The sequence below is a fragment of the Phaseolus vulgaris genome, chromosome 10 (genome assembly GCF_051622355.1).
Source record: "Phaseolus vulgaris cultivar YP4 chromosome 10, ASM5162235v1, whole genome shotgun sequence".
NCBI lineage: Eukaryota > Viridiplantae > Streptophyta > Magnoliopsida > Fabales > Fabaceae > Phaseolus > Phaseolus vulgaris.
The window spans coordinates 9,297,502-9,369,590 of NC_143507.1; the positions used below are offsets into that span (position 1 = coordinate 9,297,502).

The window sequence follows — 72,089 nt, forward strand, 5'->3', positions numbered from 1 at the left end:
CCATACTAACGTTGCCCAGGTACCTTTCCAGACCAGGGTTTTATAGTTGTTGACCTGAACTAGATGGAAACTCTCAAATGACACTTTAGATCGTTATGCTGGACTCAGAGGATGCATATCCATCTGAAACACAAGGACCAAACGCTTTGAGCGTGTTTGCACTCTAGAAACAGATGCTGACTCAATTCATCCTCAACTCGGCACATACCACTTAATATAGTGTCAACCAAAACCCCTCTCCTACTTAGACACATTATAGTAGGGATTCTATCCAGTAGGACCCTCCAAGTTGTAGTCAACATATTGGGTAGAGCTTTGACCTTCCATAGACAAGTGAATAACTCATTGTACCGCCTGCTAGCGTGATAGCAAGTAATTAAATCATACGCAAACTTCACAGAGAAGGACCCGAGATTCTCTCTCCCCCACTCCTGAATATTCTTCACCTCTCTATTTAGAGAGGACTTAGATATATATGAATACAAATCATCCTCAAATAGAGATTCCCATTCAAACCTCTCACGCCTCCACCTAAGGCGCCAACGCCATACTGATTCTTCCCACCCCTACCTCTCCCACTTTTAGACCGTGATCCGTAGATAAAGAGAACAATCTTGGATAAAGTGTTTTGAGGTTACAGTTACCAATCCATACATCCTCCTAGAATTCGGCTTTGTCTCCTGTTCCTATTTTCCATCTTAGAGCCTCTTGGAACCATCCTACTTCTCCTCCCTCACAGCAAACCTTTGACAAGTCCGTCCACCACCAGGATTGGTGTTTAACATGTACCCTAAGATTGCCTGCTTTCGTGCCATATTTTGAGACCAACAAATCTTTCCATTTCCCTTCATCTTCACTCACGAGTTGCCATTTCCACTTAGCTAACAGGGCAACATTAAACTTTTGAATATCTTTGAACCCCAAACCGCCCTCTTGTTTAGGTATACACAATTTCTCCCAACTCACCCACAATATAGATTTGTTCTCATCCCCCCAACCCCATAGAAACCTCCTTTGTATACTAAAATACTTTTGCAATGTGATTTCGAAACCTTGAAGAAGGATAGGAAAAAAAGGGGAAGCACTGTAAAAACCAACTTAATTAAACATATTCTACCTACCAGAGACAAAAATCTCTCATTCCACGCAAAGAGCTTGGCTTTTAATTTCTCTAGGATTGGCTCCCATAAATGCCTCTTCCTTGGATTACCTCCTATTTCCAAGACCAGATACATAAAAGGAACTCTCATCAAGTTACAATTTAAAGTTTTTGCATAGCACGCAAGGGTCTTGCTCTCCATATTTATGCTGGCTAGATTTAACTTATGGAAGTTGATATTGAATCCTGAGGCAAGCTCGTATCCCCTAAGGATAGCCTTAATGGTGATCACATTGTAAAGAGAATCTTCGCACATGATCAAGGTATCATCCATGAACTGTAGCAAACACACCTCTTTACCTCATTCCTTCCAATCTTCACACCTAAAAGCATATTAGCTTTTAAAGCTTGTCTTACTAACCCTGCTAAGTCTCCAGCTACCATAATAAAAAGGAATGGCACTAGCGAGTCGCCTTTCTCAATCCTCTCAATGGTCTAAGTTCCTCCATCCCATTGACCAACACATATATTGAAGTAAATTCCAAACATCCTCTAACTCAATTAATCCATTTACTATGGAAACCCAACCTTTGCAACATATTATATAGGAATTTCAACCTTATTGAGCCATACGCCTTCTCATAATCCATCTTCAAGCACAGTCCACGTCCCTTATACCTCCTGATATCCTCCACCACTTCATTTGTCATAACAACATTGTCTAACATCCCTTTGTCCTTCAAAAAAGCTGATTGACTTTCATCAATAACAAAGGGTAAGACACACTTGATTCTACTTGATAAAACCTTTGAAATGATTTTTTAAAGTGCCCCCACTAGTTGGCCTATATTACTCAAGTTTTAAAGGGTCACTCACTTTAGGGACTAAGTCTATAAAGGATGCATTGCACCCTTTCGGTATATTACCTGATTCCTGAAAATGCCTCACCACTGCTACAATCTCTCATTTCATAACATCCCAACTCTTCTTGATAAAGTTGAAATTAAAGTCATTCGATCCAAGGCTCTTATTCCCTTCGCACTGCCAAATCGGTTTCGTATCTCTTCCTCAGAGAAGTTAGCAATAAGGCTAAGATTATCTTCCATTGATAGAGATTTAAACTCTACCTCACCAAGTTGAATCCCGAAGTCTTTTACTACCATAAATCTTTCTTCAAACAACTTTTTCTCCTCTTTCCGAACAACCTCTAGTTCCTTGATCCATGGCCTCCGACCACAACACATTTAACTTCATTTCTAAGTGTTCTCCATCTGAGTGTAGAGTGGAAGTACCTTGAACAGGAGTCCCCATGCTTAATCCAGTTTGCTTTACCTTTTGACTTACAAGAGAATCTATCCTTTTGTTTATCACCGCCAGCATACCAATAAGTTCTATTCTTTTCGACCTACTACTTCCCTTTAGACCACCATTTGCATTTTGAAAATCAAGATCCTCTAGTTCCTTTAGAATCCTTTCCTTATTCGAGTTTAAATTCCTAAACACTTCATAGTTCCAAACTTTCAAGTCAGCTTTGAGCATTTTAAGCTTATCTTTAAGTTTAGAGATTCCATTCCCTTGTATAGTATATGACATCCATTTATCTTTCACAAGGTCTTTAAAACCCATCTTCAGAAGCCACACATCAATAGTTCTAAAACGCTTAGGACCCCAATCCTTGACCAATAATTTCACTACTATAAGAATGTGATCTAAAACCTCCCTCGGTTGCTCATAAACCACTTTTGTAGCCACTCATTGGAAATCAACACCCTATCTAGCCTGCTTTTAGCTGGACCATTTGGCTTGAACCACGTATACTTCTTACCCACCACCCATCAAGAGATTCCTATCAATGAAGTCATTAAAACACTAATCTCCTTTGACTGGTCTCCCCTTTCTCTAACACCTTTCCTTTCATTTAGACTTCTAACCGCATTAAAATCGCCATAGATGCACTAGGCCAGGTCCAGATGTTTTTTTTTGTTTTTTGGCAAAGAATAAAATAAATTAAAGAGATACTTTAGGGGTATCTCAACCCGTATACAAGACAAAAGAAAAGAGAAAAAAAAAGAGAAAGATTAACAACCATTTTTTAGCTTAGAATAAGGCATGAGTAACCTTGGTTGCACTTTGCATAGCCCTTCCCTTTAAACACAAAGAAGACCCTTGCTTTCTAAAACCTGCTCTATCTCTAACACAAAAAAGAAAGAAAGAAAAGGCTTAGGAATATAACGTGTGCTTCTTGTAGCCTCAGTAAGCCGTGTGCTTCTCTTTATATTTGATTGCATCTTTAACCTTACTCCAAGGGCCCTCTTACCAACCACTAACGTGCTGCCCATTCAACAAAATAACAATTACACAGACCCCTTAAAATTTATTTTGGCCTAGCCCTAGGGAATGGGTGTAGTAGCAGTTCATCAATTTCATGCTTGGCCTCTTTTCTCTTAGTCTTCTTCTATTGAACACTTTATTCCTTTCATTGTTGCAATTTCTTTTCCTACCTTTATCTTCTCTTCCCTCTTCAACATTCGATCTCCTAATCTTTGAGTTGTAGGGAGGCTAACCTATCCCTTATCTACATAAAAAGTGTTATCTTACCAGCAAAACGTCACTTGGTCCTTCAGCTTAAAGCCACTGCACCGTGTTCAAAGATAGTTAAATGTACATTAATTCATTAAAATATTACTTAAATTTTTACTTCCCTTTTACTTCCCTTTTATACCAGCAGACGTCCTTTGGTCCTCTTGAGAAACTGCTATGCTCTATCTAAACATAACCTCATCTTTCTCTTCGTGTGCTTTCAACTTTCCCTTCCACCGCTTACTGTCTTCCTTTTACTTTGCTGGCTGCAGAAACTCCTAACAAATACTACCATTTATTACTCAAGAAGGCCACCCACCTGACCCTCCCTTCATAAACTTTCGAGCACCTTCATCATAGTTTCTTAACTGCTTTTTCCTCGTTTTAACAATTGTGACAGCCCGTCTCTCCTTTGATACCTGTTATTCTCTGCTCCTCTCCTTATTTACCTGCATCACAGAACCCTACCTCCTTCCCCTATCAATTGATACAAAGAAACAAAAAATGCCATAACCAAAAGATATGAATAATTCAAGCTAAGATATTGGTTCAGCTCATCCTTACATGCTTTACTTTTATGTCCTAAAATATTTACACAGATTGCATCAAACTCAACTTACTTAGTTACCATATTAATACTAGTTAGCGGTGACAAAATCGAATCAGAAAAAGAGAAGTTAACTTTCCTTTCTTTATGTTTCATCCACACCCAAGATTGTACTTGTGCCATAGTAAAGATTTCCTCTGCGTCTACTTGTGCCAGGTCCAGATGTACTAGTTTTAGATTAGAAAGTGTTGGGTCTATTAGTGTCTAAGTTCAAGAGGGGAGGGGTGAATTGAGCTTATAAAATTTTCGCAAGAGCACACAATTTTCAATATACGAGAGGCAAAAAGAACAGATTGTTTTTACATGAAACAGATTGATTCTTCAGAGCAGTCTAGCACAATTTGAACTTGTTCAATATAAAATTGTGATTAATAGAAGATTATAACAGAGTCAGATCAGCTGAATATTATGAGGATGAAGGATACAACTATGCTTAGAAATCAAACAAATTTACTCAACACAAGGTTCTAAGGAGAATGATTCTTTCTCAGATTTTAATGAATAGATTGTTTGTTCACATATCACTTAGACCATCATATACAACTGCCTTGTTTGAGATGAGAAAGCTTTAACAAATCAGGAAGAACAGTTCTTATTTAAACCCAGAATTAACAGATTCAATTTCAAAAGAACAGATTTAGTTCTTGACAGAATTAAGGAAAACCAGAAATGAGTGCAGGGATGAGAAGAAAAGGCACACAAGTTTTTATACTGGTTCACTCATACAGAGCTACGTCCAGTCTCACCTTACCCCAAGGTGGAATCCACTAAAAACAGTACCAATTACTTACAAACACAGCAGTTCTTGAACACTACAAGAACAACACAATCAATGCTGAAAAACCCTATTTCAGCACACCTTGCACTCCAAGAAACCCTATCAAGGAGTGACTAACACTTACACCTTTACAAAACAGAATAAAGGAAAGATTACACCTGAAAAGAAGATGCAAGAACTCAAAACCAGTAGTTCAATTTGCTGCAGAACTGCACCAGCACCTTCACCAAGATCAAAGGTTTCCTAGAACAAGCACACTTGAAAATCTCTTTGGAAAACCTTTCAAAAATCTTTCAATCCTTCTTCTCACATGGAAATTGTTTGATCTCTGTCAAAAACATAATTGCTCAGCACCTTTTCATGTGAGAGAGACTTTTCTTTATATAGAAAAACAGTTTCTAACTTCTTTTCAAAAAACAGTTGAAAAGCAGTTATGAAAACAACAGATTCATTTTGAACTTAACAGATTTATTTTGTGAAAACCGCCAACTCAGCTAATTGAAATAACTGTCTGAGTTGTGCCTTTGGTGCCCTAACTAACTTGTGAAAAACCTTTCAGCTGACCAAAGAATAAACATGTTCTTTCACAGTGAAACAGATTAAAAGATAACAAACAGGCCAGCTCAGCTAACTGAAATAACGAACTAAGTTTTACCTGTGGTGCCCTAACAGAATTTTAGAAAAGCCTTTTAACAGAGAAGAAATAAACCGATTCTTTCTCCATAAAACATATTTATTTTTGTACTGATTTAAATCTTTTAAGAGCACTTTTAAAAGCTTTTCAAAAACCATTTAACCACATCATGTGCTTGATCTAGACTTGGTTAGGCATCTAGGATGGGTCATACAGCAAAAGGCAACCTTACACAATTACAAGCCTACATACAAGATCATCTAAACCTATTACAAACTTTACAACAAACTAGCTATTTTCTACATCAAACACACACAACACTAGGTAGAGAAGAGACTTCATCCATCTTCAACAGAAAGTTCCTCCTATAAGATAGCCTTGGCTCTAAGATTGCATTCAACACAGATTAACCACACCTGATTTTATCTTGGTAGACATATGACAGCCAAAAAAAGCTATATAACCCTTCCCCATCGCATGACTCTCATAGCAAATGGATTCTTTATTCCACATAGTTAAAAGACTACCCGCACCATTAACACCATCATTATAAATCCAGCCAACCTTATTGTCCCCCCACAAAGAAAAAATCTACCATATGAGAAAGATTTTGCTTTCGTTTCTTGCAAGTTTAAAAAATCTACACCTTCGCGAGAAATAATTTACCTAAGGTACCTCCCCACCCCCTCCCCCTAGACCTCTTATATTCAGAGTCACTATAATCATAGGTAACCCTTTTTAATTCCCTCCTCATACCTCCTCATCACCTCATTATCCCTTTCTTCCATACTTTTAAATTCTTTGATGACCTCTTCTTCGTTCCCACTGCAAGTGATACCTACTTGCGTATCAATCTCCCACAAATTAAGAGGTTTCGCACAGCTACCCATATTCTAGAATCTAGAGTTAAAATTGACTATGTCCCCATTCTAGGTGGTTGCTGAGGAAGCATCCGATCTAGGTAAGGTATTGTTTCTGACCAGAGCGCAACTCGCCCTTATGCTCATCTTCCCCCTTACAAGAGAGCTAGGTTCCCCCAATTCCCAAAGCCCTTTGTACCTACGATGCCTTGTGGGGGTTTCACTAATGCTCCGCACAATTGTTCCCTCATCACCTAGGCCACATGAGAGATTCAAAGTAGAGTCACCATCTCTTCGACCTTCCCTTGATTCCCAAGGCCCAACATTGACAAGATATGATTGTTGACCTTCACATTGACGCAACTAGGTCGTCAATGGCTACGACTAGGTTTGCTAAAGTTGTATTGGCAATGCGGCTAGAGAATGCAAGTGTCGGAGACAAGGTTGCATGGCTGACAGCCTCAATAGTGGCACACTTACCACACTTTTCCTCATCCATGACAGACTTACCCTTTTTCCTCTGTTTCTCGTTGCTTCTGATAGAGCCTTCCCGAAAAAGCATAACCTTTATCTTATCTATTGAGATCCTTACCTATCCCCTCGCTACCATCATCGACTGATGCTCCTCCCCTTCCCTCTACCGGAACTCTTTTTCACAAATGCTTACAAAGACTACAGTTTCAGCCACAAAGGATTCTGAAGAGGTAACACTATCAGAAGAAGCGTAGTGGTTATCAGGACACTTGCATTGTCCCTCACTAACACTTGGGTATTCCTCTTCAATAAAGATACTATACACTTCACCATTGATCCGCAAGCCCTTCACCATTCTCACATTATGGTTCTTAAGGATACGAACTTGCAGTCTTGCATACTCAAGATTGTCCCATGATGTCGTAGATTTATCAACTACCACTAGTGTTTCCTCTTCTCCTACTACTTTGGCAAAGAAATCATTGCTCCATAGGGATATGGGGAGACCATAGCACTTCACCCAAACGATTTTATGGCCAACAACATATGACTCACTCCAAGGATCAATAGTTTCAAACACACTTTCAAACCACTCTTTGTTGAGCTTGATTAGATCCTCCATGCACTCCAATTCTCTTGGCGTTAGTAAAGCCAAGTTGTCCCACATATACCTCACTTTAATCATGTTCATTCCCCCTTTTACAAATTCCTTACATAGTTGCTCGAAATCCAGTTCTATAGAGAACTGGCCAACTACGCTACTCTTCATCCATGGTAGCACGAGATGTGTAGACGTAATGATTGAACCTTTCCAATTGTTTTGTGTGGACCCTCTAACTGCATCAGCATACGATTTATTCCCATTCTTCTCCATCCAAACCTCCTTGCCTTTCATCTTCTTCTTCACCTCAAGAATAACCATACTATGTTTTTTGGTCTCCCTTGGTATTTCCCTACCCGTAATCCTTTTTATCCTTCTTGTATCTCTATATTGCTTAAGCTTTGATCTCCTGTGTCTAAGGACATTAACATAGAGTTTCAAATTCCCAATGTAAATTTGGTCCAACTTCTTCTCCGGGCGCCCCACGTTTCCAACTTCAAAGAACCTCACAAACCCAAATCTTCTCCCCCACCTGTTCAACCTACGTTAAATGAACACCTCTTTCACCCTTGCCCATCTTTGGAACACCTTGAACATGTCTTCCTTTTTGAACTTTGGATCTTTGATGTTTCAAATCCACATGAAGCCTGAAGTTGTGCTACTTTTTGGTTGGGTTAGATTAGGTTGTTTAGAATCTTTGTTAAGATCAGTTTTGATTCCTACACAAAGCTTGATCAATCAGTTTTAAAAGGAAAAAAGTGTTTTTCCAAGCAAAGGGAAAATAATCGGTTGAATCATCGAGATAATCGGTTGTTTGTCACTTAACTGGCTTGAGGTTTATGAAATTGCTTTTTGAATTAGTTATGCAACAACTTAACCCATTCAACCGGTTAAATCGTGGTTTCAAATGGCTAAATGTGTGTTTTCATAACAACTTTTTGAAAACTTGTTTTAATTGATTTAGTGATTAAAATTGTCTTAAACGGATACATTTCATAACTATAAATATAGTCTCTCTTTCAAACAAAATACACATTCAAATACAACAAGTATTGATGCAGATTTGAGATCAAAGAAAGAGATTCATTTTTTTGAAAAGATTTTTTCAAAAGTACAAGATTGTTGTTCAAGCTTTGTTGTGGTAACAAGTTCTAGTCATAGGAGTTTCCTGTATTATGCAAATCCAGGTGTTTTTTATCCTTGTTTAGTTACTTGTAATAGTACTTCTTTTAACTGTTGTGTGTGTTTAAAATCCTGTAAAGACAGAGGGTTGTTCTGTCTTGAGGTGTGAAGTGTTGCAAAGAGGGTGAGTAGGCTTTGTGGGATTTAAAGTCACCTCTTTGTGGTGTGTTGTAATCTGTTTGTGATTACTAGTGGAACTCAGAGATTGTCTGAGAACTGGATGTAGCTATGTGTGAGTGAACAAGTACAAACCTATTGTGTAAATCTCTCCTTCTCTCAAACTCTCTATAACTGTTTGTGTTAATTCATTTCTACTGCTGGTATAAACAACTGACTAAAACGAAGTTTTAATCGGTTAAAATTCTGATAACATGCTCTGCAAAGGAAATGTGGGACATCCTAGAAGTCACACATGAAGGTACAAACGATGCCAAACGAGCTAGGAAGCATGCTCTGATTCAAGAGTGTGAACTCTTCAGAATGCAGAAGGGAGAATCCATTTGTGATGGGTAGAAAAGGTTTTCTCACATTGCGAATCACTTGATGAGTCTTGGTAAGACTTTTAATAAAGAGAAGTTGAACATCAAGATACTAAAATGTCTTGATAGAACATGGCAGCCAAAGGTCACTACCATCTCATAATCAAAGGATTTCACCTTAATGTTTGTTGCATCAATTTGTTAAGTACTTTGTTATGTTTTGTTTTCGTTTCATAACATAACGCCTAACTACAACCTAGTAAAGTTGTTTTTTATGTCTTTGTGTCATCTCATTAACTATTAATGACATAAATTCTAAAAGTAATTTATAGAAAAAGAAATTTTAATATAAATAGGTATATGTTGCATTTTTGTTTGATTTTAAAAAATTAATTTTTATTATAAAATAATGGTAATTCTTTAATAAATATATTGTATATAAATTTAATGTATTTTTCATCACTTCTATTATTAGCAACTTTAAACCTACTCCAAAAGAGTGGCTTGCAAAATTGTCTTGATGAATAGGTACATTTGTTGAAAAGCTTCCAAAAGCATACCCTGCTTTCCACGGATGAAGCTTCCAATGAGCACTGCAACAAAACAGAGAACACTGCACCAACCAGAAAGCTTCCAATTCTGCCAACATAATATTTAAGTATTTTTAATATTTTCTCATCAATTGTATTCTTTTTTTTCTATTATTATGTTATTATATCATTGTTTGCATTTTCTGGTTGATGTACTTACTAAATTGTATAACTTGCTATTTTGTTTCGATATAAAAAATCATGAGTTATATGAGGCTTGAACTTTGGAGCCCGTGGGTGGGCCAGTGTTGATCTAAATTTTCTTTCACCACATATACAAAGTTTTTTTGTAGGATCAAAATTGAAATGCGAATCACTTGTTTATGCTATAGAACATTATTTGTTCATCTTTAATGGTTCTTGTCTGTTTAATTAATGGAAAGCAAAAACAAAATTCACACTGGATTTCTTGTTTTCTTGCTATGAAAGTAGTAGAAACATGGTCATATTTGAAAGGGATGCAATTTCTTATCGTATTTTTTGAAACTATTTTATTGTTTTAATATGTTTTTATCATAATCTCTTTTTCTTAATTTAAATTATTTATTATTTATTTCAGTCATTAGATTTTGGAAGTGATGCTTCATCACCTAATCAAGTAATAGGTCATTTTTTATTTCCTATACCTTGATTAGATTTGGAAAAAATGTTGTTATCTCTACAAAATCTTGCAAAAGGGTGGTGAAGGCTCATATTTGTCAACTTAGAGTTTTTTATGGCTCTTTAAAAGGGATATGATTGAATTATTCTGAAAATTTCCTTCTTTGTTTATAAATTTGTGAGTGTTTGGATAGGGAGTTTGTCAATGTAAAACATTTTAATTAGTTTTCAAAACACATGTAGATGTATCATCAATGCTTGAAAGCATGGAGGAAATTATGGTTGTCCATTAGTGAAGTTTCAATTGAAAAGTTGCACTCTTTGTTCATTACGATGTGGTCTGATATTACAATTTAATTGATGATCTTAAATCCAAAAGTTGCTCCAGATATATCTCCAGAAGATCCAATTGGTGTCATATTTGGTAAGGAGCATCCGGGACGAGTTAGAGGGCTATCATATGGAGATTGTCCCGGCCTTGCTTTCAAAGGATCAACAACAAGGCTAAGTGGTATGAAGTATGCTTCCTCTAGTTCAACTTCATCAAATGTGGAGGACAAGGTAATTCAAATGGAAATTGAGCTTGCAACTGTGAAAAATCAAATGAACACTTTGCTTGAATACATTGCTTTGAGAAAAGATGTTCTAGAACATTTTGTTGCAATGCAGCTAATTTGGTTCATGCGTCAATCAATAAGGTATTAATATATTTAAATATTTATTAGTGTCTTTTATTTTATAATTATAAACATTCAAAATCATTAACGTAAAATTATTTATTTCAGGCATCAAATACTGGAAGTGGTACTCCATCACCTAACCAAGTAATAGGATCAAGTGCTGGAAGCAAAACTAATTAGAGATGAACAATGTGTGTTTTAATTTTAAATTATGTATCAAATTTTGAACGTGGTCAATTTTAAATTATGTATCAACTTTTGAACAATTATTTGTGTTTTAATTTTCAATTATGTATAAAATTTGAACAATGTGTGTTTTAATTTTCAATGCAATGAATGGATGCTTATAACTTTATATATTATTTCATTTTATTAGTATTTTATTTTTTTATTTTGAAAATATATTATGTTTAGTTTAATTATGCAAACCAGATTATTAAAAGTGGTGGCTAAATTCCATTTATTTAGAATTAAAATTACGTCAGTTGAAATTGACGTATTATTTTTACAATTTTATTATAATATTGATAGTTGAAAATGTCACATTATACCCTATATAATGGTGCTTAAATCTTTTTCGATGAATGAAATTGCGATAGATATGACTAACACTGCTTACATATAAAAAATGTCACTTTAAACAAGTGTTAAAGTGACGGGTGTTGTGGCAAGTAGCGTAAGACTGACACACTAAACTTTGTGACATCCAGTTTTATGGCGATTTAGGAAACCGTCACACGCATATATTGTGACATTTATAAACGCCAGTTTATACAACATTTTTTGTAGTGCCTCCGCTAAATTTGCACTTTCTTCCACTCTTTTCTTAGCATAACACTCCTTTGCATAATGTCCATATTTTTCGCAATTGTAACATTCAACAATTGTGTGACTTATGAGATAATTTATGAAGACCAGGACTAAAATTATGAACAAAGCATGTGGACCCAAAAACTTTGGAAGGTAAAGAGTGGAGAGGGTCATGTGGAAATAAAATAGAATGAGGAATTTTGTCATCTAAAACTGATGATGACCCAAAATTAACAAATTCTAATCGTCACATATATCAAACTTGTACATACACGAGAGAGAGTTGTTACTTGGACAATTCCTAATCCAAAAAACCCACAAGATTTCTGACTTTTCCCAAACGCCACCCTGTCAAAACTACAATCAAGAATTCAAGGGAAATGATAACTTACACTAAAGTATTCAGGTTACCAAAACCTAACCACAAGACTCCAATAAAAAACAGAAAATCCAATAATGCAAACACCACTGCAGAGAAACAAAATGACAACGAAAATTCTAAACATTTGTGGATTTTAATACTCAACCAATCTTTTTATTTTGATAGATCTACGTCACCAAATAAAAGACTGCATCAAATAGCTAGTCACCAATAAACACATCGAAAATAAAAAAATGTTTCTACCTTGTCCTCGCACATCCATTGCTTGTCTTATAGCTGTAAACAAAAATTCAAGAAAACTATTAGATGAATATTAGATAAATTCTTATATTCAAAAAATATTCTTGTCAAATTATCTACTGCCATAGCATAACGTTGGACTTGTTGGAAAAATCGGGTAATTTTCCCACTAAAACAGAACACTAACAAAACTACCCGACAAATAATATTGAATATTATAACAGAAAAGAAAGCAACATAATACCAATAAATAAAGCGGAATAATAGAAGAGATAAAGAGGAAAATACACTCAAAACTTGTTAACAGAGTTCGGACACTTTAGCCTAATCTCTGAGCACAGCTGAAACAGTTCGTTTTTATTAATGTGGAAGAAGATATTATAAATTGGAATATTAACAATGAAGGATGAAAGGTTAATTTATAACCCTCAAACTCCCTCCCCAAATAATTCTCACCGATGTGGGACTTGGGATTAAGCAAAAATCAACCTGACTTTCTTTAAACCCGCCAAAAAACAACTCAACATATATGATTCACTTAAGTCCAAACAACGTGTGTTGTTGGGTAGAATTCCAACAAGACAATGCTTGAGCAGGAGAGGGGTAATGACGAGCACTACTCTATGCTCTTTTTGTTAGGTAAAGGAGGAGTCATGCCAACACCTGTTCCTGAAATGTAAATACGTGTTATGCATATGGTCTTTGTGCTTTAAATGGATTGGTACCTCTTTTGTCCAACATAACGATTTAAAGATGCACTTCAAAAGTTTCTACTTGAACCATGCTAGCTTTAAGCAGAACCTGGTCTGGAAAGGTGTCTGTGTAAATGTTATTAGATGCATTTGGGATCAAAGGAACCTGTTAGTTTTCAAGTAAGGGGTAGTAGATGCGGAAGATATTTTTCAGAGGGCTCAGCTCAAGTCTTGGCGCAGGATGAAGCATAAGGGACATTCCTTTAATTACTCCTTTGTAGACTGGATGCTTAATCCAATGATTTTCATTAATAGCTACAAGTAAAGCCACAGATGGTAGAGACAACCTCCTGTGCAGGAAGTTGATTTGGGAGGAGGTAGTAGTAGATGCAGTAGTCTTAAAAGTTGCTGACCAACACATATCTAGAGTTGAAACCGTAGATACTGTCTGTAAGGCTTAGATGCAGGGGCAAAAAGTGGTAATTTTGAAGGGATAGGCACATTTCTCTGATGTGAGTACATGCCCAACCACGTGTAAGCTTTGATGGTCTACAAGACTTCAGTGGGATTCTGTTATGAAGTGAATGTAAGGAAAGCTGGAAGCTGTCATGCTGGTATGGAGTGGTGATATGGAATGGTATGATGGTTTGGAAGAACTGTATGCTGATATGGAATGGAATTTTGTCAGAAATAGAGGAGCCAAGGGTTGGAGTGTTGGAGTTGTTGCTGCTAGAAATGGAGTAGTCGAAACTAAAGGCATAAGGCTAACTTGTGCTTTTAAGTGATTGTGCTTCATCTCCAGTTGACTCAATGGAGTATGGCAGGTTCGACCAACAGGGTTGGAACAGAATAAGATGTTGGAGAGTGGTGTGTTGGAGATCCCACATCGATTAGAGATTAGAGCCTTTCATTGTATATAAGTGGGTGCAAACCTCAACCCATGAGCTGGTTTTATGGGGTTGAGTTAGGCTTAAAGTCCACTTCGTAATATGGTATCAGAGACATTTCGAGTCTATCCTAGCGAGTGTTTGTGTTGGGCCTATCGTGCCACCCGCTATCGGGCCGCTATCGGACCACCCATAATATATAGTCTCACACACGAGTTGGCAGTCTCGGCATGAGAGGGGTGTGTTGGAGATCCCACATCGACTAGAGATTAGAGCCTTTCATTGTATATAAGTGGGTGCAAACCTCACCCCATGAGCTAGTTTTATGGGGTTGAGTTAGGCTTAAAGTCCACTTCATAATATGGTATCAGAGCCATTTCGAGCCTATCCTAGCGAGTGTTTGTGTTGGGCCTATCGTGCCACCCGCTATCAGACCACCCATAATATATAGTCCCACGCACGAGTTGGCAGTCTCAGCATGAGAGGGGTGTGTTGGAGATCCCACATCGACTAGAGATTAGAGCCTTTCATTGTATATAAGTGGGTGCAAACCTCACCCCATGAGCCGTTTTTATGGGGTTGAGTTAGGCTTAAAGTCCACTTCGTAATATGGTGTTACGTAGACTTCATAGGGAGGTGATGCAGAAGATAACTGGTGAAGCTTGGTGGTTGGTAGCTAGATGGGGAAGTTGGTGGTCCTGGAAGAATTTTTGGGTATAAATGAATGAGGAGGGACACTAAGTGCAAGTGTTGCCACCAGAATTTGGACTATTCGCAATAACAATTCAAAAACAGATCATATTTCAAGCACATATATATGCAGCTTGGATCTAGCAAGGGGTGAGAATTATGCATCTCTTGGCTAGTAAGGCTTGTGGTTTTAAGGGTGTGATCAATGGTTTATCCAAAACAGTTTCATCCTATAAAATGGTTGGTTATACCAGCAGGGGCAGATAATGGTTTGGTCTGTTGTTTTTAGTAGAAATGCTTTGGTGCAGGTACTGCTGTTGTGGGTTTTTTGACTATGATGGGGTTATTTTTTATTTTTTTTTTTACCAAAATGGGGTCCATATAAAAAAATTACAAATTTAGGCAAGTCGTGCCTAATTGGGACGACTTCATATGCAGAAGTCGTCCCAATTAGGCACGACTTCTGTCATGTCATACTAAAGTCGTGCCAACTTGGTACGACTTCTGCCCTGTCATACTGAAGTCGTGCCAACTTGGCACGACTTCTGTCACGTCATAATTTTTTATTTTATTTTTAATTTTATTGTTTATATATTGGGTAGTAAGTTATGTAATGTTAAAAATTAATTTATTCTCATCATTACGTGTTCTGTAAAATCATTACTTCTAAAGCTATTTATTTTGCAAATTCACAACAATAATTCTCTATTTATTTTCCAAATATAATAATTTTTAATTTATCTATTTATTTCCAAATTCAATAACAATTTTCTTCATTTTTTAATTAATCAAATAATCAAGTTATTGTATTACATTACCGTCAAACATGATCCATACACGATTATCGAATTTTTTGTTCCTTAAAACTAACACTCTTAAAAAATTATGTATCAAATTAATTTTTAACATTACATAACTTACTATCCAATATATAAACAATAAAATTTAATATATATATATGACGTGGCAGAAGTCGTGCCAACTTTGCACGACTTCTGTATGACAAGACAGAAGTCGTGCCAAGTTGACACGACTTCAATATGACGGGGCAGAAGTCGTGCGAAGTTGGCACGACTTCAGTATGACATGGCAAAAGTCGTGCCTAATTGGAACGATTTCTGCATATGAAGTCGTGCCGAATTGGCACGACTTGCCTAAATTTGTAATTTTTTTTAAACGGACCCCATTTTGGTAAAAACCAAAAAAAATAACCCCATCATGATAAAAAACCGTTGTTGTGATGTGTTGGCATTGCTGGTTTGTGATGCATAGCATGTTGATGGGCTAAGTGCCCAAAATACGCTTTGGTAAAAGCTTGGTTGGAGAAGGCATTGATGGTGTAGTATGTTGTGTGACAAGCTAGATTGTGCACATTTTTGCTTCTTTTTTTATACTGCCACAATCAGTGTTGCAGGGACATCCTTAGGATGCTGTTACTTCTGGCTTCAACCACCTTTTGCTTGGAGGATGGGTATAGGTTTCTGTAAGTGTAAACTTGTATTTTGGGTCTTTATTCTTGCAGGTTAAACTATTTGTAAACGTGTTGAGATATTCTTGAAGTATCTTGTTAATTTAATTTATTCATTACTGATAAAAAAAAATTTAAGGGTAAAAAAAAAAAATTTACAGATAACAATGAACCTAAGGGTGTAGAAATGCCATGAGTACCTAGCACAAGCACCAAGATTATTGAAAGGAAAATATTTTGTTATTCAGAGGAAACAACAAGAATTTGTTAAGTACTCATGTTTTGTTTTCGTTTCATAACATAACGCCTAACTACAACCTAGTAAAGTTGTTTTTTATGTTTACTGTGTCATCTTAATGGCATAAATTCTAAAAGAAATTTATAGAAAAAGAAATTTTAATATAAATAGGTATATGTTGCATTTTTGTTTTGATTTTAAAATAATTAATTTTTATTATAAAATAATGGTAACTCTTTAATAAATATATCGTATATAAATTTAATGTATTTTTCATCACTTCTATTATTAGCAATTGTGAATCCAATTTTTTAAAATTATACTGATGAAAGTTGAAAATATTTTTTAGGAGGCGCCAAATGTATACATATATAAAAAAAAGAATACATTTATATATCTTTATCATATTTTTAAGAGAATAGGTTCTATTACATACGAATTTATTTTATCTTCTCCAATATTCACAATATCTTTTTATGTATTGCACCTAAAATATATATAGTTTTACAAGTTCAACATATTTGAAAAGATCAAGTACACAAGTTCCTTCAAAATACTTATCTAGCTATTTTTTAAATATTATTCATATATATTAATTTATTTGATTTTTTAATAAAATAATCAACATAAAATATCCCTCACTTATTTTATATAGAAATATAACCATGAAGCATTGTAACAATTTTGCTTAGAATGAAAATTTAAATTATAAACCGCTATCAATGAAATTGATAATCAATATCATAGAAACATGTGGATTATGAGAGTTTAGACTTTTCTTTCTTCCAATATTTCTTATTTTACTGTGAAACAAAAAAAAACAGTATCAAACGGAGAACTTTGATAAAGTTGAGGAGTTAAGGAAAAAACACTTGCTTGGGTCATTTAAAACTCAATCCTAAGTCCTGAGTCGTGTATCATTTAATTTTATAATGTAAGTCTAAATATAATTTAATCTAATGAAACACTTACTTACTGTGTATTGACTCTTGGTCCGTATGGGGATGATGTCATGGTGTGTATTTTTTTGGAGTAAAAGTGAGTATTTTAGGTGATTCTTTTCAGTTTTAATTAAGTAGTGATATCTTTAGGCATTGGCGGAGACTTTCTTTTTTTATCAGCAAAGAATAAATAAAATAAACTGAGACACTTCAGGAGTGTCTCTACCTTTATACAAAACTCCAAAAACAAGTTTTCTTGCATCCTACCAACTAAGGATCCAACAAACATTGCACTACAGCACAAGATAAAAACTCAGTACAAGATATAGAAACCCAACAAATACAGTTACATCAAACCCTTAAAGAGGTCACACCCTCAATCAAGGACATACATCCAACAACTAAAAAGGGTCTTTGCCATCAGGCTGAAGTACCATAATCAAGTGCCAAACTCGAGAAACCAATACAAGACACAACATCCAACAACTAAGCCATATCTTTGTAGCAGGCTAAATTGTACCAAATAATCAAGTGCTAACATCAACAAACCGATCCTACGAGGAGGGTACATCAACCAGAGATGACCTGCAAAAGGCACACAACAACTTCCCAAACTGGACACAACAGTAACAAAAAGCGACACATCCATTTGCCACAGCTCAAACACCATAAAGATTCCAACACCAAACCGATAAACATACATAAAAAACACTTTCTTTACCGTAGTCTAGAACAAAAACATCAGTCTAACCCTGCCAAATAGAAATGACCAAGACAAGCTGCACAAACACACAATACCTTCCAAACCTGGATAAGAATACACAAGAAACACCAAATATTAATCTTTCAAATACCTCATACAACATTGAGGTTCTAAGCACCAGTCTGAGTAGAAAAAATTAACCACACTTTCCTTTGTCGTGACCCAGAACCAAGTCTTCCTTTGTGTCAAAGAGAAAACCTCCACTAGATCTACGTGCCCGTTCTCAAAGACAACCCTATTCCTATGGTTCCAAATTTCACTTACTATGCCTATCCAAATAAACCCTCCCCCCCTCCAACACCTACCAATAACATGTTTCACACCTATAGGTTTAAACATCTTAAAGTGCAATTGTGCATCACAATGTAGGACCGAAGAATACCCCAACCACTCAAGACACATTCCCCAAATTCTCCAAGCCACATAAGGGACATCGAGCACACACCATAAGTATACCACGTCTCAAGAAATTGTCTTTAGTAGCTATCACATTACATAACACTCTCCAAGCCGTAACTTGTGACGATGGTAAAGTCTTTAACTTCTAGAACTCCACAAATGGGTCCCCAACCACGGTAGACTCCTCCCCCAAGAGAATATTATAGGCAACCTTCACAGAAAATTCTGTACAACCTATATCCCTCCAATGCCATTTATCAGTCGTACTTTCACCTTCTCTTGTTAACCTCTTGTTCTCCAATTCCTGCAATAAAATATCAGCCAGACTAGATTCCTACACAAAAAGATTCCTTCTCCAGCTCAACTTTCACAACCAATTATTATTGTTCCAAATCCCAACTTGATGGAAACCAAGTAGAGGATGCTCAAGCCCATGAAGCCCAAGCCCAACGAATCACTAGGAGCATGGCAAGAGCTTTGGGACAAGAGTATCAAAAGATGGCTCTTCTTATTTCTTTTATAGAGTAGGGGTGCGGATGTAATAAATAGGTGTGTAAGTAGTAAGGGATGCTAGGGGGAGTGTAGATAGGAGTTAGGAGGTGCCAAACTAGGAAGGAAAGTCACACTTCTTTCATGCACTAGTTGGCACCGAACTTGAGTGTCATTTGGGGCACATTTGGCTTTGCATTTCAGCACCTTATAGGCTATAAATAAAGGTGTTGCCCTTGTACAAATCAGATTTGGAAATTAGAAGTAGAGAGACTATACTCAAATTTAGAGAGAAATTGTGAGTCTTGTTGTCTTCTTCTTCCTTTGCCTTATCTTGTGTGCCAATGGTGAGCTTCAAGTGGCGGCAACCTTGCACTTATCTTGGAACAAGGCTCCAAGTGGCGTGACTGAATTTCCAAAGTCTCAAATCCAGCAAGCTTCATTCCATAAGTGTTCCTTCCTTCATTACTTTCATTTTTTATTCGGTAGTTTCCAATGCTTAGTGTTTTCCATTCATTTCCACCGATTGAAATTGTGTTTTCCAGCTTTGTGTTCAATTTCTGTTCGGTACAGTAGCTTAATCTTGCAATTCTGTTCGGTTTTCCTTTCTTGTTCTTCATTCCTTGTTGTTTGATTCCATTTGACAATATATGGACTTCCATATGAGCTTTGGTTGGTGCAAAGTCTTGGTGAGTTCTTGAATTAGAACATTGATCCAATTCTAAGTAAAGTGTCATTTCATGACCAACTCAAGTTGCTCCTAAGAATGTCAAAGAATCATGTATTCTTGTTATTGCATTCACATCACAACTTGTGATATGGTGCGACTAGTATCCAAAGATAACGAGAAAACTCTAGGGAATTTATGTTTTAAAGAAACATTGTCCACCCATTTATCCTTTCAGAACCTAACTTCTTTTACATCCCCTACTTCCCACCAACCTCTATCTTCAAAGTCATTACCCCACTCCTCTAAATTCCAAACTTTTCTAATGTCCCACCATACTTAGAGTCTAGAATATCCTTCCAAACACCTCCCTTTTCAGATTTAAGTCTCCAGGGGTTTGATCACCCCTAAAGTGATTCATATTTATTCATTGTTTCACTACAAGAAAAACGCGAATTACATACAGATTATTACATACGGATATAAGGATTTTTTCCGTATGTAAATTATTAGCACCATAAAATAAAATTAGCAATGAATGGGATTCGAAGCCAGGTTCCTTCAGAATCCTTCAACAACCAAGTAAAATTTAACCACTACACCAAGCATATTCTTTAGTTTTATTATGATTTTTATTATACTTATTATTATTAATAATACTAACAATATTAATAATATTAATAATACTAACAATATTAATAATATTAATAATACTAACAATATTAATAATATTAATAATACTAACAATATTAATAATATTAATAATACTAACAATATTAATAATATTAATAATACTAACAATATTAATAATATTAATAATACTAACAATATTAATAATATTAATAATACTAACAATACTAATAATATTAATAATACTAACAATACTAACAATATTAATAATACTAACAATACTAACAATATTAATAATACTAACAATACTAACAATATTAATAATACTAACAATATTAATCATACTAACAATATTAATGATACTAACAATATTAACATATGAATCACATTTAATTTATCTATAATCTACTTGAATCTAAACATAATTTATTATATTATCTATTAGTATGAATCAAATTTAATATATGTCATACTCATAGTCATCATATTACCTATTACATTAAAATCAACTATCATATTAATTATTATTTTACGATCATATTGACTTAATTAAGTTCATTATAGGTAGTTGGTTTTACTTGTGTGTTATAGTAAAGAATATTGTCAACAAACAATATTATTTTTTAACATAAAATGATGACTTTTACATTAACTATTAATTAAATCTCTAATACAGATTACTAGTTAGCATATCATTATAGTTTAAACTATATTAATTATTCCATAAATCTATGTAAAAGGTTGTTACTAAATAACCTTTTCTACTAATATATAATATAAATCATAATGACAAAGTGATTAAATAATTTATAATTTAAAATATTTTAAAAATTATACATTATATCAATTTTAATTTATGTAAGTAAATATTTGAAAATAAGATTTTTTTTATCGACAAAGAATAAAAAAAATTAAACAAAACATTTTAAGGATATTTCAATCCTTATACAAGAATCTCAAATCAGAAAAGAAGTGTAAGATACAAGCACCTATATAGCCATCTAACAAAAACTTCACAACTACCTATAATAACCTATATTTGAAAATAAGATATCAAATAATTTTATATTAATATATATATATATATATATATAATATGAAAGTAAATTTAAATTTAACCATGAGTTTTAAAAAATTAATGATTAAATAAAGAAATATATTAATCAATATATATGTATTTATAGTATTAAAGTTATATTAATATTATATAATTTCTTCCTTTTTCTCTCTATCTATCTCCGGATAAAAGTAATATTACTCAAGTCAAATAAAACTACTATACACACACAATAAATATCTAAATGTATATTTATATCAAAATTAATATTAATAATATGAATATAATATTGATAATATGAATATAATATTAATAATATGAATATTAATACTAATAATATTAATAATAATATTAATAATAATGTTAATAATAATGTTAATAATAGTATTAATAATAATGTTAATAATAGTATTAATAATAATGTTAATAATAGTATTAATAATAATATTAATAATAATATTAATAATAATATTAATAATAATATTAATAATAATATTAATAATAATATTAATAATAATATTAATATGTATAAATTATATTAATATGTATAAGTATAATAAAAATGATAATATGACCAAAGAACTTGTCTGGTCTAGTGGTCAATGCTTCCCCTGGTCATTGGAAAGACTTGGGTCCTCTAGGATTAATAAAACATATAGATTGTGGTAAATAATAATTAGTAATAATGAAAAAATTAAAAAATAAATTTTTTATACAATCGATATAATATATCCTATCTTATATTTTTTTAAATGTGATATTACATGGATTAAAAGTATAATTGGTGTGCTTTGTAATATATTATATATTATATTAATTAAGAGTATAAATGATGTAAAATCCCCTACTGTATACAACTTCACATCGATTTCCATATAATCGATCTAATATATATAGTTGTTATATTCATATTTTATACTAGTGATTTATTATTTATATGAAAATATAAAGTTTTTTTTCTTCTGGTGATTATATATGTTGTTAGTCGTGTTGTTAGATAGAAAAGAAAATAAATAAATTAAAAATGAAATTTATTAGGTAGAAAAAAATAGAGAAAAAAAATTGTAAAATTATTTTATTAAGGATAAAAAAATTAAGATGATAATGATTTTTTGTTTGTATATGTAATAGGTAGTCCTTACAAAAAGAAGACAGTAGAGTAAAAACAATGTATATATGTATATGATATTTTGTACTTCACTCTAATAGATTATAACTTAGGTATGTGAACCTTGTGAATTTGATAATAATTTTTTTATTAAAATAAATTTATCCCTATTTGAATATTTAATTAATAGCATGATTAGCACATGATCAATATAAGCCGGCCATAATTAAATACATGCAATTAGTTTAATTGTAAGTTACATATTTTTATATAAAACATGAGACACAATTCAGATAATAACACGTGGGAGTTCATCCATCATTTTGCACTTATCAATATGAATTATAAAAGAAATAAAAGACAGAAGCAAGTTGATGAAAGAATTATTAATCCAAAATTATCTTAAACTAAACCATCAATCATAATCTCAAACCCATTTATAGAAACTAATTCTTTCTATGAATTCAAATTTAACTAATCTATTAGTTCAAAAAACGTTTCTTCTATGCACAGAAAGAAAAAGAAAAGAACTGCACAGAACTCACATTCGTTGAACATAATATTATTATACATTGATGCTTATCACATTCACAAAGAGCTGCATAGAACTCTCATGACAGAGATGCTTGCTGCATTATTCATGGTTCTTGCAAGCTACAAGAGTTGCACATAACTCTCATGCCTTCAACCTTATTCTATACAAAAGTACAACATAATTAATACAACCTCATACAATTGACATTAAATAACTTGCTTGAGTTTTTCTGAAGGAACCCTAAGAGTTTGAGGAAATGGTCTTCCTCCTTTTTTCATAGATTTTCGTTTCAGACGATGCTGTCTTTCTCCATACAGAATATCAGCAAGCCTTCATAAAAACACATAAAACCATTCTCCTCAAAACCAGCTAAAATAAATAATTGAGTAAACTAAAAGGTAATTAATTCATATTTTTTTCACCTGTCAAGAGCCTCAGCATTTGTTCCGCCAGCTTCTTCTAGATCTAAAGTATCCAAATTCAGCTTTACAGGTTTTTCTTGTAACAGATGTTTTCCTATCTCTTCAAGGCCGTCCATGTTTTCTTTTGTAACATTAACCATGTTGTTGAAATCAGGATTCGAGTTGTATTCCTGCCATTGGTTACAAGATTCATCAATATATAATACAAAACTATAAATATCTCTTAAGAAAAATCAGTGAAAGAACAAAAGGAATACAAGGCGTGGAAGATAAGTGTCTCTTTCATTTTATGGTTATTTTGAGTAAGATGTTTTGGTACCTTTCACTAAGTACTCTTATCTGTTTTTGGAAAGATTTATTGTAATGAATAAAGATTTCTCTTTTAGTATAAACTATCTAGTTTTTAGAGTTAGGTGTAGCAGGAAAAGTGTTTGACTAAGAAAAATGAAAAACTCTTGCTACCAATAAATAAAAAGAAATACCTGAATTCGAAGGTAGGTGCCGGGTTGAATGTCTGAGAAGAGTGAAGCAAGGTAGTATTCAGTAATGAGTGAAGAAAGTCGAGGGAGAACACCGAGTAGAGGAGAAATCCAATCCCAAGGAAACCATGTGGCAGCTGTCTGAGCATCAAAGATCTGCTCAATTTTTGTTATTCCAGTCCCTAAAGACAACACAAGGATTTTTGGATATTCATTGTGTCGTAACACTTCACTCACTGCTGCTTCTGTCTGCTCAAATTAAACTTGATAGTGTTAAACTAGTGACCTTGTATCATGCATCATAATTCACATCAATAGTTTTATGATATTTGTAATCAATAACTAAACTACTTTACCGGATTCCCAGATGCTGTACCACCACTAATCATATTGAACTCAACACCATCATTCTCAAAATAGTAGGGTGGTAGAAATATGGGTGCAGCTGAAGTGGATATGCATATGTCCGACATCAAGGCATTGAAGTAGGGAACATTCTTCAGCTGCATCACCAAAACATTATATTAACTGGTGTTTGTTTATTAATGTATGTGTTTCATTTCAATATAAGCATATATGCTGCTAACCTTGTAGTTTGAGAATATAACTGGCTTTCGTGTCTTGATGTCGAAAGCTGGGATTACAACATTGGTGATTGTCTGACTAAGTCGTGTGTCTCTCAACAGTTCACGAGTTATGTTATGTAAAGGCTCCCCATCGAATCTGGGACCGTGTCCAGGTCTGCATGTTGGTTGTTTCATCATCAGAAATTCATCAGAAATGATGATGTTGTGAGAATATTAATAACATTATACCTAGATTCATTGAATATCTGAGGGCCATTTTGTTTGTAGAACTCTACAATTTCTGCAGGAGTAAAAGCAGGAAGATTAGGATGGTGAGGGCCTGAGGTGGCTAACATAGCTGTTATGAGTCCACCAGTGCCATTCCCTCCTATCACATCAAAATAATGTACTAATTCTGCATTTGGATCCTTAACCTGCAACACAACCAAATTCAAATTAGCCTCATAAATATTCATTCATGCCATTTCAATACATGCATAGTATTAACAACAGTAATCAACCTTAAGAGCCTTATCTAAGTAATCAAGAACTGTTGCTGGAATAATCCCCTTGATACCACCACCATCAATTGTCAGAATAGTTATCATGTTTCCATACTCTGATGGAGGTAGTTTTTGGGCACTCAATCCACCAATCAGTTGCCCACCAAACACCAAAACAAAAAACAAAACCAAATGATGAGCCATCATTTGCTTCACAAGAATATTGTACTGAATTAGTGTGTTTTGTTCTCAAATGGGGTAAGGCTATTTATAGAAATATTTTCGAGGATACATGCAAGTACCATGATTAAACAAATCTTTTTTTATACATTTTTTTAACAGCAAGATGTTTTTTTATGCATGATAATGCCTTTCATTGCTTACTCAATCTTTGGAGTTTTCACTGCTTCAAAAGGAGAGGATAATGTAATAAAATCCACTCTCCATCCTCATCATTGATCAACATTATAAGCAAATGCACAACTGAATTTTTAAGACTTTACTTTTACCAAAATTATCCACTTTTTTTTTAATCAGCAATAAAGATTTAATAAATAGAAGTACTAGGGGTACTCCAACCCATTTACACAATTCCTTATACTAGAGAAAGAAGGTTTCCAGATAACATGCCTAAACATAGACATATTCTACACATATATCTGCTAATCTTAACCTCTTTAAAAACAACAAGATGTCAATACATAAACCAAAATAGCTATCAAGGAATCCTACAACTTAATCCAATTCCAGACTATAGGCGTATCAGCTCAAAAGAAAGACTTTGCCTCCTTGCTATCTACTGCATTTTCCAAGCATCCATTATGATTAAAGTTGTGCCCCAAGAACATTACTCTCATGCAAACCAAGAATCCAACAAAAAGCAAAGAAAGGGTGTTAATCATCAATGTATTGATTTTAAACATTCATATACATTAATACACCAATCAGAATAAGAGAAATTTGACTTTGGAAATTTATAACTTACCCATGCCCACGCCTTTACTTGGGCCAAAGCAAAAATTTCAACAGGATCCACCACTGCATTATTGAAAATTATCCTATTCCTATGATTCCAAATTCCCCAAATAATAGAAATCCACATACATGAAAATTATCCACTTGGAAACACCAAATATAAGATGCAGGATCTCACATTCAACACACAATCTACATTGATGAAAAAAGAAACCTAAAATTATATGGTGATAAAATGTGACATTATATTAGATTCCCCATAGTTAAATTATCTTAAATTAAAAAATGTAAAATTATTTTTTAAAGTTAAAAAACATAAAGTATCTAGTTCATAATACTACCAATTATTAAGGACCAACTACTTTTTTTTATTATATATATATATATACAAACAAAGGAATGGAATAATTAAATTATCCCAATCCTTATATAAAACAAATATATACAAAACAAAATTGGCCATAAAAGTATTTCCTACCAAAAAATAGTCTATTTCTTTCACTAACTTTACATATCAGCAAACCTCAAAATATGCCGCACAAAAAAACATTTAATTGATCACAATATGCTCTCTTTTGTTCCTAAGAAATAACCGTGTAGATTTATTGCCCCTAGATTATATTGTCTTCAAAACTAAACAACTTCATACAAATATCTTCCTTTCCTTATAGAATTATTAAAGATAAACTACTAATTAATTTGAACAAGAATTACTAAGGACAAACTACTAACTTTAACATGTGTAATGTCCTTCTAACTACAATAGTGAAAATAAATGGTTTTAGAATCGAAAAAAAATCAATATTAAAGTGTGATTAACATTCCTCTTATATATGTTGGTCAAAAAGCTTAAAATGTATGTCTCAAAGTCATTGAATCTTGCAGAAACACTAATAGCGTCGACCTAACATATGTAAATTGAATGAGCAATACTTAATAAGATAATGATACGATCGACTAGGCCGATACTATCTAAATGAAATATAAAAAATTAAAACATTTGCATCGATCTAGCTGACACTATACAAAATTAAAATAAAAAGTTGATTTTAAAGTAGGTCAAGGCGATGTTAATTGGTAGAAAAAAATTGGTAGTTTTGGTTAAGTCAACACTAGGTGTGGTGAAAAAAAATAAGTTCAATTTAAAAGTATTTCCAATCCTTTTTTAAATTTGAAACCTACTTATATCAATTATAAATGCAAAACTCAAAATCATTCCAAACTCAATGTTAATTATAATTAAAAATCCAAATCCAAATTCAATATCAATATCTAAATCTAGTTTGGAAGATTAGTTAACATATCAATGTTCACAATTACTCAAGCAAAGAACTCCACCAACATTATATATGTGTGTGTTTTTTTATATATATGAGGTTAAAGGATAAACATAAAAGAGTAGGAAACATTATTGAGAGTCTATTTATAGTTATTTGTACTAATTACAACTTAGTTATGTGAATCTTGTTTTTTTTTTATCAACAAGAAATAATAAATAAATATAGATTATTTAAGGGGTGACTCAACCCTTATACAAAAAAAAGAAAAATAAGATAGGACGTCACACCCCCAACTTATTCCAAGCCCCCAACAAAAATTACCAACTAACCCTTATCTCAAAAATATCACATCCAAAGAAGTCCACTCTTAATAAAAGTCATAGTGCACGAACACATCAAACTCCAAAAAACATAAAGCATAAGCAAACCATCAAACATAAACCGCCAACAATTAGAGTAAATTATTAAAAATTCTCTTTACAAATAACACAAACAACTGAATATATCACTATCTCAACAAAACTCATATGTATTTCTTTTCACATCACAAATGCGTCTGCTTAGAATCTCCATATCCAAAAATAAGAGACAAATGCTCTTGATGAAAATCAATCCCTAATTACTCCACTTAGAAGGACAGATTGCTTAAGATCATTATGCAAAACACATAACTCTTCCTTCCTAAAACAAGGACTTAGAAACACATACTAAAATAAAAGAAACAAATCTATTTCATAATTTTCATGCATATCATAGGTTCTACACCAATAAAAATAATTAAACTTTGCAACTTTTTTTTTTACTTGTAAATTTGATAATAATAATAATAATAATTATTCCCGTTAAAATAAATTCATCTCTATTTGAGTTGTTAATTAATTAATAGCATGATTAGCACATGAATCTAATTAAGCCGCCCATGATTAAATGCATGGAATTGGTTTAATTGTAAGTTACATTTTTTATGCATAAAAGATGAAACACAATGAATGATTATGTGATGATAACACGAATAGAACATGGGAATTCATCCATCATTTGCTACTTATTAATATGATGAATTATAAAAAAAATAAAACATAGAACCATACAAACGTTATCTTTTATGTAATCTATTCGTACAAACGTTGTCTTTTATGTAGGTATGGGATGACTAGAAAACGCATAGAGAAAATAAATGTTACCATTTATTGCATGTGTGAAGTATTAGGAGTTGGTTTTGTACCTAACGCTTACGTATTATTAAGTAGAGTTAGTCAGAGTGATAACTTAAAAAGGAGAGCCATTATACGTATACAATCAAATTTTATATTTATATAATTTATATTTGGATTAAAAAATCATGTACCGTCTAATCATATTATACGTATACAATCAAAATACAATATAATCATGCACCGTCTTCACATTTAATCCAACATATACATATAAAATTTGAACTCAATAGGTTATTTTAATACTCCAAATTATTTTATTTTTAATTATTGATAAAAAATCAATATGTAAAGTTATCCATAATAATTTATATATATTTTTTTTATAAAAAATTTTATGTTAAGTATTACTATGCACATCAGTTAGGCTAACATCTCAAGTAACAACAATCATCGGTCATCACATAAAATAAATATTATTAAAAAAAAGAAAGAAAATACAAAAAATATATGGCGGAACTATACCAAAACTCATATGTTAACAAAAACGATACATAGGTAAATTATACCTATTTATAAAATTCTAAGAACAGACTAGATGGAAGTCTATTATATTAATGAAATGATTCTCTATGAATAAATCTTAAATCAGCACACACAGTTATAAAATATGAGTAATCCTAAACCTTATTTTCCCACAGTAATTAAGACAAGTATTTCATCGATTACGAAGCAACCATGGAACATTAGTCCTAGCAGTAAACGCGGCAAAAACCAAGGCAGAATCACATTTAAGCTATACATTAGTAAGCCCCATCTTTTGAGCTTCCTCCATAGCATGTATAACTCTATAAAACTCAACAACCATAGAAGTCTAAACTTCAAGAAACGCAGAGAAAACACCGATAAACTCTCCCATACTCCCACGAAAAATACCTCCACAAGTAGTAAGACCAGAATATTCTCTAGCAGCCCCATCAATGTTAATTTTAACCCAGCTTGGTGAAGGGAACTCCCATTTAACAGGAAAAGATGAAGAACTTTACTAGTACGAATATTAATACCAAAAAACTTAATCATATTGAAATCCAACATATCATTCTTCATTGAAACTTTAGACGAATTTCCCACTAGACAAGTTAAATCTTTAATATTATATTTATATTAAATAATAATAATAATAATAATAATAATAAAACGTGATAATGGTTGATGAAGTTATTAATAACAATAAAGTATAAGAATTAAAATAATCAGTATTTAGTAATTGAAGATGTAGTCATTACAAGAAAAATCCATTTTAGCTACCAACAAAAAGTGGGGGCTAAAAAAAAGAAGTCACTAGTATGGGTGAAGTCTACTCAAGTTGGACACAAAAATAAATGTCAAATATTATGTCCACAATGGAGACCTTTAACTCACACTAAAAATTATTAAAATAATAATAATAAGTTAGCATCTAGAATGGGGACACAAAGTAGATCCATAAAAAATAAGTTGCAGAATGGTATTGTATCGAGAATGGGGACACAAAGTGGATGCAAGTTAATATTTTATTACATTTAGCGTAGATCTATGTGACACTAAGGTGACATGGACATTTATTGTAACCTTAGCCCACACTATAAGTTATTTAATCAGAAGACAAAAAAAACCTTAAAACATTTTTGTCTCACATTTTCATCTTCTCACACTTTAAATTTCTCATTCCTGTCTCACACTTTCAAACTCATAATCCCGAAATTCCTCCTAAAACCCTACGTCTTCTTCATGGTCATTTCACTCTCCTTAATTTTGTTTTTCGTTTTTGTCTTTGTGTTCATTTCACTCTCCTTAAGTGCATTTTACTCATTTATTTCCTAGGTAGTGTCCCCAATAGCGACAATTTACTCACATTTGCTTTCTCACGCAGTATCCCCAACGACGACGCTAAGTTTAATTATTGTAGGAGATCCCACATTGACTAAAGATTAGGACATTACATAGTATATAAGTGGATGCAAACCTCACCTTATAAGTCGGTTTATGAGGTTGAGTTAGGCTTAAAGTTCACTTCTTAACATGGTATAAGAGTCATTTCGAGCCTATCTTAGCGATTGTTTATTGGGCCTATCAGAACACCCACTACCAGGCCGCTATCAACCACCCATAATATATAGTCTCACGCACAAATTGGTAGCCTCGTGTGAGGGGGGTGTGTTGGAGATCCCACATAGACTACAAATTATGACATTTTATAGTATATAAGTGGGTGCAAACCTTACCTTATAAGTCGGTTTTATGAGGTCGAGTTAGGCTTATAGTCCACTTCTTAACATGGTATCAAAGTTATTTCGAGTTTATCCTAACGATTGTTTGTTGGGCCTATCCAGCCACCCGCTATCGGGTTGTTATCAGACCACCCATAATATATAATCTCACGCACAAGTTGGTAGTCTCGCGTGAGGGGGTGTGTTGGAGATCTCACATCAATTAGAGATGACGACATTTCATAGAATATAAGTGGGTCCAAACCTCACCTCATAAGTCGATTTTATGAGGTTGAGTTAGGCTTAAAGTCCACTTCTTAACATGGTATCAGAGCCATTTCGAGTCCATCCTAGCGATTGTTTGTTGGGCTTATCAGACCACCCACTATCGAGTCATTATCGGACTAACCACAATATATAGTCTCACGCATAAGTTGGTAGCCTCGTATGAGAGGGTGTGTTGGAGATCCCACATCGACTAGAGATTATGACATTTCATAGTATATAAGTGGGTGCAAACCTCACCTTATAAACTAGTTTTATGAGGTTAAGTTAGGTTTAAAGTCCACTTCTTAATAATTATTTAATTTTATATTCATTTTAGTGTCCCCAAACCTATGCTATAGTTAAATAATATATTTTTCTTTATGTAGGCTTAGCCAACACTATCTTATAAATTTGTGTCCCATTGGAGGTTGTCTCTAATGCATAGCCACCAAAATATTACTTCCATTTGGGTAATTTTCTAAAATCCTTTTTGTTTCTTAATACTTTATGAAACCCTATTTATTGTACATGGTGAGAAAGCCAATTTTCCTAGTCCTTTAGAATTTAACCACTTAAGGAGAATACCAAACTCTTCATATTGTTGAATTCTTCTATTTGCATATTAAGCCATGTAATTGCCTAAAAAAATCATTGTTTGGACCTTCCAAATTATTTATAACTACAACTTGTTATGTTGGTGTATACTTATAGGCAAGTATTTATTGTTCTTTTTAGTTATCCTCCATTAGGATTCAAAATCATGATATTATAAAGACACAACAAATCAGGCTATCTTTCTTCCTGCAACTTTCCACTCCCACATGAATTGCCTTTGTATTTCACAATTTATGGGACTATCTTTTTGAATGCTCTAAAAAAGCATATGAAAAAATGTGGGACTGAATGATATAACAAAAATTATAAGGCATATTCTACCACTATATGTTAAGCTTTTCCTTTTCCACTAAGCAAGCATTTTTCTAATCTTATTTAACACAGTGACCACATCTTACATCTTCTAAGGTTTTCACTAGTTAGGATTCCTATATATGTAAATGGCATAGACATTTTTTGTTTTGATCAACAAAGAATAAAATGAATTAAAATGGAGCATTTCAGAGATTTTAGGGATGTTCCAACCCTTATAGAAAAGTACCATATGTTATAAGCCATACAAACCAAAGATACACCATTTAAGCAAAGACAAAATGCTATAAAAACATATTATATTTACCTTGTATTATTTCTACTAGATATAAGTAAAAGCATATCTAAACATTCTTATTGCCTATTACCTAGCCATTTATGTGTAATGCATCATCAAAAGTTGTCTAAACAACTCCTCTAATACTTCTTTGCGCCAATTTGTTGCACCTCAATGAATTCTTTCCTTCTCTTAGAAAGATTTGTGCATAATGTACCATAGAACTAAAAAAGATCCTTGTTGTGCTTAAACCTTCGTAATAAAACTTCACCTTGTTACAATACTTTATTCCTAACAACTCTTTCCTCTAAAGCCTCTTCCAATGTTCTTGGGAACCTACAATATAACCTCAATTACCATATGCCTGCAATAATAGAACAAAAACTTTTTCCCTCCTTGGCTAAGGAGTAAGTAAATTCTTTTAAACTTAACCAATTAACCTCCACATAAACTGCAAAAGCAAAATTATGTAAAACAACTCATAAAACCAGAGCTTAACTTACCCAACATTATACTTCACACAAAAGGACCCCAAGCATTGTTGAATTGGACAATATGACAACATCTAGAATTGTTCTTTGTTTCAAAGTGATTGAAACCCTGTTTCTATTAGGTCACACGATCACATCTCCTCAAAGTTCTCGTTGCGGCAGTACCTTAATCCTCTCATACTCTTCTAATCCCATAACAGAATCATGACACAAGTCCTCCATTTTATGTGATTCCAATCTGCCTTCAATTCCAATATCTTTTTTCCCTTAAAATTCCCCCATCTGCCACAAACTTCTAACATATGCCACAGTGCCCATGTCCTGAAATCACGTTGTTCCTCTTCAACTCACCATCACTGTGGCTCAACTGCTCTTGGAGCCCCATAGGGATTGTTCTACTACCTCTTAGACTTATCACCCATGTACATTGCTGGTAGGATACCTTCGTAGACCTTGCATATTTTGTTTACCTCCTTCTTTCTATTTCCATCTTCTGTTTTTATCCTCAAGTTGCCTCTTGTCAAGCATCTATTTCTTTCCCATCTGTACTACAATAGTGAAAACCCTTAAGAAACATCTGTTTAGGACTATAATAGTTTTACATAAACTAATCTTTACTACCTCACACATAGAACTTTAAGCTTGTGAGTCATACAGAAGTTCCTACTAACCTATAGAATACAAACAGTTTAGAGGATAAAGCACCCAATCAGAAAAAGCAAAATTGAATTTGTTATCTTCCTCTTCATTCATGACCAAGCTTGTAGTTGTGCTAGACTAAGAATTTCATATGGATCCACTTTCTTTCCTTTAAAAACCACCCCATTTCTTTGGTTCCAAATGCTCCATAAAACTACTACCCACATGCCTTTCCACACACGATTTCATTTTGCATTAAATTGTTGTAAAAAAAACTGGATCAAATGTTGCTTGAGATCATTGTAATACACTATGTTCCCACCCACTTGGATACCGTCAACCATACAAAATGGCACAAACATAGTTGAACAATTAAGTATTACCACATTTTGTTGTCATTGTTTTTTACTAACCCCTGTCCCTCCCATCTTACTCATGAAAATTGACTTTCAATCCTGATAGCAACTCAAAAGATCTTAATAATTTCTTATAATTTCTTCAACGTGAACATTTTGAGTTTTATTTTCACATATAAGTTTGGTTGGGTTGCTTGCTTTTTCGTTAGTATAGTAGGTTTTTGGCAAGTTGTAAGGGAAATTGTGGAGGTTATTGTATTCTGTTCTATATAAGGATTGAATTACCTTTGAAGTGATTTATATTTTTTTTACTGATAAAAAAATAACATTATGACAACTAATTGCACATCTTCTTATATGAATTGAAACGATCAATCTTTCTACAAAAGTTGTTGGAAAATCGCTCACCCCATCAAATTTGCATTTTTATCATTTTTCTTTTCTAATTTAATACAAAATGCTTTCTCTTTATTAATTGCTTCGAAAGAAATGTATTCCATGCATTGAGAACACTAATCAAACTACGTGCAATGTCATGCATGTAGCCCCAATAAATCAAACAAATTTGTCCAAGCCCCTGAAGATGGAATTGAGCAAATGCCTTATGGATAACCTCACTTTAGGACCAATTATTAAGGACCAACTACTTTTTTTTTTATTATTATTATTATTATATATATATATATATATATATATATATATATAAAGGAATGGAATAATTAAATTGTCCCAATCCTTATATAAAACAAATATATACAAAACAAAAATTGGCCATAAGAGTATTTCCTACCAAAAAATAGTTTATTTCTTTCACTTATTTTACATATCAGCAAACCTCAAAATATGCCACACAAAAAAACATTTAATTGATCACAATATGCTCTCTTTTGTTCCTAAGAAACAGCTGTGTAGATTTATGGCCCCTAGATTATATTATGTCTTCAAAACTAAACAACTTCATACAAATATCTTCCTTTCGTTATAGAATTATTAAAGACAAACTACTAACTTCAACATGAATTAATAAGGACAAATTACTAACTTTAACATGTTTTGTCTATTAGAATGTCCTTCTAACTACCAAAATAAATGGTTTTAGAATCGACAAAAAAGATACAAATAATGAAAAAAAAAATCATATTAAAGTGTGATTAGCATCCGTCTTATATATGTTGGTCAAAAAGCTTAAAATGTATGTTCGGAAGTCATTGAATCTTGCGTCAGTATATGAAGAAACACTAGTAGTGTCGTCCTAATAATAGATGCAAATTGGATGAGCAATATTTAGTAAGATAATGATACAATGGACTAGGCCGATGCTACCTAAACAAAATATAAAAAAAATAAAATATTTGCATCGGTCTAGCTGACACTATACAAAATTAAAATAAAAAAATTGATTTTAAAGTAGGCCAGGGCGATGTTAATTGATAGAAAAAAAATTGGTAGTGTTGGTTAAACCAACACTAAGTGTGGTGAAAAAAATTCAATTTAAAAATATTTCCAATTATTTTTTAAATTTGAAACCTACGTATATCAATTATAATGCAAAACTCAACATCATTCCAAACTCAATGTTAATTATAATTAAAAACCCAAATCCAAATTCAATATCAATTATCAATATCTGATTTGGAAGATTAGTTAGCATATTAATGTTTACCCACCAATATTATATATGTATGTCACCAATATTATATATGTGTGTTTTTTTATATATATGAGGTTAAAGTGTAAACATAAAAGAGTAGAAAACATGATTTGAGAGTGTATCTTATAGTTGTTTGTTCTAATTACAACTTAGTTATGTGAATCTTGTTTTTTTTTTTATCAACAAGAAACAATAAATAAATATAGATTACTTTGGGGTGACTCAATCCTTATAAAAAAGAAAAAACTTATTCCAAGCTCCTAACAAAAACTACCAACTAATCCTTATCCCAAAAATATCACATCCAAAGAAGTCCACAATTGACAATAGTCAGAGTGCACCAACACATCAAACTCCAAAAAACATAAACAAACCACCAAACATAAACCGCTAACAATTAGAAGAACTTATTAAAAATTTCCTTTAAATAACACAACAACTGAATATATCACTATCTCAACAAAATCCATAGGTATTCCTTTTCACATCACAAATGCGCTCGCTTAGAATCTCCTTATCCTAAAATAAGAGACAAATGCTCCTGATGAAAACCAGCCCCTAATTACTTCACTTTGGAGGACAAATTGACCTAGAAAGACATACTAAAATAACATAAATAAATCTATTTCACAATTTTCTTAGAGGTTATAGCACCAATCAAAATAATTGAACTTGGTAACTTTTTCTTTACTTGTAAATTTGATAATAATAATAATTACTCCCATTAAAATAAATTTATCTCTATTTGAGTTGTTAATTAATGAATAACATGATTAGCACATGAATGTAATTAAGCCGCCCATGATTAAATGCATGCAATTAGTTTATTAGTTTAACTGTAAGTTACATTTTTTATACATAAAAGATGGCACACAATTAACGATTACGTGATGATAACACGAATAGGACTTGGGAGTTCATCCATCACTTGCTACTTATTAATATGAATTATAAAAAAAATAAAACATAGAACCATACAAACGTTATCTTTTATGTAATCTATTCATACAAACGTTGTCTTTTATGTAAGTATGGGATGACTAAAAAAAGCATAGAGAAAATAAATGTTACCATTTATTGCATGTGTGAAGTATTAGGAGTTGGTTTTGTACCTAACCCTTACGTAGTATTAAGTAGAGTTAGACAGAGTGATAATTTAAAAAGGAGAGCCATTATACGTGTACCATCAAATTTTATTTATATAATTTTTATTTGGATTAAAAAATTATATTGATATAATCATGCACCGTCTAATTTAATACCAATCATGCACCGTCTTCACATTTAATCCAACATATACATACAAAATTTGAACTCAATAGGTAATTTTAATACACTAATTTATTTTATTTTTTATTATTCATAAAAAAATCAATATGTAAAGTTATCCATAATAATAATATTATATTTTTTTTATAAAGCTTTTATGTTAAGTATTACTATGCAACTTGATATCTCAGCTAGACTAACACCTCAAGTAACAACAATCAACGATCATTACATAAAAAATATATTATTAAAAAAAAGAAAATATAAAAAAAATGTGGGAAGACTATACCAAAACTCATATGTTAACAAAAACGATACATATACCTATTTATAAAGAATTCTAAGACAGACTAGATGGAAGCCTATTATACCAATGAAATGATTCTCTATGAATAAACCCTAAATTAGCCAACTTATCAACACACACATTCCCTTTACAAAAAATATGAGTAACCTTAAACCTTATTTTTCCACAGTAATTAAAACAAGTATTTCATCAATTACAAAGCAACCATGGAACATTAATCCTAGCAGTAAACGCGGCACAAACCTAGGCAGAATCACATTCAAGCTATACATTAGTAAGCCTTATCTTTTGAGCTTCCTCCACAACATGTATAACTCTATAAAACTCAACAACCATAAAAATCTGAACTTCAGGAAACGCAGAGAAAACACTAATAAAATCTGTCATACTCTCACGAAAAATACCTCCACAAGTAGTAAGACCAAAATATTTTCTAATAGCCTCATCAATGTTAATTTTAACCCAGCTTGGTGAAAGGAACTCTCATTTAACAGGAAAAGAACGAAGAACTTTATCTGTACGAGTATTAATACCAAAATCTTAATCACATTGAAATCCAACATATCATTTTTCATTGAAGCTTTAGACAAATTTACCACTAGACAGTTAAATCTTTAATATTATATTTATATTAAATAATAATATTAAAACGTGAGAATGGTTGATGAAGTTATATATAACAATAAAGTATAAGAATTAAAATAATCAGTATTTAGTAATTGAAGATGTAGCCATTACAAGAAAAATCCATTTTAGTTGCCAACAAAAAGTGGGGCTATAGAAAAAAAGTCACTTGCATGGGTGAAGTCTACTCAAGTTGGACACAAAAATAAATGTCAAAGATTATATCCACAATGGACCTTTAACTCACACTAAAAATTATTAAAATAATAATAATAAGTTAGCGTCTAGAATGGGGACACAAAGTAGATTGAATAAAAAAATAAGTTGCAAAATGATACTGCGTCGAGAATGGGGACACAAAGTGGATGCAAGTTAATATTTTATTATATTTAGCGTAGGTCTAGGTGACACTAAGATGACATGGACGTTTATTGTCACCTTAGCCCACGCTAAGTTATGTAATGAGAAAAGAAATAAAACATTAAAATATTTTTGTCTCACATTTTCATTTTCTTACACTATAAATTTCTCATTCCTTTCTCACACTTTCAAACTCACAATCCTGAAACTCCTCCTAAAAACCCTACGTCTTCTTCTTAGTCATTTCATTATCCTTAATTTCGTTTTCCGTTTTTGTCTTCATGGCCATTTCACTCTCTTTAAGTGCATTTTACTCATTTATTTCCCAGGTAGTGTCCCCAATAGCCACAATTTACTCACAATTGCTTTCTCACGCAGTATCCCCAACGACGACACTAAGTTTAATTATTGTTGGAGATCCCACATCGACTAAAGATTAGGACATTACATAGCATATAAGTGTATGCAAACCTCACCTTATAAGTCGGTTTATGAGGTTATCAGGCTGAAAGTTCACTTCTTAACATGGTATCAGAGCCATTTCGAGTCTATCTTAGCGATTGTTTGTTGGGCATATCAGGACACCCGCTACCAAGCCGCTATCGATCACCCATAATATATAGTTTCACGCACAAATTGGTAGCCTCACGTGAGGGGGGTGTGTTGGAGATCCCACATTGACTAGAGATTATGACATTTTATAGTATATAAGTGGGTGCAAACCTTACCTTATAAGTCGGTTTTATGAGGTCGAGTTAGGTTTTATGAGGTCAAGTTAGGCTTATAGTCCATTTCTTAACATGATATCAGAGCCATTTCGAGTCTATCCTAGCGATTGTTTGTTGGGCCTATCCAACCACCCACTATCGAGTTGTTATCAGACCACCCATAATATATAGTCTCACGCACAAGTTGGTAGTCTCATGTGAGGGGGTGTGTTGGAGATCCCACATCGACTAGAGATGATGACATTTCATAATATATAAGTGGGCGCAAACCTCACCTCATAAGTCGATTTTATGAGGTTGAGTTAGGCTTAAAGTCTCCTTCTTAACATGGTATCAGAGTCATTTCGAGTCTATCCTAGGAATTGTTTGTTGGGCTTATCAGGTCACCCACTATCGAGTCGTTATCGGACCACCCATAATATATAGTCTCACACATAAGTTGGTAGCCTCGCGTGAGAGGGTGTGTTGGAGATCCCACATCAACTAGAGATTATGACATTTCATAGTATATAAGTGGGTGCAAACCTCACCTTATAAGGTAGTTTTATGAGATTAAGTTAGGCTTAAAGTCCACTTCTTAATAATTATTTAATTTTATATTCATTTTACTGTCCACAAACTTACATTGTAGTTAAATAATATATTTTTCTTTATGTAGGCTTAGCCAACACTACCTTGTAAATTTGTGTCCCATTGGAGGTCGTCTCTAATGCATAGCCACCAAAAGATAATTTCCATTTATATTGGGATGCAAAGCGCACACTAGCACCATGTATCGTCTCTCTTTTGCTCTTTGCATCGCTCTTTTGGAGACTCTACCATCATTATTTTTTGTAGTGAACATAGATTTAATCGACGTTTAATGATGAGATATAATAAAAAATAAAAAATAAAAAATTGATGAAGTCATTATGAACTTCACTAATGCAAGGTAATTAATTTTTAATGACGGGACATGTTGCATTGACTTGACCAACACTTGATCCACTTTTAATAAAAAAAATACAATGTAACTAATTCTTTAGTTTTCCTTCTTTTTCTACTTTTTTTCCCCGGTTCTCTCCTTTTTACCTCTATCGCCAATGGAGCAATCCCTCAATCTTGGATTCATGGTATTGTTGCTTACCAGTGATCTTCGATTCGTAGAAATTTGTTGGGTAATTTTCTAAAATCCTTTTGTTTCTTAATACTTTATGAAACCCTAATTATTGTACATGGTGAGAAAGCCGATTTTCCTAGTCCTTTTGAATTTAACCATTTAAGGAGAATACCAAACTCTTCATATCGTTGAATTCTTCTTTTTGCATATTAAGCAATGTAATTGCCTATAAAAATCAGTGTTTGGACCTTCCAAATTATTTAAAACTACAATTTGTTATCTTGATGTATACTTATAGGCAAGTATTTGTTGTTCATTTTAGTTATCCTCCGTTAGTATTCAAAATCATGATATTATAAAGACACAACACATCAGGCTATCTTTCTTCCTTCAGCCCTCCACTCCCACATGAATTGCCTTTGTATTTTTTACAGTTTATGGCACTATCTTTTTGGATGCTCTAAAAAAGCATAGGAAAAAAAATGTGGGATTGAATGATATAACAAATTTTATGAGGCATATTCTACCACTTTTTTTTTTCTCAGCAATGAATAAAATAAATTAAGAGAGGTACTTCAGGGGTACCTCAACCCATTTGCAGATCCAAGTTCCTTACATCATCCTTGAAAAAGTTTCAAAAACAAGAACCTATTAGTAACCCAAACATATTACACAGTAAAAAAAGTGTCCAATACTCCCATACAACACCACACGTATCACCCATCAACCATAATTCTCTGCTCCAAAAGGGGGTTCCAGAACATGGCCTTACGTACCTGAATTCACCACTAAGAAAGAATAACAATACAACACTAGTCTCAGCAGTGCCACCACTTGTCCCCACATTAAAAAGCCAACACAACACCATATTCTACCACTATATGTTAAGCTTTTCCTTTTCCACTAAGCAATCATTTTTCTAATCTTATTTAACACAGTGCCCACATCTTACCTCTCCTAAGGTTTTTGTTAGAATATATGGCCTTAAACGAGAGGGGGGTGAATTGTTTAAGATGGGTTTTTAAAAACTTTTCTAGTTTGAACAAAATCCTATGTGTGAATCTAGATCAGAATTTCAGTTAGCCAAGAATTTAAGCACAAAACAGTAAAGCACCAGAAAAACAATCGTTTGTTTCTGAGAAACAATCGGTTGTTTATACTAGTAAAGCAATAACAACTGAATTTAAAAGAGTTTAAGGGAAAAAAGAGATACACCAACAGTTTATACTGGTTCACTCTTAAACCAAAAGCTACATCCAGTCCCCAAAAGCCACTGGGTAATCCACTAAGCAATCAAAACAGATTACACACAAACCACCAAAGTAGTGACCTTGAACCCTTCAAGAAACATACTCACTTTAGCACAACAAACACCAAGAGTATTGATCTTGACCACCTCAAGAACACACAACACTCATTGACAATAACACTAGAATTACAGAAGATTCATAAAGAATTACACTTGTTTACAGAACAATCTGAAATCAATACAAATGCAATCCTATTCCACTCTTTCTTCATAAAACCCAAAGCTTGATGTGAATGTTCAAAACTTGAAAGCAATCTTTCTCACAACTAAAAAACTCATATCTGTTTCTCTTGTTTGTTTTAAAACATAAACAAACCTTTTATACTTTTCAAAGATTGGTCAAAGCATTTAATGAAGGAGCGTGTTTAGTTAAAAATCAGTTAAATCACATTCAATAACCAAAACAGAATTCTGTTAGGATTTTTAAAGAAACAATCGATTGAAACCACGAAACAATCGATTGTTTTGGTTTGACAGCAAGTCAACCAACCAAAACAGTTTTCAACCTTTTCAAAAACACCTAAGAGTAAAACAATCGGTTGTTACGACAAAACAATAGGTTGTTTTTCACTTAGTTTGAAAAACACTTAAATTCAAAAAGGTTTTAAAACACATTAGCTTTAGATTCAACAAAGAGTGGATTACACTTTTAAACTACCCAGATCCCACCCCAAACACAACAACAACTCCCGCCTTGCATCAAACACTTGGATTTGGATTCTTCAACGCCCTTGATCACTCTTGATCAACAGTTTTCACTAGTTAGGATTCCTATATATGTAAATGGCATAGACATTTTTTGTTTTGATCAACAAAGAATAAAATGAATTAAAATGGAGCATTTCAAACATTTTAGGGATGCTCCAACCCTTATAGAAAAGTACTATATATGTTATAAGCCTTACAAACCAAAGGTACACCATCTAAGCAAAGACAAAGTGCTACAAAACATATTATATTGGTGAAGGCTTACTTCAGCAAAAATTACAATCCCAATTCCATTGCTGCAGTGATTGTTCTGCATTAGCACTATCCTGGAATTATTCATGGTTTACTCAAATCAGAGCCCGAACAATAGCCCTTTCCTCCAAAGCCTCCTCCAATGTTCCTAGTAACCTACAACATAACCTCAACTACCATATGCCTGTAATAATAAAACAAAAACATTTCCCTTCCTTGGCTAAGGAGTAAGTCAATTCTTTTAAACTTAACCTTATTAACCTCCACATAAACTGCAGAAACAAAATTATGTAAAACAACTCATAAAACCAGAGCTAACTTACCCAACATTATACTTCACACAAAAGGACCCCAAGCATTGTTGAATTGGACAATATGACAACATCTAGAATTGTTCTTTGTTTCAAAGTGATTGAAACCTTGTTTCTATTAGGTCACACAATCACATCTCTTTAAAGATCTCATTGCGGCAGTACCTTAATCCTCTCATACTCTTCTAATCCCATAAAAAAATATGACACAAGTCCTCCATTCTATGTGATTCCAATCTGCCTTCAGTTCCAATATTTTTCTTCCCTTAAAATTCCCCTATCTGCCACAAACTTCTGACATATGCCACGATGCCCATGTCCTAAAATCATGTTGTTCCTCTTTAGCTCACCATCATTGTGGCTCGACTACTATTAGAGCTTCATGGGGATCGTTCTACTGCCTCTTAGACTTATCACCTCAGCACTAAGGCATTGCTGGTAGAATGCCTTCGTAGACCTTGAATATTTTGTTTCCCTCCTTCTTTCTATTTCCATCTTCTGTTTTTAACCTCAAGCTGCCTCTTGTCAAGCTTCTATTTCTTTCCCATATGTACTACAACAGAGAAAACCCTTAAGAAACATCTGTTTAGGGCTATAATAGTTTTACATAGACTAATCTTTACTACCTCACACACATAGAATTTTAAGCTTGTGAGCCATACAGAAGTTCTTACTAACCTATAGAATACATACAATTTAAAGGATAAAACACCCAATCAGAAAAAAAGCAAAATTAAAATTTGTTATCTTCCTCTTCATTCATGACCAAGCTTGTAGTTGTGCTCTACTAAGAATTTTATATGGATCCACTCTCTTTCCTTTAAAAACCACCCCATTTCTTTGGTTTCAAATGCTCCATAAAACGGATACCCACATGCCTTTCCACACACGATTTCCTTTTGCATTAAATTGTGGTAATGAAAACTTGATCAAGTGTTGCTTGAGATCATTGTAATACACTGTGTTCCCACCCACTTGGATACCGTCGACCATACAAAATGGCACAAACATAGTTGAACAATAAAGTATTATCGCATTTTGTTGTCGTTGTTTTTTACTAACCCCTGTCCCTCCCAACTTACTCATGAAAATTGAATTTCAATCCTGATAACAACTCAAAAGATCTTAATAATTTCTTCAAAGTGAACATTTTGAGTTTTATTTTCACATATAAGTTTGGTTGGGTTGCTTAATTTTTCGTTAGTATAGTGGGTTTTTGGCAAGTTGTAAGGAAATTGTGGAGGTTGTTGTATTCTGTTCTATATAAGGGTTGAATTACCTTTGAAGTGATTCATATTTTTTTTACTGATAAAAAAAATATTATGACAACTAATTGCACGTCTTCTTATATAAATTGAAACGATCAATTTTTCTACAAAACTTGTTGGAAAATCATTCACCCCATCAAATATGCATTTTTATCATTTTTCTTTGTCTAATTTAATACGAATTATACATCTTCACATCATTTATAGAACCTCTATAATGCTTTCTCTTTATTAATTGCTTTGAAAGCAATGTATTCATAGCATTGAGAACACAAATCAAACTACGTGCAATGTTATCCATGTAGCCCCCAATAGATCGAACAAGTTTGTCTAAGGCCACTAAAGATGGAATTGAGCAAATGCCTTATGGATAACCTCACTTTAGGGAGATTGATGATCAATTGAATGCAGTAAAAAATTTGATTTGATTTAATAAAATTAAAAGTTATTTAACCTGGATTTGATGATTCAAATTTCATATGTATATGTTAGATCAAATGTGAAGACTATACATGATTGGTAAGGGTGGACAAAAACTGCAAATTACCAAACCCGATCCATAATTATCCAAATCTATATTATTTTTAATCCATTTAAATGGATTTATTTCAAATCCAAATTCATATTTTTGGATTTTATGTCCAATTCATTCAATTGGATATGAATTAGATATAGATTGGATACATTTTTGGATTATCTAAAATGAATTTTGGGTTGGATTTTGACTTGGCCCCGACCTAGGTTCAGTTGAGTCAATCCAGGCCAGGTAGACCAAAGTCAGCCCGAGTCCATGTGGAGCCAAGTCTGCCCAGGCCAAAGTCAAGTATAGTCGGTATGGGCCAAAGTCGAGTCAAGTCGATCCGGGCTAAAGTCCAACCGAGTCGGCCAAGGAAAAAGTCGAGCACAGTCAGCCTAGGCCAAAGTTGAGCCAAGTAAACCTTGACCCAAGTCGAGCTGAGTGCACTAGAGCCCAAGTCGAGTCGACACTCGGACAACATAAAGTTGGCACTAGGGCTATGTCACACTAAGTCGACCCGAGCCCATGTCGAGTCGAGGCTTGGGCCCATGTTGAGTTGAATTAGTTTGAGCCCATGTTGAGCCAAGTCAGCTAAGGCTATATTGAGCCAAGTTGACCTAGGTCGAGTCGAGCCGAGTCGGCCCGCATCCCTATCGATCCGAGTCAGGCCAGGCAAATGCCGAGCCGAGTCAGATTGGGCCAATATCGAGCCGAATCGGCTCAGGCCAATGTCGAGCGGAGTCGGTCCAAGCCAATGTCGAACTGATCCAGTCCGAGCCCATGTGAAGCATAGTCGTCCTGGGCCCATGTCGAGCAGAGTCGGCCCGGGCCCATGTCCAGCCGATTCGATCCAGGCCCATGTCGAGCTGTTGTTGAGCCAAGTTAGTCCTAAACGATGTCGAGCCGAATCGATCCAGGCCAAGTCAAGTAGAGTTAGCTCGGGACCATCATGAGCCGAGTCGGTCCTGACTGATGTCGAGCCGAGTCCGTCTGGGCCAATTTCGAGCCGAGTTGGCTTGGGGTGGATGGCGAGCCGAGTCGGCCCAGACCCATGTTAAGATGCATCGCTAGGGCGATGTCGAGTCGAGTCGGAAGCGCCCATGTCAAGTCGATTCGACGTGGGCCTATGTCGACCCTAGTCTACCTAAGCCCATGTAGAGCACAGACGGTCTGAGCCCATAACGAGCCACGTCAATTTGGACCCATGTGTTGAACAAGGTGATTTAATGTCTCCAAATCCAAGTGGATTGCTTGAATACCCTGTTGCTGGTTGTGTGTGTGTCTTGTGTAGTTTGAATTTGTTAATCAACTCAAAGTAATGATCCAAGGTTGTTTTACTAAAGTTCTTTTGAAAAATATATGTTTTCTAAAGAAAGTGAAAAATCAACCTGTTGAACTTTTGATTTAACCGGTTATTTTATATTTAGTGTATTTTGAAAAGGAATTGAAAAAACTTGACTTTGGTTGACTTTGCTGTCAAACCAATTCAATCGATTGTTTCGTGTTTTCAATCGATTGATTTTTTTAAAACCTTAATAGAAATCTGTTAAGTGGCTTTATTCTGTTTTAATTTATTTAAAAATGTTTTGACTCTTGCATTAAATGCTTTAACTAACTGATTGGAGTTTAAATAATGTGTTTTACGCTCTTGGTCTTAATTAATTCAAGGAAATCATTCAAATAATTTTTTCCAAGATTGCTAAGTGTTTTTGGATATTTTCTTAAAACGGAATAGGATTGTGTTATATTCATTTTGCTTTAAAATGAAATTGTACCCAACTATACTCATTACTTTCTCTCTTGACTACAGTATTTCTGTGAGAATTGGTGTTGTGCAGGTTTAGAGGTTGTTATGAAATCTGTGGTGTTTTTGCCAAAGGTGGTGTTCTTGAAGGGTTCAAGATCACCACTTTGGTGTGTTGTGTGTAATTAAGGTTTTTTATTGCTTAGTGAATTCTCAGTGATTACTGAGGAATGGATGTAGCTCTTGGTATAGAGTGAACCAGTATAAACTCTCTGTGTTGATCTCTCTATCCTTTCTTTCTTTTAAAACTATTTTTGCTTTGTTTATAACATTTTTGGTATAAACAACCGATTATTTTGTTAAAACAACCGGTAGATTTTTTGCAATCAGATTAAAAATAGTTTTGAACTTGGATGAACTGATTTCTAATTGGTTTATTCCTCATTGTCTTTCAATCTACCTTCAAAATTTACTTAAATCTTTCATAAACAATGACCCCCTTTTGTTTAAGGTCTATATTTCGAACAATTGGTATCAGAGCTAAGTTTTTGAAAGTCATTCAAGTTTTCGATCCTAAAATATTTTTTATCGCTAAAAAGGTAACCTTTGGGAAGGGTGCTTCAATTAACAAGTCACCTCTGTTTTGTGGTCTGAATTATCAGTTTTGGAAGGTTAGAATGAAATCTTTATAAAATCAATTGATAGAGGAATTTGGGATGCCATTGAAAATGGTCCTTTTATTCCAAAAGCTGAAAAATATGATGTTTCTATAGAAAAACCTTGGTCTCAATGGACTAAGTCTGAAAGAAAAAAAAACTCAATTTGATTGTATAACTAAAAACATCATTACATCTGCTTTAAATTCTGACGAGTTTTTCAAAGTCTGACAATGTGCTTCAACAAAAGAAATGTGGGATATTCTTGAAGTTACCCATGAAGGAACCAATTATGTAAAGAGAACAATAAAGCATGCTCTAATTCAAGAGTATAAGATATTCAAAATGCAAAAAGGGGAGACCATTGCTGATGTACAAAAGAGGTTCACTCACATTGTCAACCATCTCATCAGCCTTGGAAAAACCTTTGAAAGAGGGGAACTCAACATCAAGATCCTCAAGTGCTTGGACAGATCATGTCAACCCAAAGTCACAGCCATTTTTGAATCCAAGGATTTGACTACCTTGACAGCTACCTCCTTGTTTGGAAAACTTAGGGAACACGAAATTGAGATGAATAGGCTGAATGATCAAGAGCATGAAGGGAGAATCATTGCTTTGAAGACTACTGGTCACAAAGTCTGTCAAAAATCAAGTGAGGACAGTGATGGAGAAACTCTTAACTTGCTTACCATAAAATTCAACAAGTTCTTGAACAAAAATAGCAACAAGAACCAATCCTCAAATAGGTATAACAGCAAGAAACTCAATTATTTTAATGTTAACAATTATACATGTTTTGGATATGGTAAATAGGGCCATATCAAAGCTTATTGCCCCAACAATTAAAGTAAGGAGAGAGGACAAAACAAGAAATTTAAGAAGAAGGGAAAAACTAAAAGAGCCTACATTGCTTGGAAAGACAATGATGTTTCTTCCTCTAATTCATCATGAATTGGAGATGAAGAGGCAAATTTGTTCTTGATGGCAAAGGGAGAATCTGACACAAGTAGTGTAAGTTCCAGCACCTCAAATAATTTTGTAAATTACAATCAGTTTCTTGATGCATTTAAAGAAACTCATGAAGAAGCCCATAGGTTGGCCCTTTTGAACAACCGCTTGAAAGGCATTTATAATTGGCTAGAAAACATAGTCAAAGCATAGGAAGAAGAGTTGAACAATTAGAAAAATGATTTTGAAAATCTGGAAATGATTTACAAAAACTCTTCTTGCAAATGTGATTCAAGCTTTTGTGAAAATTGTGAATCTCTTCAAAAGAAGGTTCATTATCTTGTAAAAACTGTGGATAAGTTTTCAAAAGGCCAATCAAACTTTGAAATTGTTCTTGCATATCGAATATGTGTTTTTGGCAAACCTGGATTGAGTTTTAATCCACACAGCAATAAAATATCAGTTTCAAAGCCATTTTCAAGCTTCTTTAAAAAACAACCGATTGAAATGTCGAAACAACTGGTTGTTTCATGCTTTGATTGTATGAAGTAAGTCCACTCTGTTAGATTTGCAGAGTTAGGAAATTTTTTGTTCCTAGTGGTGTTTTGAAATGGGTTCCTAAGAATTCTAAGGTTTCTAATGATCCAATTAATGCCCATGGACCCAAATTCACTAGGGGACCAAATCTTGTCTCTTGAAACCTTCTTGCATGTACTCTTGAGAGCCTAGAATCATTGGTGTGAAGAATGAAGCCTCAAAGGAGGAGATTTGTACAAGATTCTTGAGTACAGTTCTTGATTGCATACTGATTTCTTGAAAGTCAAGTGATACTCTTGACTCGTGTACAATGGGTGTCTTAAGAGAAAAATCCTCAAAAGCTAAAATGTTGTGTATTTTTACTTCTTAATTTGTATATTTGGTTCACATTGATTAAATGAAATCTTAATTGATTCTTTTTCTTGATTAAATGTGTGGTGAAACATCTTTATGCAAAGGTTTATGTAATCGGCACTATGCAGTTTCATCTTTGTCAGGTTTATGAAAACTCTCAACTGCTGTCACAGAAAAACAACCGATTGTTTTACCTATGACAACATTGTATTAAAGCTATTTTGAATTTCTGTGTATGGGTACAATTGTTTCTTTCCATTCAAAACTGTTATGGGTCAAAATTACTTTTATGGAGGCTTTGAATACAACTTTATTGGGATTTAATTTGGTCATAATGGAATATATTCCATAACATCTTGGAAACTTAAGAGCTTTTGGATGTTTAAATATGGATTGTGCTGTCACTGGCAAATCTGTTTGGAGGCTGACGGATGGCAATATTCTCTATGAACAAATTCTTTCTTTGTTGAAAAACAACCCACTAAATGCCCATACATGTTGATTGTTTTTTCTGCTTAAATACATGTGCTGGTTCAACTATCTTTCTTCACAGAATCAGCCCATTATTTTTCCTCTACTGGGTTCTTTTCTTTTTTGAAAAATTATATTTGAATCATGGACTCAACTCCTCCCTCATAAAAAAGGATGAAGACTTGTGTTGTAAAGAGAGGAGGGCATCTTGAATCTGGTTTGTAGGGGATGATGAAAAAATTGAGAAGTTCCTTCATGAAACTAGTAGGAAAGCCATCAACAACCCAAAACTTATCTCCTTCAACTGGTTGAAAGAGAAGAACCTCATTGAAGTGAGGAATGTTTTGAAGGAGCAACTACTTTAAAGGTTCCTGGTGATGTCAGGGAATATCTATCCTGATCTAGTAAAGGTTTTCTATACAAACCTTCATATGGTTGGTGATAATCTTTGCTCACACGTGAAAGGAATTAATATGGAGATAACTCCAAAAGTGTGTTTTGTTGTAGCTGGGTTGAAATATTCTAGGCTAAGGATAAATAAAGGAAACATTGGGGTTGTAGAAGAGTTCAACAAGATGCAGTACTATAGGAACTGCCTAAAAAATCCTTAATCCAAAGTGAAGAGTTTTTTTGTGGGAGGCATCAAGCTAAATGAAAGAATTATTGCTTTTGTTGTATCTTGGATGCTGACTCCAAGAGGAAACAACCATTTTCTCTTGACTGCGGAAGATATTGTCCTTATCTACTACACAACACCAATTTTGAAAAGGATTTAAAAAAGCTTAACTTTTGTTGACTTTGTTGTCAAACCAATTCAATCGATTGTTTCGTGTTTTCAATCGATTAATTTTTAAAAACCTTAACAGAAATTTGTTAAGTGGCTTTAATATGTTTTAATTGATTTAAAACTGTTTTGGCTCTTGCATTAAATGCTTTGGCCAACTGATTGGACTTTAAATAATTTGTTTTACGCTCCTACTCTTATTTAATTTAAGATAAATCATTCAAAAAAAAAGATTCCAAGATTGATAAGTGTTTTGGATCTTTTATAAGAATGAAATAAGATTGTGTTGTATTCATTTTGCTTTAATCTGAAATTGTACCCAGCTATACTCATTCTTTTCTCTCTTGACTACTGTATTTTTGTGAAAATTGGTTTTGTGCAGGTTCAGAGATTGTTATGAATTATGTGGTGTTTTTGCCAAAAGTGATGTGTGTTCTTGAAGGGTTCAAGATCATCACTTTGGTGTGTTGTGTGTAATCAAGATTTTTGATTGCTTAGTGAATTCTCAGTGGTTACTGAGGACTGGATGTGGCTATTGGTAAAGAGTGAATCAATATAAACTTTATGTGTTGATCTCTCTATCCTTTCTCTCTTTTAAAACTGTTTTTGCTTTGTTTTTAACATTGCTGGTATAAACAACCGATTGTTTCACAAAAACAATCGGTTGATTTTCTGCAATCACATTAAAAATAGTTTTGAACTTGGCTGAACTAATTTCTAATTGGTTGATTCCTCTTTATCTTTCAAACTACCTTCAATATTTGCAAAAATCTTTCATAAACAATTGACCCGTCCTCTTGTTTAAGGCCTACATTTCTAACACCATGTCGAGCCGAGTCGACCCAGGCCCATGTCAAGCCGAATCGAGTCGGGCTATGTCGAGCTTAGTTGGTTTGGGCCCATATCGAGCGTAGTCGGCCCGGGCTTATGTTGAGTTGAGTCAACCTGATCCCATGTTGAGTCAAGTCAATCCGGGCCCATATCCTGGCCGATGTCAAGCCGAGTCAGTCCGGGTGATGTCGAGACGAGTCGACCTGGGCCGATGTCAAGATGAGTCGGCCCGGAGCTGATGTTGAGCCGAGTCGGTCTGGACCCATGTCGAGTCGAGTCAATTTGGGTTCATGTCTAGTCGAGTCGACCTAGGCTCATGTCGAGTCAAGTCGGTCGGGGCCGATGTAGAGCCTAGTCGACCTGGGTCCATGTCGAGCCAAGTTGGTCGGGATCCATGTCGAGTTGAGTTTGTCTGGGCCCATATTGAGTTGAGTTGGCCCGGACCCATATCGAGTCGAGTAAACTCGGGCCCATGTCGAGTTGAGTCTGGCTTGTTCCAAGTTGAGCCTAGTCTGCCCAAGTCCAAGTTTACGCGAGTCGGCCCAGGTCCAGGTCCACCCGATTCAGCCCGGGACCAGGTCTAACTGAGTGGACTCAGCTATAGATCTAGCTATGTTAGATTAGGTCGTGTTCAAATCAAAATGGATTTGATATAATTTACAAAGTGAATTTAATCCAGATCACTCTAATTTGATTGTATACGTCTAATTTGATTGTATACGTATAATGGCTCTCCTTTTTAAATTATCACTCTGCCTAACTCTACTTAATACTACGTAAGGGCCTAACTCTACTTAATACTACGTAAGGGTTAGGTACAAAACCAACTCCTAATACTTCACACATGCAATAAATGGTAACATTTATTTTCTCTATGCTTTTTTTAGTCATCCCATACTTACACAAAAGACAACGTTTGTACGAATAGATTACATAAAAGATAACGTTTGTATGGTTCTATGTTTTATTTTTTTAATAATTCATCATATTAATAAGTAGCAAATGATGGATGAATTCCCATGTCCTATTCGTGTTATCATCACATAATCATTCATTGTGTGTCATCTTTTATGTATAAAAAATGTAACTTACAATTAAACCAATTCCATGCATTTAATCATGGGCGGCTTAATTAGATTCATGTGCTAATCATGCTATTAATTAATTAACAACTCAAATAGAGATAAATTTATTTTAATGGAAGAAATTATTATTATTATCAAATTCACTAGATTCACATAAGTTGTAATCTAGTACAAACAACTATAAAATACACTCTCAATCATGTTTCCTTCTCTTAACGTTGAGTTTAAGCTTTGACCTCGTACATAAAACAAACACACAAATATAATATATATATATATATATATATACGAATTTTAAACTCATCTACAATGTTTTACATTTAAAATGTGTATTTACAAAAGATATTAAGTTTAAGGACCAACCTAGAATGAAAGTAAATTTTAAAGTCTTTATTGATAAAATTTATAATTATATATTATAAAAAAATATAATAAAATTGAGTACTTAAAAAATATTTCAATTCATATAAAAAAAATAAGTTGAACAACAACCCTCTATATCCTACATATGATATTCTTCTCATATTTTGCAAAATGAAACTAACTCCAACCATAAAAAACTACAGTCGCACAGGCATAGTCAGGCTCAGAGGAATTACAAATAAAATTGTATCTAAATATAAATATAAATTACTGCCATCAATTAGTTATTGTCATTTTACTACAAAAATTAGTTGCTCAATTTCAAAGAAAACTTCTGCTAAAACTTCTAGAGATAGAGAGAAGCATTTTTTTTTTCAAACTAGGCACTGCCTATTATAATTTTATTTGAGATATGCAGAGAATAGCACCTTTCAAATTACAAACACTATAAAACTTAAAGTTAAGTTTAAAGATAAATAAGTAAAACAACATTTCTTCCTCTTATTTTTTTTTTCTTCTTTCTTTTCCAATCTACTACCTTCTCCTCCCATGTTATCTTCTACTTCTCGACCATATTAGGAGAAAAGTAATAAAAGAGATGAAAGAGAAATAATTAATACAAGAACTTGTTGGATTGAGAGATTCAACATCAATAATCTTGGCTGGGTAGCCTTGTTTGCTGTTTTTAAAGAAGAATTTCATGCTTTTTAAAATTAAAATTGATAGTGGTCAATATTTTATATAAAAATTAATTTATATTAAATTTTTTATACATCATTTTATTCATTGAAATATTGTTGATATCCATTACTACAATAGATCCAAAATAAAATAATGAAAAAAAAATAAAAAAATTGAAAACAAAATTAAAAAAGTAGCAGACTAAACCATCAACCCACCCAGGATGAATTACTAATTGCAGCCTGTAAAAACTTGTCTTACTTTTTGATGGACAGTTGCGATTCAGTGCAAAACAAGTCTAATTTGTCTGTTTTGTAACCCATAACTAAGAGTATAAATTTTATTTTTTTTATCAACAAATAATAAATTAAATTTATGAGATATTTTAGGAATATCCCAACCCTTATAAAAAAATCATCATTCTTCTCTCATACTTACCAGATAAGAACAAAGTATATAGAAAAGCATAAAACATAATATAATTCATAACAAAGAGGTTGCTTCCCTATTCCTAGATAGGTAGAACTTGTGTAAGTTGGGAAGACCTTCACAGAAAAAAAAAAAAAAAACACACCTTGTGCTGTGGGGGGCTATAGCCCCCGAGAACCTCACACGGACATCGAACTCGCAAAAAGTTAAAAAAAAAATTGCTGCAAGAGAAGACATTATATTCAACCTCAACTTGAGAGAGAACATGTGAAAGTTATAGGGACCTAATAAAGTCATATTTTATCACCATATAATTTTAGGTTTCTTTTTTCATCAATGTAGTAGATTGTGTGTTCAATGTAAGGAGTTTGAATATTAGTACCTCAAATTCATCTTGCATCTTATATTAGATGTTTGAATATAATTTTTGTAAAAGTAGGACTTGAAAGTCTTAAAAATTCAGTTGTGCATTTGCTTTTAATGTTGATTAATGATGAGGATGGACAGTGGATTTTATTGTTTTTTTTTTTATCAGCAAATAGCAATGAAATTAAATAAGACCACTTCAGGGGTGGTCCAACCCTTATACAACAAAACAGATTTTCTCAAAGAGCCTTTCCATCTACATATCAACCAAAAGACCTCCTACTCTCTTTCCCATCTCAATCAATAATAAAAGAAACCCAAGAAACAACATTTTACATAAAAACTAAACAGAATACATACATACCAAGGGTTCAAGACACCAATCAGAGAATGAGATTTTATTGTATTATCCTCTCCTTTTGGAATCACTGAAAACTCCAAAGATTGTAATTAATGAACGGCATTATCATGCATAAAAAAAACAGATTTGTTTAATCATGGTACTTGCATGTATCCTCCAAAATATTTCTATAAATAGCCTTACCCCATTTGAGCACAAAACACAGTAATTGAGTACAATATTCTTGTGAAGCAATTAATGGCTCATTTGGTTTTGTTTTTTGTTTTGGTGTTTGGTGGGCAAGTGATTGGTGGATTGAGTACCCAAAAACTACCTCCACCAGACTATGGAAGCATGATAACTATTCTGACCGTTGATAGTGGTGGTATCAAGGGGATTATTCCAGCAAAAGTTCTTGATCACTTAGATAAGGCTCTTAAGGTTGATTATTGTGGTTAATACTATGCATGTATTGAAATGGCATGAATGAATATTTATGAGGTTAATTTGAATTTGGTTGAGTTGCAGGCTAAGAATCCAAATGCAGATATAGCACATTATTTTGACGTGATAGGAGGGACTAGCACTGGTGGACTCATGACAGCTATGTTAGCCACCCCAAGCCCTCAGAATCCTAATCGTGCTGCCTTTAGTCCTGCACAAATTGTAGACTTCTACAAACAAAATGGCCCTAATATATTCAAAGCATCTGGGTATATCTAATAATATTAATATTCTCACAACGCAACATCATCAATGTTAATATTCTATCAATTTCTGATGATGAAACAACCAACATGCAGAGTTTTCCCCGGTCCCTTATTCGATGGGGAGCCTTTACATAACATAACCCGTGAACTGTTGAGAGACACACGACTTAGTCAGACACTCACCAATGTTGTAATCCCAGCTGTCGACCTCAAGACACAAAAGCCAGTTATATTCTCAAACTACAAGGTTAGCAGCATATCCTCGTATTGAAAACATACATTAATAACCAAACACCAATTAATATAATGTTTTGGTGATGCAGCTGAAGAATGTTCCCTACTTCAATGCCTTGATGTCGGACATATGCATATCCACTTCAGCTTTACCCGTGGCTCTACCAGTCTACTATTTTGAGAATGATGGTGTTGAGTTCAATATGATTGATGGTGGTTTAGCAGCTGGGGATCCGGTAAAGTAGTTTAATTATTGATTACAAATATGAATCATGATACAAGGTATCAAGTTTAACACTATCAAGTTTAATTTCACCAGACACAAGCAGCAGTGAGTGAAGTGTTACAACACTATGAATATCCCAAAATCCTAGTGTTGTCTTTAGGAACTGGAATCACAAAATTTGTGGACATCTATGATGCTCAGATCGCTTCCAATTGGACAGATTCTGACTGGCTTTCTAAGGAAAATGCGGAACTTGTCCCTTATGCTTCTGCAGCCATTACTGAATACAACCTTGCTTCACTCTTCTCAGACTTTCAACCCAACAGTAGCTACCTTCGAATTCAGGTATTTCTTTTCATATATTGGTGGTAAGAGGTTTTCATTTCTCTTAAGAATTATTTATAGTTTTGGATTATATATTGATGAATCTTGTAACCAATGGCAAGAATACAACTTGAATCCTGATTTTAGTGACCCGAGTAATGTTACACAAGAAAACATGGACGGCCTTGAAGACACCGGAAAACAACTGTTACAAGAAAAAGTTGTAAAAAGGAATTTGGATACTTTTGATCTAGAACAAGCTGTAGAAACAAATGCTGAGGCTCTTGACAGGTGAAAAAAATAATGAATTCATTACCTTCTGGTTTAGTCAATTATTAATTTAACTAGTTTTGAGGATAATGGTTTTATGTGTTTTTATGAAGGCTTGCTGATATTTTGTATGGAGAAAGACAGCATCGTCTGAAACGAAAATCTATGGAAAAAGGAGGAAGACCATTTCCTCAAACTCTTAGGGTTCCTTCAGAAAAACTCAAGCAAGTTATTTAATGTCAATTGTATGAGGTTGTATTAATTATGTTGTACTTTTGTATAGAATAAGGTTGAAGGCATGAGAGTTATGTGCAACTCTTGTAGCTAGCAAGAACCATGAATAATGCAGCAAGCATCTCTGTCATGAGAGTTCTATGCAGCTCTTGTATATTTTCAGAATGGTGAATTTTAAAAGCATCAATGTATAATAATATTATGTTCAACAGTTCTGTGCAGTTCTTTTCTTTTTCTTCTGTGCATAGAAGAAACGTTTTTTGAACGATTTTAAGTTTGAATTCATAGAAAGAATTAGTTTCTATAAATGGGTTTGAGATTATGATTGATGGTTTAGTTTAAGATAATTTTGGATTAATAATTCTTTCATCAACTTGCTTCTATCTTTTATTTCTTTTATAATTCATATTGATAAGTGGAAAATGATGGATGAACTCCCACGTGTTATTATCTGAATTGTGTCTCATGTTTTATATAAAAATATGTAAGTTACAATTAAACTAATTGCATGTATTTAATTATGGCCGGGTTACATTGATCATGTGCTAATCATGCTATTAATTAACAATTAAAATAGACATAAATTTATTTTAATAAAAAATTATTATCAAATTCACAAGGTTCACATAATTAATTAAGTTATAATCTATTAGGGAGAACTATAAAAAATCATATACATATTACATTGTTTTTACTCTACTGTCTTTACTTAGCTTGTTTTTGTAAGGATTACCTATTACACATACAAACAAAAACTCATGATCATCTTAATTTTTTCCTAATTTTTTAGTAAAAAATTTCCTTATGAAATATTTATAAATTTTCCTATCAATAATAATTTGTATGAAATTATTACCAAATTTTATTTTATTTATTTAAGTTTTTATATTAAAACAATTGCTAAAAGTTGCAAGATTTTAAAGTTTCAGTTCCATCAGTTTTCAAAGAAGCTTTAACCACTTTTCAAAAAAGCTTTAACCACTAGACAAATTCTTTTGTTATATTATAATTTTTATTATACTTATTATTATTATTAATATCATTTATATTATTAATATTATAAACATTATTAATATTATTAATATTATAAACATTATTAATATTATTAAATATTATTAATATTATAAATATTATAAATTTATTACTATTAAAAATATTATTAAATATTATTAAGTATTGTTAATATTATTAAATATTGTAAATATTATTAATATTATTAATATTAATAATAATAATAATATTAATATTATTATTACTAATAATATTATTAATTTATTAATATTAATATTAATAAAAATATTAATATTAATATTATCACTAATATCAATATTATTATTATTATAATTATTAAAAATATTTAATCTAAATCCATATGTAAAAGTCCGTATGTAATACGGTTCCAGATCCGTATATAAAAATTCGTATGTAACGCTAACTTTACATACGGATCCAAATTCGTATGTAAAATTCGTATGTAATGTTCAATTTACATACGGATTTGAATCCGTATGTAATAATCGGTATGTAAATAGCAAATTTCTTGTAGTGGTCATGTGATAGGGCTTAGAAACTTGTTGAGCAAGATGGAGCTAAAGCAACTAGGTGAAATTGTGATTCAAGTTGACAACAAATTTGCAAATGAGTTGGCAAAGAACCCAGTGAACCATGAAAGAAGTAAACACATTGACGTTCATTTTCACTTTATCTGTGATCATGTGAAGAAAGGAAGTGTGGAATTGGTGCGTGTGGCAAGTCAGGATCAAGTTGTGGATATCTTCACAAAACCGCTACCGAAAGTACTTTTCGACAAATACAACATGATGGATGGTAGAAACATTTAAGTTTATGGGGGAGTTTTGTTGAATAAACTTTAAATGTAATTTGTGGGTTTTTAAAATTAGAAGTTACTAGAAAATAGTATAATGAGAGTTTAGATATGTGAAAGATCAAAAGTTATGAGTGGGATTTTAATTATGTTGTTAGTGGGGTTTTATTTAAGACTATAATGAAGATTTTTCTAGAAGAGCTTCCTAAAGCCTATAAATAGGATGTTCTCTAGCATAAATCTAGCATAAATACAAGAAGAATAAAATCTAGCATAATTCCTCATAGACCATATCATCCAAATAGAAAAAGTTATCACAACAAGTTTAATCAATTTAAGGACTACCACTTGCTATTCAGACCTATGTATGTTAAAAACAAGTCAGAACTCGAAACCAAGCCCCAAATAATATTACAAACAAACTGCAGCAGCTAGGATTTAAACCCAAGTCTTTCCAATGACCAGGGGAAGCATTGATCACTAGACCAGACAAGTTCTTTGATCATATTATCATTTTTGTTATACTTATACATATTAATATAATTTACACATATTAATATAATTTACACATATTAATATAATTTATACATATTCATATAATTATTATTATTAATAATAATAAAATAAATTATATTTATATTATTAATATTTATTAATACTATTCATATTATTAATATTTATTAATATTATAATTAATATTATTATTAACATTATATTCATATTATTAATATTATTATTAATATTATTAGTATTAATATTCATATTATTATTAATATTATTAATATTATTATTAATATTATTAGTATTAATATTATTAGTATTAATATTATTAGTATTAATATTATTATTAATATTATTAGTATTAATATTCATATTATTAGTATTAATATTCATATTATCAATATTATATTCATATTATTAATATTAATTTTGATATAAATATACATTTAGATATTTATTGTGTGTGTATAGTAGTTTTATTTGACTTGAGTAATATTACTTTTATCCGGATATAGATAGATAGAGAGAAAAAGGAAGAAATTATATAATATTAATATAACTTTAATACTATAAATACATATATTGATTAATATATTTTTTTATTTAATCATTAATTTTTTAAAACTCATGGTTAAATTTAAATTTACTTTCATATTATATATATATATATATGTATATATATTAATATAAAATTATTTGATATCTTATTTTCAAATATAGGTTATTATAGGTAGTTGTGAAGTTTTTGTTAGATGGCTATATAGGTGCTTGTATCTTACACTTCTTTTGTGATTTGAGATTCTTGTATAAGGATTGAAATATCCTTAAAATGTTTCCTTTAATTTTTTTTATTCTTTGTCGATAAAAAAAATCTTATTTTCAAATATTTACTTACATAGATTAAAATTTATGTAATGTATAATTTTTAAAATATTTTAAATTATAAATTATTTAATCACTTTGTCATTATGATTTATATATTAGTAGAAAGGGTTATTTAGTAACAACTTTTTACATAGATTTATGGAATAATTAATATAGTTTAAACTATAATGATATGCTAACTAGTAATCTGTATTAGAGATTCAATTAATAGTCAATGTAAAAGTCATCATTCTATATTAAAAGATAATATTGTTTGTTGACAATATTCTTTACTATAACACACAAGTAAAAACAACTACCTATAATGAACTTAATTAAGTCAATATGATCGTAAAATAATAATTAATATGATAGTTGATTTTAATGTAATAGGTAATATGATGACTATGAGTATGACATATATTAAATGTGATTCATACTAATAGATAATATAATAAATTATGTTTAGATTTATAGATAAATTAAATGTGATTCATATGTTAATATTGTTAGTATCATTAATATTGTTAGTATTATTAATATTGTTAGTATCATTAATATTGTTAGTATTATTATTATTGTTAGTATTATTAATATTGTTAGCATTATTAATAATATTAATATTGTTAGCATTATTAATAATAATAAGTATAATACAAATCATAGTAAAACTAAAGAATTTGCTTGGTGTAGTAGTTAAATTTTCTTTGGTTGCTTCAGGATTGTTGAAGGAACCTGGCTTCAAATCCCATTCACTATTAATTTTATTTTATGGTGCCAATATTTACATACGGAAAAAATCCATATGTAAACTTGTTTACATACCAGATTTTAGTTCCCGCTCCATGGCGCCAAAAATTACATACGGTCTGTGACCTTTTCAGCCCGCAACCCGCGCGGGGCGGGCTGGCCCGCTAACAAGAAAAAAAAATAAAATTGGCACTTAGTAGCTGCAGGGCAACGTACAAAAAAAATCTACCACTAAAAAACTTGTACAAACTCACTACAACCATAACAAGGGTCAAAAAAGGAGAAGCAAGCAGAGGGTATTTTAGAAGTTACCCATGACCAAGCCTTCAATTGAGCCAAAAGTTATCTTATTTTTATTATATTATTTTTATGAAAAATTAATTAATTAATTGTCATTATTTTAATATATGCAGATGACGGGGAAGATTATAATTATGAAAAAATGGATGAAAGTTCTTCTAAGGTTTAGGGTTTAGGATTTAAGAACAAAATGTAAAAAAAAAAATATTTAATTATAAAAAAAAACGCGGGCCAGCTCTTATGCGGGGCGGGTCGGGAATTCTAGCCCGCAATAACTTTGCGGGGCGGGCCAACCCGTCCCGCATCTTTGCGGGCCAAGCGCGGGGCGGGCCAATGCGGGGCGGGCTGGCCCGCTTTGCCATCCCTAAATAATCTGTATGTAATTCGCGTTTTTCTTGTAGTGCGTTGGAATCTCACCACCTTTTTCTTTTCTAACTTTCCCCACAATGTTGGTTAGTTAGATATGTTCAAATTCTTTCAGAAATGGGGAAGGGAAAAAGAGGGAGATTAGATAATCTATTTCGAAATGTTGTAAAATGGTCAGATAAGATTATTCCCCAGCACAAGGTAGTTTGGGTGAAATGTTGGGGTCTACCTCTTTCAATGTGGAACAAACAAGTTTTTGGAAAAGTGTTAGAAGCCCAAACTTTGGAGATGGTAACCATTGATGAAGCAACCTTATTGTTCGAAGAAATTGAGTACGCTAGAATTAAAGTAAGAAACCAGTTTATTGAACAATGTATACAGTGGTTGTGAGGGAGGAGTTTATGGTCCTTTGTTCTTGCTCTGAAAAGAGGATTTATCAATCCTTAGAGAGTGTGACTTCGTTGGATTCTTTCATGGAAGAGACCAGTTTTGAAAACCTTTATGAGAATAGCGAAGAGCCACACCAACGGAGCTTGTCTCCAGGCCAAGAAATGAGGCGGAACATGGTAGTGGAAAGGAACCGGCTCCCTTGGTCAGTTTAGGGAAACTAACAACATGCTTGGCAATAACTTTATAGATATCAGTGGTTCTATCATGAAAGGAGAATGTTTTGCGAATTCTGTAAAAGAGAGGACTAAAAAAGCAAGCCAACCTAGTCCTAATCTACCGACAACAGATATGCCAAATACAATAGCTATCTTGGTAGATTGTGTAACTCCAAAGGAAGGGGAGGTTCATGAATTAAGGCCAAGCCCATTCGCACCTCCAGTGCTAAGGACCAAATGGAAGGGCTCTCGAGTCAACACAAGGCAATTGCTTCCTGCACTATATCATTTATGAAATGCACCCAACACAAAATTTAAAATCCAACATTGCCCTTGATTTTATTTTTGTTTAGGGATACACAAATCCGAAAGTGAGTTTTATACATTCTGGATTTTGAAATTCGAAAGGTCATTTTTGTATCTCATTTAAGCTTTCGAATGGTCATATTCAAAAGTGAGTTATGAGTTTCAGATTTTCATATATGGAATGGTGTGCTGTATATGTTGCTAAGGATTGAGATCCGGAACTCATTTATGTTTGCTTACGGATCTTGACATCTAGAAAGTCATTTATGTTGTTCAGGTAAGCTTCCGAATAGTGAAATCTGGAAGTGACATATCAATTCTGGATTTGTATATCCGGAACTTTGTAATTTGACTTATGGATATAAATATCCGAAAGACAAAATTTTTAAATCATTAAGGACAAAATGGACATTTCACGTCAGTGTGTTGGGTGCAAGACTGAATTGATATTGTGCAGGGAGAATCAACCTCAACACAAGGGGCATGCTCAAATAAACAGAAGTTCATCTTAAGGGTTAGTGTTATTGGGCAAAGTTCACCTTCTTATAACTCTAAAGTTGTTGACTATGACCAAGGCAATGATGAACAAGGGGACCAACAAGAAGGGGGGAAGCTTCAAGCCTATGAAGGAAAGGATGGTCAAATGAAGGCCATTTTGAAGAGAAGACTTTTTGGGTCATCTTTTGAAGGTGAAGGGAGTGTGGGTAGAGCAGATTATGCTGGAGGCAGAAGTCTCTATCGAAGGGAATCAAGCATATCAAAGTCGTTGATGAGAGGAGCTCGTCGGTCAAGGGTGGAGACAAACAATTCAAGTGAAAACATCTATGATTCTAACATTCTGAAATGTAATAGATGATTACACTTCATCTTCTTCACAGTTTTCATAAATTATCTTTTTCTTTATTTTCCTTTTTAGCTTTGTTTATGCATGTTTCTAGAGTTGTTGGAGGTTGCTTTTCTAGTTTAAATGGGAGTTATTGTTTTACATAATGAAGAGATTAGGCTTTGGGGATAAGTGGATTGAGTGGGTTAAATGATGCTTAGAATCGTTATTGGTCTCTTTTCTTTTTAATGGGAGTCTAACCACAGAGTTCAAACCATCCACAAGGTTAAGATAAGGTGATTCTATGGCCCCCTTTCTCTTTCTCTTAGTTGTAGAGGGGATGACTAGTTTAGTTCGACAAACGACCAAACAAAATCTTTTGAGGGAAGTCAAGATAGGAAAACTTGAAATAGAGATTAATTTTTTGCAGTTCACAAATTACACTGTCTTTATTTGCGAACCAAATTATGAAAGCATTTTTACATTAAAATATATCCTTAGATGTTTTAAAGTAGCCTTAGGCTTAAGAATAAATTTCCACAAATCAATGATAGGAGCTATAGGGGTTGTAGAGGGATTGGTGGATACTTTTTCCCATCTACTTAATAATGCCTTTACCTTTCATGTAATCTAAGCCTACCTGTTGGTACAATAAACTCAGATAAGAATTTCAGAAAGCCAATCAATCAAACTCATAGAAACATATATCAGTAATTCAACCGGTTAAAAGCATGATTTAATCGGTTGTTTATAGCGGCGAAAATATCAAACAGATAGAGAGATGAGAGATTTACACACAAGGTTTACATTGGTTCACTTAATCCCTAAGCTACATCCAGTCCTCAGTCAAACCACTGAGTATTCCATTATATAACCAATCACATATTACAAAAACCACACCACAAAGAGGTGACTTTGAATCCCACAAAGTTTACCCACCCTCTATGCACCAACACACACCTCAAGCCATAATCACACTGACTTTACAGGATTTTACATACACTTTTACAGTATCAGAATTCAATTACAAGAAACTAAGAAAGGGTAGAAAACACCTGGAATTATAGTAAACCAGAAGCCCTATGATCAGTTCTTGAATCACAGCAAAGCTCAAAGGCAATCTTGCTAAACTTGGAAAACTTCTTTCACAAACAGTTTGTAATCTCTCTTTTTATCTCAAATCAGAGTGTAAAACTTCTCTATCAAACTTTTGAAAGAAGGTTATATTGATAACCTTTGAAAAGCTATCGTTCAAGGCAGATTTGAACAAATGAATCAGTTAAAACAAGTTTTCAAAATATTGTTATGAAAACTCACATTTAATCAGTTGAAACCACGATTTAAACGGTTGAATGGTTTCAGCAGTTACACAATTGATTCAAAATACAGTTTCAAAATTCCTTTGTCAGCTAAGTGACAAACAACCGATTGTCTCAAAACTTTAATCGGTTGTTTTTCCCGTTGCATAGAAAAACACTTAGTTCTTTAAAACAGATTGAAACAAGCTTTGTGTAGGAATCAAGAACTGATCTTACAAAGATTCTAAACCCCATAACTAAACTCGAACCTAAAAAGCAGCACAACTTCAAGTTCTATGAGGATTTGATACATCAAAGCTTCTCATCTTCAAGAAGTACCAATTTTGGATTCCTCTATTGGATAAGATTAGGAATAAATTATCTGAGTGGAAAGGTAGGCATCTCACTTTAGTTGGGATATTGTGTCTTGTTAAGTTCGTGTTTAAAATGAATAGGTTAACTAAGAGGAACAAACACATAAAACAAACTGAACTAAAAAAAAATCATCATAGACGAAGGTTTTGTTAACCATCGCCTATAATGGCTCATTGACTACGGTTTAGATTAAAATCATAGTCTATGATGGCTCCATGTAATTAATCATAGAAGACCCAAAAAATGGTATATGCGAAAATTTTGTCAAAAATTGTCGCCTATACCCTCCTTCGCTTCTTCTATATTTTTACTTCACTTAGAATATAGGCAGTGGTTCCTTTGATAATTGTCGCCTATAGTTGTGTAATAGACTACGATTGTTTGGACTTCGTTTATAATTCAAAATTATAAATAATGTTCTCATAGACTACAGTTCTAAAATTGACACCTATAAAAATTGTTGTCAAAAAGCATTTTTACAGTAGTGATTTTAACACCAATCTTATTGTTAAGCCACTTGCATTTGAAAAATGGTATAAAAAACTTAGTATAACTAACCTCCTAAATCTCTTCTATCACATTATAATAAGGCATCAATCCCACAACAAAATTTTGATATTTTGAAGTAGAGAATTGCATGGACTTTGCCTCCAAAGTGACTCCACTATTTTTTACTGTAATTTTATAATCTTGAGACTTTGTATAAAACAAACAACCATTTGTTTCATAGCCAAAACATCAAACTTTAGTCCATTTGTAAGTCATGTTAATATTTCAGATGTTGATGAATCATTGATGATTTCTTGTTTAAACCATGACATGAAAGTTTTCTTATGCTCCATCAACACCCATTTCTTTGATTTCCTTGGATTATTATCTTTAACAATATATTTGTGTAAGTACATAAGACCTCATTTGTGTTATTCAATATATACAAATGTGCTTGTTGAACCTCTCTAGATTTTCTTACCACATGTACGCCTTTTGAGAACTTACTTATTGATCTATAAGAGTGTCAACATTTGTCAAGAACTCCTATAGAATTTTCTTTGGACATGTACTAGGAACAAAACTCAATAGATTCCTTCCAAAATGTATCTTTCAATAATAGAAGTTTATGTACAATATTGATTATTCACACATCCTTTCAAAATCTTCATGTATCGTTCAATTAGGTACATCCATCGTAGATAAACTGGCCCACAAAATTTGTTTTTTTTTTTAAGATGAATAACTAAATCAACCATGATGTCAAAAAAGGATGGAGAAAAAACATCTCTAGTTTAAACAAGATAATAAGAATATTTTCTTCAAGTTCATCTAACTTTTGAGGGTCAATATCATTACTAAATATTGAATTTAAAAAATGAACACAATCGAGTTATGATATGCCTAACATTGTTTTTTGTAAGATTCCACGAATAGTCACAAGTAATAATTGTTGCATTAGAAGTGTTGGTCCAACCTCACTCTAGAAACAGTGTAGGTCTAGCCTCACTTAAATTCACCATCATAATTTTCTTCTCTTTCAAAATTTCTACAATGCTTCAAACTTTCACTATCATTCATCTTCCGTTGAAGAAATTCAAATAAAAAACAACGAAGAAAAAGATCTACAAATGAAAAAATCTAGTAATCAGAGTTTTTGTTTAAAAGATCAGTAACTTCTTCATCAATTTTTTTTCTAATTTTCATGTTGTTCATATTTTTTCTTGATTGTATTAAATGTTTAACGATTGATTTTTTTATCTTTATGTATGTGCTTTTAGGTATTCTTGTGTTCATATTCATGTGTTCTTTTGAATTTTTTTGAGTTTTCTTCAAAATTTTCAGTGAAATTTTCTTATAATTGAGTCATGTTGATTTTATAATCATAAATGTTTTGTCTAGAGTCAAGTTTAGTTCAAAAATTGTCATAAACTTCATTGGTTAAACTTTTTGAATTTTTTCAAATTTTCACATAGATTAGAGCTATTGAGTGTTTTTGTTTTTAACTTTTGAATTTTCTATTAGATCGTTAGAAGTTTTTTTTAGAGTTAGGTTTCAATTATCATCTTCTTAAAAATTCATTTTCAAAAATTTCCGAAAAATTCTTGTGGTGCAAAAAGAAATCTAGAGGTGTGAATAGTAATCCAAACCTGATTTTGAAATTTCATGAAATCTTGTTACATTCTCAAAATTGTGTTCACTGTATGTTTGAATTTGGCCCTTCATTTCGGTTGAGATTTGGAGCATACTTTTTGTGAACCTTTTGTGATTGCTTCTACACAAGAATTTGTTGATTCTATGATTCACTACTTGAAAGGCACTGAATTGGGGTGTCGGTTTATGACAGCTTTCATTATGGTTCAACTATAATGGTTATTGTTTTTGTCGATTCTAACTTTTGACAATGATTCAACTGAAACCATAGTCATTTTTCGTGTTTTTAACAAGATTGTTGCAAGTGTTGTCTTTTCCCTATTTTTTAAATTTTGTTACTAAAGTTTTACTCTCATCAATATGTAGTAAATTAGGCTTTAAAACGAACAAAATTGATTTCCCGAGGCGTGAGTAATCACTGTCCGTAAGGATTTATCCGCAGTGTATTACGCAAGTCCCCTAGGATACAACAGAAACTTTTCAGTAATTTTTTAGGATCAAAACTAGCAAGTTACTCTTAAAAGAGTAATGCCCAAATAGAACCTAGAAAGATTATAATAATAAAATAATGAGGAGAGAGAAGTGAAAGGTGAAAATTGGAGAAAGGAAGATGAAGATGCACGGTCGTGCTATGAAGAAGATGAAGAAGGTGAAATAAGAGATGCATTTCTGAATGAGGGGAACCCTTGTTTATACAGGAAAAAATGTAACAGCCCCAAACAGCCACAACCCACATTCCAACAGTCATTGGTGGCACTACTCCAGGTTTCAGCTGCACAACTTCTTCAACCTCCGAAAATCCAGCAATGTGGAGGCGCGCAACTTCCAAGTCGTGTGGCACGATCCAAGGTGGGGAGGGCAACGTTTGCTTTTCAAACTTGGAATCATTCTCCGCTTCACTCTGCTTCTAAGATTTCCTCCAACTGAAGCATCGAAAGATTAGGGTTTATGTTCATCTCTGTTTTTCGGTTTTTTATTTTGCAAAACTGATTATGTTTACAACACAATATTCATTTTGCAGTTTTGATGACGGGTCTTAATCTACCCATTATCAAAAATTTTCCTTTATTACAAGCAAAAGTATCACACTACATCTTTTTTTATTATTATTTCTTTAAAAACAAAAAATTAAATAAGACATTTTAGAGTAATTTCAACCATTATTCAAATTTCAAAGCTCACTAAGTAATAAGTTTCAAACCAAAAGCATCATACAGTAAAAAAAACACAAATATGAGCCTTTGTTTCTTTGACACACCCACACTGCTTTTTATAACACAACTTCATAATCTCTTTGGCACACTCTCACTACTTCTTCATAATTATGCAGCAAGCCTGAAAATGTTTCAGGTCATACAATATTAAAATTGATGTTCAAAGATCCTTCAAAACTACTAAAAACATCTGCATACTGCACATTCATTCTCCCTTATAATAATCGCTTTTTAAATATTGTACTTTGATATTGTTAATAGAGTATTTTCGTCATTAATGCAACACCCCATTTAAACTATAGTAGGTTATACATAAAAATATAATTATATAACTTACATCCAAGTATCTATATATCTATACTTAATTCACAAATCATTTTAACTTTACTTTCCCAAAACTATAAATACTAAAATACTAGAAACATTAAACATTTCTCCAGCTCAACCTATCTCCTTTATTAATTACTACAATATTATTTAGGTGTTATTAGAGTATTCACATTTATTTTTTCTGATAAAAATAATAAGAATTAAAAATAAACTAATTATTTTAAACTTATTATATAATATAATATATAAATAAAACGTACATATATATTAATCACATCACTATGTATATATCGTTATCCCACTCCCATTCTCTCCTCAGCATTCACCTCATTCTAGCCCCACCTCTTTCACTCTAGAGATTCCACACAACACCTCGTCCACAAAAAGAACCCTAAACTTTGAGTAAGAGATATTACAACACCTCGTACTACATGAATGCACAAAGTAAAAGTAATAGATATTACAACACCTCGTTCTACATGAATGCACAAAGTAAAGACAATTTCTATCTATTTTCACTAAGATATTACAATTAAGAAAAATGTTTTGTTAACACCATGACACATATTTGACATTGTCAACGTGGCAAAAAATATGACGTGGTAAGGACAGTTTTGTAACAATAATGTTTTCAGAAGCACGTCGGAAACCACTTCTCGGAACTCTTGTCCACCACAACCGAGGACTCTCCGGTGACGCTCCTGCCCATATTCTGGCTCCGCCGCCTCCTCCACGAGTTCCTTTGTTGCGAGGCCGAGTTGAAAGTCATCGCCAAGCCGCCGCTCGACAAGCTCCTTCCAGAACTCCTCGACTGGGTCGTCAACACTCGACGTCTGCCACATCATCGCTCTCGGCCTCGATGCCAACAAGAACCTCCAACGCCTCGCTGAGATCGTCGTTGTCGCGCTCGACATGACGGCGCACCAGGAACAACTTCACTGCTAATCGTAAGGACCGCATGCGGTCGCTATCGTAGACGATGGCGTGGAACTAGTTGGCGTCGGAACAAATCCACACAACTCACAAAACGCTGCCATATGATGATTCGAGACCATGCCGGTGTAAGGTCCTTCGCCGCGAGGATCGAAGGTGAAATTCTCCCGTCCAACACCACCGTCAATTGGAACAACCTTCCACATCTGAATAAGGGTTATATATTACATCGGTTAGATGATTTAACCGGTATAATATGGGTCATTCTGAGTAAAAAATATATATTACAACGGTTGTTACTAAGAACTGATGTAATATATTCTTTTTTACCATATTTTGAAGCTCGCACTACTCATTCACACGCAATCTCATTCTGCTACGTCATTATCATGTCTGCAGCGTCAAATATGTGTTACTATGAGAGGTTGTCTATTTATCAAGACTCTACAATTAATTATGTGTTATTTGATATATAAAAAAAAGTGTTTATCTATCGGAGTTTTTTTCTTTATGTAGTGTAATTTAAAACAAAAATTTCAGAAATGAGAATTTTTTTTTTCTTAACCATAAATGAATAAATAGAATATAGAGGATATGATTTAATTATAAAAAAAATCTCCAATTAAACATATGAGTTTTGTGATATTGAAAGAACTTATTTTTATCATTTTGGACTTAGAATTTTACCAACTTAAATTTGTATCACTTATATTTTTTTAAAAATAATTCACTTATATTTTTTTATATTATTAAAATATTATATTATTAATTTTATTAATAATTTTAACATATTAAAAATCAAAAAGTTATATTTAATTTTTTTAATTATATATTATAAAAATATTTTCATTCAATCATTCCTTTAATTATATATAATAATAAAATATTTTATAAAAACAAGTTATATATAATGAAAAAAAATAATAAACCTATTTTTCTAGTTATATATAATTAAACAAAAAATTTAACAAACGTACACTTAGTATACGAAAGTGATTTCAAAATTGTAAATAAGGTATACGATCTCTTCATTTTTAATTATTGAGATTCTGATTCCAAATTGAAAGGTTCTTCTAATTTTAGAAAACCTCTATATTTAATTGACTATTTTCTTAGAATTAAATCCTATTTTCTATATACGATTTATCCATTTTTAAAAGTAGAAAAAATCTGTCAATTTCTAAAATTTTCATTTTAGATTATACTATATAGGGGAAAAAACCTTATCTATCCAACACAACCCTAAACCAATCAATATATATTTTTTGTATTTCATAGTCGAATCTATCACAATCTTGAATACACGTGATAAATTTTGCTTATTTTTTAACCAAACACTTCCCATCTACTACTGTCCAGAAATGTTTGATTATGGATTTGGGAATCTAGGAAGATAAAGTAAACCATATATATATATATATATATATATAAGCACTTCCAAAACGATGTAGGACATAAAATGGACACTTAGATATACAAAATTCGATTTGAATTGTTCAGAATTTCATTTTCATATTTTTAGGTATTTATTTTAAAAATAGGTCAAAAATATTTTTTAATTATGTAATTTGACTGATTTAATATAAATCAAACAAGAAATAATATAGTATGTTTCAAAATTTTCTAAAGATATTTTTTCTTTACAAAACAAAATATATTGATTTTCTTTCCACTTTATTCTTATATGCTAACAGGGACAAAAATAATACTTAAATCAAATCAATAATATTAAATTTTTACCTCACAAATATTAACATTTTACGAATTTTAGACACAATTTTTTCTCATATTTCACTATAATATTTTTAAAAAAATTTACTGTTTAATTTATTAATTTCCTAAATATGTAATAAAATGATGACGTTTCAATAATATATATATATATATATATTAAATAACATAATTTTAATATTATAATAATTATAAAATATCTACAAGAAAATCATTTGACAAATATTAATTTTAGAGAAAAAAATAAATAATTATTATATTGATTAAATTGAATACTATTTTACAGACTAAAAAAATTATTAATTTTTAAATTAGTTTTATTATTGATAAATAATTTTTAAATTTATATTTAATTAGTTCACTACCAATTATTTAGATTCTACATTTGGTAACAAAAATCTTAATAGTTAATTAGATACCAGTCTAAAAATTATTTATTAATAATAAAATTTAATTTAAAAATTAATAATTTTTTTAGTTTTTAAAATAATATTTAATTTAATTAATATAACAACTAATTATTTTTAATTTTTAAAATTTACTTTAGTTTAATAATTTTTTAATAATATATAAAACATTGTTTATCATAAATGAGAATCTCACAGCAAATCGACAACGTGGACTAAACCTACATTAGTTTAACAGGAAAGCACATAAAGATGTTACTCTCTCTTAAAGACACACGTTAAGCTCATAATAAAAATTGAAAAAAAATTACAAATAATAATAATTACCTTGAGTTCGAGAGACACAAATGGGAACATTAAATTTATCGAAAGGATTAAAAATATATTATTTTTGCGTTCGTCTAACTGTCTCCAAAGTTTTTATAAACTTTATGATATAAATAAATTATTAAATGTTAGTGTCAGTTAACAAAATGTAAATTAAATATTTTTTTATTAGGATCAGCGTCGGTTTTAACTGCCGCATTGATGATTTGGATGTTGTGTTAAACTTATTTGATTGTAAAAAAAATTTAAAATATAATAAAACTAATTTTGTGTTAAATTGAAATTAATTTATTATATATATTAAAATTAAAATAATGTTAAAAATTAATTTGCAACATAAATAATATTTAATATAAAAAAGCAGTAAACTGGAAAAAATAAACATAAAACACAGTCAACCGTAAATAAAAATAAATATTATCTTTTAATTTTTAATTTTTTAAAAGTTTATATTATAATAACTATAATTTATCTTTTAAAAATTACACCAAATTCATAAAAATAAACAGATTAATATGTATCATTCGTTCAAATGCTGATAATCCAATTGCTCACATTTCATATATTTTCTACTATCTAAAGTAAACATTCTGTTTTTCTTTTTAAGATTTTTAAGTCTAGTAAAAATTGAAAAATTAAATACATAATTTAAGTTACATATTGAAAAATTGAATACAGAATCTCAGTTACATACATGCTTTTTAAAACAACGTCAAAAATTAATTTGCAACATAAATAATATTTAATATAAAAAAAAACAGTAAACTGGAAAAAATAAACATAAAAACAGTCAACCATAAATAAAAATAAATACATAAAACACTTTATATTTTAAAAAAAATATGACATGAAACCATAAACACAATCATTTTATCAAAACTTACATACATTTATAAAAATAAAATTTAATAGCAAAAAAATAAAATTTCATAACAAACACTTAACATCAAAAAGAAAAAAAAAATTAAAAAACATGAACTTACTTATGAAGAAGACGAACAATACCAACCAATACAACCCGAAAAACAAGATAAAATATAATTAAAAAATTTTAAAAATTAAAACAAAACAACAACAGAGAATTGATTCTCTATGCAGTTGAAGTGCAAAGAGAATTGATTCATTTTGTACCTTTGAACATAGTGAAGAACTAGTGCAGTGAAGAAGTGAAGACAAGATCAATAGCATTACTGAAGAACGTGAACAATAAGACCACCTCAACATTTGCTGATGTTATGGTTTGGTATGCTTGCT

At 32.4% G+C, this 72,089-nt stretch overlaps 2 protein-coding genes across 2 annotated transcripts; one reads left to right on the forward strand and one right to left on the reverse strand.

Annotated features, from left to right (window-relative positions):
- Positions 1 to 23,156: 23,156 nt before the first annotated feature.
- On the reverse strand, positions 23,157 to 25,369 carry LOC137819427 (patatin-17). Its single transcript, XM_068623279.2, has 7 exons — positions 25,149 to 25,369; positions 24,877 to 25,061; positions 24,649 to 24,802; positions 24,418 to 24,564; positions 24,065 to 24,310; positions 23,583 to 23,752; positions 23,157 to 23,490 (listed from the first exon to the last, which is right to left on the reverse strand). The coding sequence occupies exons 1-7, from the start codon at positions 25,335 to 25,337 to the stop codon at positions 23,367 to 23,369; spliced, it is 1,215 nt and encodes a 404-aa protein (XP_068479380.2). The 5' UTR covers positions 25,338 to 25,369; the 3' UTR covers positions 23,157 to 23,366.
- A 28,594-nt stretch (positions 25,370 to 53,963) lies between these two features.
- LOC137819580 (patatin-like protein 2) lies at positions 53,964 to 55,947 on the forward strand. The gene is made up of 7 exons (XM_090296639.1): positions 53,964 to 54,181; positions 54,269 to 54,453; positions 54,544 to 54,697; positions 54,774 to 54,920; positions 55,004 to 55,252; positions 55,353 to 55,525; positions 55,618 to 55,947. Exons 1-7 carry the CDS (start codon positions 53,999 to 54,001, stop codon positions 55,739 to 55,741), a joined length of 1,215 nt encoding a protein of 404 aa, XP_090152765.1. The 5' UTR covers positions 53,964 to 53,998; the 3' UTR covers positions 55,742 to 55,947.
- Positions 55,948 to 72,089: the final 16,142 nt, after the last annotated feature.

What these genes read in the sequence shown, in the direction of transcription:
- LOC137819427 (XM_068623279.2), bottom strand. Translation starts at nt 25,337, where the DNA reads ATGATGGCTCATCATTTGGTTTTGTTTTTTGTTTTGGTGTTTGGTGGG. An exon ending in CAGATATTCAATGAATCTAG is followed by an intron (nt 24,803 to 24,876) that starts GTATAATGTTAT and finishes ACCAACATGCAG; the next exon opens with ACCTGGACACGGTCCCAGAT. An exon ending in GCACCTACCTTCGAATTCAG is followed by an intron (nt 23,753 to 24,064) that starts GTATTTCTTTTT and finishes AACCAATGGCAG; the next exon opens with GAATACAACTCGAATCCTGA.
- LOC137819580 (XM_090296639.1), top strand. Translation starts at nt 53,999, where the DNA reads ATGGCTCATTTGGTTTTGTTTTTTGTTTTGGTGTTTGGTGGGCAAGTG. An exon ending in TTATATTCTCAAACTACAAG is followed by an intron (nt 54,698 to 54,773) that starts GTTAGCAGCATA and finishes TTGGTGATGCAG; the next exon opens with CTGAAGAATGTTCCCTACTT. An exon ending in AATGCTGAGGCTCTTGACAG is followed by an intron (nt 55,526 to 55,617) that starts GTGAAAAAAATA and finishes GTTTTTATGAAG; the next exon opens with GCTTGCTGATATTTTGTATG.